The sequence below is a fragment of the Dioscorea cayenensis genome, chromosome 19 (assembly GCF_009730915.1).
Source record: "Dioscorea cayenensis subsp. rotundata cultivar TDr96_F1 chromosome 19, TDr96_F1_v2_PseudoChromosome.rev07_lg8_w22 25.fasta, whole genome shotgun sequence".
In the NCBI taxonomy this organism is placed as follows: Eukaryota; Viridiplantae; Streptophyta; class Magnoliopsida; order Dioscoreales; family Dioscoreaceae; genus Dioscorea; species Dioscorea cayenensis.
Genome location: NC_052489.1, coordinates 10,284,118 through 10,356,206, shown reverse-complemented (window position 1 = coordinate 10,356,206; position 72,089 = coordinate 10,284,118). Strand labels below are relative to the sequence as shown.

The 72,089-nt window shown below is 40.2% G+C and overlaps 1 protein-coding gene and 3 non-coding genes across 4 annotated transcripts; 2 read left to right on the top strand and 2 right to left on the bottom strand.

Annotated features, from left to right (window-relative positions):
- The first annotated feature begins 13,905 nt into the window (after nt 1-13,905).
- On the top strand, nt 13,906-14,012 carry LOC120250831. The gene has a single exon (XR_005533165.1). It is a non-coding gene; the product is annotated as a small nucleolar RNA R71 (small nucleolar RNA).
- Nucleotides 14,013-30,261: 16,249 nt separating this feature from the next.
- LOC120250523 (SKP1-like protein 1A) lies at nt 30,262-32,958 on the top strand. Its single transcript, XM_039259342.1, has 2 exons — nt 30,262-30,677; nt 32,606-32,958. Exons 1-2 carry the CDS (start codon nt 30,369-30,371, stop codon nt 32,777-32,779), a joined length of 483 nt encoding a protein of 160 aa, XP_039115276.1. The 5' UTR covers nt 30,262-30,368; the 3' UTR covers nt 32,780-32,958.
- A 7,802-nt stretch (nt 32,959-40,760) lies between these two features.
- Nucleotides 40,761-40,867, bottom strand: LOC120250735. Its single transcript, XR_005533074.1, has one exon. It is a non-coding gene; the product is annotated as a small nucleolar RNA R71 (small nucleolar RNA).
- Nucleotides 40,868-61,206: 20,339 nt separating this feature from the next.
- LOC120250791 lies at nt 61,207-61,313 on the bottom strand. Its single transcript, XR_005533128.1, has one exon. It is a non-coding gene; the product is annotated as a small nucleolar RNA R71 (small nucleolar RNA).
- Between the last annotated feature and the right edge of the window lie 10,776 nt (nt 61,314-72,089).

Sequence of the window (72,089 nt, the reverse complement as noted above, 5' to 3'; positions counted from 1 at the left end):
CTGGGAATACGACCCTCTCGTACTCGCACAAGAGGTATTACTTGACGACTCCGTGCGCTTGCGGATCGTGCGTCAAGTTTTTGGCGCCGTTTTCGGGGATACACGGAATATTAGGAAAACCTGTAGTCTATTGCTCTAGTCATTTATCTTTGTTGCTGTAAATATCCATCTTTGTATGTGTCTTTTACCATGTTGTGCATATTTATTTATTTTGTTTCTTTCTTCTTTTCTTTGATACCTTACTATTGTTATTTTTATTCTTTTTATTACACAAGGCCATGGACTTCGAACAAAAACTGTTGGCCGCTAAAATGTATGCACTTGAAAACCAGATGGAATAATTAGATGCCATGAGAGCACACCAAAGCAATCCAGACATGGATTTTGAAGAAAGATTATTAGCCGCTAGAATGTATGCACTTGAGAAACAAATGGAAGAACTTGATGCGAAGAGAGCAGACCAAGGCAATCAGTGCACTGATGTTTATAATCCATATTGGGGAGGGCACTCACATCCTTTGGACAACATCATACTCATCAATGGGAGTACCTTCACCAGGGATTTCTATAAGAGCCCTCTTTTCAAGAACTGTGGCATTACGAACCTCTAGTCGGCCATACTAAGAAACTTAATCAATGGGGATTCAATACGCAAGATGTGTTCGCAAGATTCATGATGCAAACTGATGCTGAATTTGAAGCCATGGACAATGCAATTTTTAATGCCCGACCATCTCTTCAATGTATGGAGAACAAGATTGGAGAGTCTTCTAACATATCAACTGAGTTATCACAAACTATAGATGCCCTATCTGAAAATGGTACAAGTATTGAAGAGAAAAGCAGTGAAATTGAGGTGGAAGCCGATATTGAGGTGTTGGAGGTTGAAGAAGCAATTGATGTAACACCAATACCTTTTGATAAAATAATTGATGTTCTACCTCAAGTTGAAATTGAAGAAGAAAAGGGGGAGGATGGCATCATGGCCATAGAAACATGTGAGGATGTAGAAGACACTCCATCGACCACATTTGAAGATGCTACTTGCCTCAACATAGATTTTTCCATCCATCCATCAATTTTAGTCAAGTGTAAAAACAAAATTCCGGGAATTGTATTTGAAGATGTGGGTAGGAAGCTAAGATCATCATTGAACCCACCTATGCTGGGCTTGGACAATTCCCAACCAAAGATTTTTCCTTGGTGGCCAAAGCAGACTTTGTGGGCTGTTGAAGTTCATCACAACATGCTTGAGAGAAAAATTATGGATAGGATGTTGAAGCTTCCAATTAATCCACCTATGCAAAGCTTGACAAGTTCTCAACCAAACTTGTTCCCTTGGAGGCCCAAACAACACTTATGGGTAGTTCAAGGCAATTTGACATTGGTCGAGGAAGAAAATTTGGGTAGGAGGTTGACACCGTCCAAAGACCCACCCATACCAAGCTTGAATAATTCTCGACCAAACCTTTTTCCTTGGAGGCCTAAGCAACTTGGTGGGGTACTCAAAGGAATTTTAGTCGGGACTAAAGAAGAAGCTAGGAGGATGTTCCACCCATCTAAGGATCAGCCCAAGTTTAAATTGCGCAACTCCAGGCCCAAGCTTTTTCCATGGAGGCCAAAAGGTAACTTATGCTTGCCTTTCAACTTGACGCCATCCCGGAAGGTACGCTTCATTTTTTTCAGTAGTTCTTATGCCAATTCTAGCCGGGATGAGCACACCGTCTTCAAGCCTCCCTAAGGTAAGAAAGAGGCATGTCGAGCTAATGACGTAAAACAAGCGCTTCTTGGGAGGCAACCCAAGTTTCAAATTATTCATGTTTCATTTTTCGTATTCTACATGTTTGTTGAGTTTATTCGTAAAGCTTGTGTTTGTGTTGTGTTCGTATGTTTGTTTGCTTGAATGATCCATGCTTGTCTTATATTTGTGAATCTTATCTAGTGCTTTGGTGTTGTTTGGTTGCGTTTCAATGCATATTTTGGTGTTATAGATGTTGTAAATTAGTTTTGTTCTAAGTTACATGGGAGCCCATGCCAAAATTTTGTTTTTCCAGGTCTATACGGGGCTGTATACGGCCCGTATGGACCATTTTTGTGCTCCCCAGCGACCTCAAGGGTGTCATCCGCCCATGAGGCTTACAGCTTCAGGGGCTAGAGAAGGACAAAAACTCTCACGGGCTCCATGCGCCAGCATGGACCCCGTCAAGTTTGCAGGCTGGAATTTCCAGCCTTAAGTAGCCACCTCTCTCTCCCTTGTTCTAATTCATTTTTCATCTATTTTCCTTCATTCTTTCAGCATTTTTCTTAATTTTGTTCCTCTTCACTCCTCTCCTACCACTTCCAACTTAGATCTTGTGGTTTAATTGAGGTATTACCGTCTATTTCACCGATCTTCATCGATTCAAGCTTTGAAACCCTAGTTTTTGTTTTGGAGCAACCTTGCCTCTTCTTATTGATTGTGCATGATTATCTTACTTTAAACCATGAGGAATGTTGTATGGTTATTTGATCTTTGATTTATTTAAATTTTGATCCATGGTTTATAAATTTTTGGGCTTCAAAAACAAGGGGAAATTCTTACAAAATTTCGGTCCGAGCTATAGTAACTTTTGAATGTTTTTTATCTTGAATTTGTTTTACACTTGTAGCATCTTTGAAAACCCCTAGAAACACTTGCATTAGAGAGATTCAAAAATCATGATATTAATTGAACAAAGCACTTGCATGGACTTTTGTTTTCATAGTTTTTTAGAGTTTTTGTTTGTGTTCTCCCTACATATTTATTGGTGAGATGAACTATGCTTTTTTGACATTTGCAGGACTATCAGGAAATGAGCTTCATTCTCACCACCCTTCAAGAATTGGACCAACCCCCTGTTCATGCATGTATTGCATAATCTTCATCAACCAAATGGGCCAGTCTCTTTACCCTTCCCTTTCATGCTTCATTTATTTATTATGAATTCTACACCATGTTCTGCTGATTAGTGCACATTGAGGACAATGTACGATTCTAGGTTTGGGGATGGGTTATTTGCATGCTTACTTCACCAGTGATAGCTATGATTTATTGTTAAGAACCTCTTGGGTTGAATGAATGATAGTAATGAGTTGTAGTGTTATTTGTGCTTTAAGGAAGTCATGTTTTCTCTCTAGTGCTTTCTTCACAACTTTAACTCAAAACTTCTAACTTGTTTTCCCCAGCTAACCCACTGCTTTGATTTCAGTGTTAAAATTGTTAAATTCATCCCTCAATAGTTTTTTAAGAGCTTTTGGTTCTTTTGTTCATTTTGCTTTATCCCTAACTGAAGTTTTAAATGAAGGTGCTCAGGAGACATGTATATATTTGTTATCTTAAAAAAATGGAAAAATGAAAAAATGAGTTTATGTCAGTATTCCTATGCTAATTTAGTATGAATGCGTCTACATAGATTGTAATCGAGTAAGTGGGGTGGCTCTTGTGCCTATTCATCATGTGCATCCCTCTGAAAGATTATAAGATATTTTGTGCAATCTACGTTAGGCGGACTTGAAAAAAAAAGTGCTCTGGACTCTATCATGCATTCACTTAGAAGATAAAGTATTGACTGTGAACCAAAGGACTCTTGACTTGCCATTGAGGGTGTCTTTAACATTTCTAACACCGGTAGTCACTAAATGTGGCGTGAATAGGGAGAGCGAGTGATAAAGTATACACACACTCACGAGAAAAGCACTCTAGAGGAATAATGACTATCTCTACTGAGTTGGTTATTGTGCAACTCATTTTCTTGATTTCATCTCATCTGTGCCTGTGGGGTTCTTCACTGTTTGAGCTTGAGGTCGCACATTTAGCCATTTATCTTCTTGCCCCTATTCTTTCATGTGTGTTTGCTTGGGGACAAGCAAACACTTAGGTGTGGGGATGTTTGATAAACACCTAAATGTACACATTTTATATGTATTAATCTTGTATTATTTGTGTATATTTTAATAAATTGATGCCCGTTTAAGTGTAAATTGCTTATTTTGGTGTTACAGATCCTAAAAGAGCCGAACGAAGCTCAAAAATGCACTATTCGTATAAGTGCTCGTGAGGTTTACTGGAAATTTTTGGGGTTTCGACACTGTAGCGGAGTCACTATTCGTGGTGCGGGGCATTCGGCTGTGAGCTTCACGGGGTCCATGCGCCCGCATAAGTGCTCGTGAGGTTTACTGGAAATTCACAGCTCTCAATACTATAGCAAAAACAATGTAGCTGAGTACTGTAGCACCGACACCTTTTCTAGCCAAAATGGCAGTGAGCTTCACGGTCTCCATGCGCCCGCATGGAGCCTGTATGGACCTGACGGGATATATAAAGAGGCTGATTTTCCATGGCAAGGAGGGAAGCTTTTAGAGGGGGAGTTTTTCTCTTGGGCCTCTTAGGCTGCCGCCCCACTCTTCTCGCCGGCGATCTACTGCGCAAGACTTCACCAAGAGGGTGGCAAGCTTTGGAGGAGAAGATAGGAAGAAGATCCTAGGCATCGAAAGTATCATTTGAGGGGAGATTTCTTCAAATCTTCAAGATCTTCATCATCCAAGGGCATCTAAAGTTATAGAGGGTGTAGTTTTTACTTCTTTTCTTATTTACTTGTTCCTTGGATATGTATGAGTGGTCCTATTTCATGAGGAACTAACTTATTTGTGATTTGGACATGATGAACTTGACAAGATCCCCTTGCGTATATCTCGCAAGTGTACTGGTTTGTCGAAGTAATAATCCCGGGTGAGCGGGTATCGAATCCACAGGGAGTAGGGAATAAAAATACTTAATTCGATTCTTAGCTATGTAAAAGATCAATAATAATGAGTGTGACAATGATTCAATTCTCAACAGTAAAAGCAACAAGTGAGAGAGCAAAAGTAAAGAAGGGGGTAAGGCAATCGATAAAGATGGGGTACCCGGATAATGGTCCACCTAGGATAATTGTTTCAAGTGCAAGAACCCTCTATTATGCTTCCTAATGAATGCAATGGTGAGTCATGGAAATCGTTAATTACATAGTCCCAAATCTAAGGTCAACTATGCCTAACTCTATACATGTCCCGGAGGAGAAATTGAACAATCTCAACACCTCGCACTCGCATAGAGTTGCAATGAGCTCTAGGGATTTCAAGTGATAAATCTCTTCCTAATTATAGACCTAACCCTTTGGTCCAGGTGGAAGGTCCCTAACTACAATTGAGCCCTAGATACTAAGATCACCTCAACGCTACACTCTGTTGCACGCGCAACTAAGCCCCAGCGGAAGTTTATCCCTTAGACCATTCACTCTATTATGGCCGCAGAGAACTCGAGGAACGGAGGTAGAATCTATCACGCCGGAGGGGAAAGGGGACGCTCCTGTACCTCTCGACTCACTCTCTCAACCCTCTCCAACCTAGCTTTGTCTAACGCTCGTGGTGTGTCACTCACTCACAAGATTACCAACAAGAACTCTCAACCCTAGTGTCACTCTAGGGGAAATGTTCATACAATCAAGCATTCAGGGTTGGAACTCACAATAAACATCAATTTATTGAAAGCATAATAAAGAGGTTCAAAGAAACAAATACATCCTAGGGTTCACAATACCCAAGTACCCACTAGGGGTTTAGCTCTCCATGGAGCTAAGTACAATGAAAGAAATAGAATGTAAAAGCAATGAATCCACAAAGAAACCCCCTCGATAATCGTGTCGATGGTCTTATGGAAAGTCCTCCATAAGACCATCCTAAGGGATTCCCTCGTCCAGTATAGGATACGCCTCGACGTAAGCTCTCCTACCAACCTTCTTCCTAAGGGATGACGATGTTGAAGCCATAGAATCTCTCCAAAACCTTGGCCAATACCCCTCGAAACCCTAGCCGAAGCCCTCTCTCAAGTTTAGGAAAAGATGGAGAAAAGAATGCCAAAATCGGGGCTAAATCGGCTTTAAATAGGGCTGGAATCGGGCGGCTACGCGGGCGTGGATGCTCCACTTGCCCGTGCGAAATTTCCACACGGGCGTGGATAATTTCCACACGCCCGTGTGGATTCTCTGTTTCTCTGATTTCTCGGCCGGCTGTGAGTAGTGCTGCTATAGTATATGCTACAATGTTGCTACATTGCTCTGCTACAGTGTTCGACCTGAATAGCTTCCTAATTCCATACTTTCATCGGGGTAACGCAACGGGCACACGTTCACGTCGTGGATCACTTGCTTCTTCAATGGTGTACACGTTGGTGGAGCTCTTGTTCTATGTGCATAAGTTGGAATGCTCGAATGTGACTGCCTTTGTGCCCCTCCAAATGGATGTGCCCACTTGAATACGAGGAGGTTGGCACACACTCTAGCATCTCACACCTGACCTATGTCTTCGCGTTTGAACCTTAGCAAGATTTCCTCCAAAATTGGTGCATAATGATCCACATTGGCCTATTTCCTTCATACTCGGCCTCACAACCCTACGTGCATAAAAGTAACATAAAAATACACATATTAGTGTAAAAACCCGAGAAAAATAATGCTCAACATAAGGAATGAATGCTTCGCATTCATATCGCACAAGCACTTATCAGAACTCTAGGGTTGATTGTTGTAATTTGGATGCTCATCTTTATTGATGCATTGTTATATATTGTATTTCTTATATGGAATCGTGTAGCTTGTGGTTCAAGCCTTGTGTACTTTAAAGTGTTGATTTGCATGAGAACTCTGTTTTTCAACTTCTAGGTTGTACTTGGTTGCGTGACCATCACCCTTGTACTAGACATACTTGGCTCGGAAGGGATCCATGTACAAATACAACGTGACCATCGGGTATTTTGTACAACTCCAGCAATTAGGGTTGGACCTAGTTTGAGTTTCATCCCTAATTAAAGATTTCCCTGAGTGTAATGAAATCATAGGAGGATTTGGGCGGAAGTAATTCTGATCCAATACTTGTATGGGATTAGGGTTCAATTGCCGTGACCATCGGGTTGAGCTATTTTAGGAGTCTCTTGGCCCAACTACCATCTCTCATTTCATCCTAAATTCAGGACTTAATGACAACCCTAGGGGGATTCATTGTCCAAATCACTCCCTTCCGTGTTTGATTCTCCCTTGAGTTTGTACTGTGTGTAGTAGTAGCATGGATTTCATTGTAGTTAATTCTTTCTCTTTTTATAATTGTTGTTCATCTTTCGAAGTGTTAGACTAGGAAATAGACGAAAGGGAAGTAATAGTAGCTCCTTGGGCTCTGGGAATACAACTCTCTCGTGCTCGCACGTGAGGTATTACTTGACGACTCTGTGCGCTTGCGGATCGTGCATCACCCACGCCATTATTGCTCCACAGGAGAACATCCACAGGGACAGATGCACGCCCCTGTTCGCTCTCAGGATAATACTCCTTTGCTCTGAACTCATCCACATGGGCATATGGAAAATTCCCACCCCCGTGCGCTTGACCCATAGGGGCAAACGCACGCCCCTGTGGCATCTCTATCCAACCGGGAAAATTCTGTAAGTGTTTTAAACGCCCGTGCAGAAATTCCACACAGGCGTGGATCCTTACTTGGCAATTCACAGGGGCAGATGCATGCCTCTGTGTCTTCTCAGTATGGAGGAGAAATTCTTTGCAGAAATCCACACGAACTTCCGGAAATTACCCACGCTCATGTGTTTATTTACAGAATCATCCAGAAGGCTGAGTCCATACCCCTGTGTCTTCTCAGGAAAAAAATCTCTAAGTCTCTACAGGGACACACACACGCCCGTGCGGAAATTCCTCACGGGCGTAGACCATCAGAAGGTCGCTCACAGGGGCAATTCCATTCCCCTATGCAGTCTCTAGATGAGCTTTGAATAAAAACGCACGCCCATACAGAAATTCCACACGGGCGTGCGTTTTCTCTGGACACTTAGAAAACTTTGCAGGCTTTATAGAAAATTCCTGAACACAAGTATACACTCAGAGCCTGCCTAACAATGCAATTTTAACCAGAGAAAACACGAAAAACATGCTCAAACGACCAAGATTCTTCGCCATACATGTTTAGGCACATGATAACACGACAATGTCCACGGAAAAATCACAGTGAAAGCATCTAAGAATCAAGACACCAACACTTAAAGCCTTATTCATGCAAACACTAAACTAAAAACTAGGAAAACAACAAAGACTTGGGTTGCGTCCCAAGAAACGCTTATTTAACATCACTTAGCTTGATGTACCTTATCTTATTTCACGGGGGCTCATAGATGAAGGTTTCACTCTTAACCATGAATTAGAAGCATGATGAATATAGTCTTTTGAAGGTAGAGGGAGAGTTGTCGAGCTTGGTACCACTTAACAAGGCTTTGTTAACCTTGTTCTGTTCTTGTGCATTTCCAACAGCCTTGGGCATTTCTTGTGGCGTCTCCTTGCCCGCTTTATCTTTCAGAGCACCTTCTTCATGATTCCTAGAGTAGATGGTACTTTCTCCTCTAGACCAAGCATTATTACTTCTTTATTATCCACCTCTTGGTCTAGCAACCCCTCGTACAGGTTCGGATTCAACATTTCCTGCACATATTCATCAGTTATCTCATCAGTATTGTTAAGAAAATATAGAGTATCATCAAAGTTAATAGAATGTCGCATGGCTTCGGCGAGACGGCATGTGAGCTTATCATCTCCAACCCTCCGTGTCAACTCCCCGGCGTCCATGTGGATTAATGCCTTGGAAGTGCGCAAGAATTGCCTTCTAAGTATCAAAGGAACATCTACATCCTCGTTGGCATGCAATACTACGAAGTCTACAGGAAATATGTACTTGTCCATCTTGACAAATATGTCTTCAATGATGCCCCTCGTATGTCTCACTGTTCGGTCTGCCAATTGTAATGTCATCCGAGTGGGCCTAGGCTTTCCCAAGCCTATCTTCTTGAAAAAGGTAGAAGGCATGACGTTGATACTAGTCCCAGAGTCCTCCAATGCCATATCTTCACCCATATTACCAATATTACATGGGATGATGAAGCTTCCGGGGTCTTTCTTCTTGTTCGGCATATTCTTTTGGAACAAAGCCAAACAAGAGGCATCTAAGATCACCAATGCACTCTCCTCCAACTTCCTCTTGTTGGTTAATAAATTTTTCAAGAACTTAGCATGCTGAGGCATTTAAAACAACACCTCCATAAAAGGAATGTTGATGTGTAATTGCTTAAATAGACTCAAGAACTTCTTGTATTGGTCATCATTTTGGTCGTTCTTCAATTTTGAAGGGTAGGGAATTCTCGGCTTGTAAGGTGGGGGTGCCACCTCCTTCTCCTTGTCTGCTCTCTTCCCAACCTCTATGACCTCGGGAACTCCAACATTGGTCTTCTCACTAGGAGGTCTATCCTCAACCTCATGACCACTTCTCAAAGTGATCACCTTCACATGTTCTCTCGGATTAGTCTCGGTATTACTCGGTAGGCTTCCTTGTGGTCTCTCTAATAGAGACTTTGCAGTTTTCCACACTTGATTCTATAGATTGTGTAATGAAGCGGTGTGGCTGCAAAGTGTAGCTTTGACCGACTGAAACCGATTGTCTGATGTCTGCCCAAATCTGGTCAAAGCTATCTCTAAATCATTTATCCGAGTCTCCAAACCTGAGATACGATTCTCCATGTTTGGGGCTTCTTGTTATTGTTGGAAACCCGGTGGTGCTATGGCCTTCTGCTGCCCTTGATGGTTACTGATAAGTGGTTGTGTGTTAAGAATACAAAGTATTCTTTCCTTACGATGAGCATGACTTTTATCAAGTTTAATCGCTAATATATGTGTATTTGTGTTCTTTTGCACATGTAGGGTTGTGAAGCTAAGTATTAAGAAAAGAAGCCAAAAGTAAATCATAAACGCACTATTTGGTGGAATCTTGGAAGCAACAAACGTGAAGACACAAGTGGGGCTTTAAGATACATGAATGTGTGCCAACCTCCATGTATTCAAGCCATTATAATGAGTTGTAAGGGTACGAAGGCAGTCACATTTGCGTATCCCAATTTGTGCAATGATAGCAAGATATTCACCAATGCACCCGTTTATTGAAGAAGCGACGTGATCTACGGCATAAACGTGTGCCCGTTTATGTTGCCTCGATGAAAAGTGGATTCAAGATTGTTTTTGGCGGGGAGGGGGGGCTGTAGTAGGTTACTGTTGGAAATCACTGTAGCAATTTATTGTAGCAGTTATTGTTCACAACCGGCCGAAAATCAGAATTCCAGAGAATCCACTTGGGCGTGTGGAAATTACACACACCAGTGTGGAAATTACACAGAGGCATGAGGAACATCCACAAGCCTGTGTGGATGCCCAATTCTAGCCTATTTAAAGCCATTTTGCAGTCCGATTTCAGGATCCCTTTTCCTATCTTTTCTCCAGCTTTTGAGAGGCCGGCGGCGAGGGTTTAGAGAGGCTTTGGCAAGGCTTTTAGAGTGGTTCTATAGCTTTGATATTGTGTTTTCCTTGGAAGATAGTTATTGGGGGAGCTTTCGTCTGCACTGATCCTGTGAGTTGTGCCCTAGGCTTGACAAGGACCTTTGGAGAGGACGAGGCCACTCCACAAGACCATCGATGTAAAACTGAGGGGGTTTTACTGTGGATTATATGTTTTTACTTTTGATTTCATTATTGATTGTATCTTGCTCCATGGAGAGCTAAAACCCCTAGTGGGTACTTGGATTTTGTAAACCCTAGTATGCCTTTTGTTTCATTGACCTTTTATTATGCTTTCCTTAATTGATGTTTCTAATTGAGTTCTAATCGTGAATGCTTGTTGAATGATTTCTCCCTTAGAGTGACACTAAGGTAGAGAGACCATATTGGTAACCTTTGTGGATGAGTGACATAACATGAGGGTTAGACAAAGTAAGGTTGGAGAGGGTCGAGAGGGTAAGTCGAGAGGTAGCGGAGAGTCCCCTTTCCCTCTGATGTGATTTATCATACATCCACGTTCAAGAGTTTTTTGCGGTCATAGTAGAGTGAATGGGCTAAGGGATGACCTTCTCTGGGGCTTAGTTGCACATGCAACAGAGTGAAGTGTTGAAGTGACTTTAGCACCTAGGGCTTAGTTGTGACTAGGGGTCTTTCACCTAGACCAAAGGGTTAGATTTATACATTATAATAGGGTTTATCACTTGGAATCCCTAGAGTGTCTTGTAACTCTACATTGTGTGAGGTGTTGAGATTGAGTGATTTCTCCTCTAGGACATAGTGTAGAGTTAGTTATGGTTGACCTAAGGTTTTGGACCGTGTGTTTAAAGATTTTCACGACTCATTAAGCGTCAATTAGGAGACATAATAGTTGGTCTTGCATTTGAACCATTAGTCCTATTGGGAGCATTGTGTGAGTACCACACTTCTATCGATTGTCTTTCCTCTCATTTTATCATGTCTCTTATTCTTATTTCTTTTAGTCTTTTCATATCAATCTTATTCACACCATCATTGATTCATTCTCATCCTAGTAAAATAGCAATCCCTGTGTTTCTATTCACTATTCCCTGTGCATATAATACCCACTCACCTAGGATTTATCACTTGGACAAACCCATGTACTTCAGGTCACACGCAAGGGTGTTGTCAGTTACTCCACAAAAAGTTGGTGTGGTTCTTCCAACCTAGATTGTAGGTGTTGCTATATGGATTACCTTGGTTCCTCATGGCATTACCCATAAAATCGACTTGCTCAACTGAAGATGCATCACCAACAGAAATAGGGCAATCGGTTAGAGCATGTCCTCCGCCACAACCTGTGCAAGTAGTGACAGCCGCCAATCAATTAGAACTTAGAAGGTCTAAGTTCTTGCTCAATAATTCTACTTAGGCCGTAAAAGAAGTGAATGCATCAATTTCGTGGAGTCCGGCCACTTTCTTCCTTGCCCGCTGGCACGACCGAATATGCGTGTAAACCACAAGTGCACGGATGTCAATGTAATAAATCCCAGGTGAGTGGGTATCGTATCCACAGGAATAGTAAATAGAAACACAACGATTGCTATCTAACTATGATGAGAATAAATCGATGATATGATGAATGAGATTTATATAAAAAGAGATAAAATAAATAAGAACGAGAGGCACAATAAAATTGAGAGATAAGGCAATCGATATAAATGGGGTACTCGGATATTGTTCCGCCTACAACAATTGTTTCAAGTGCAGAACCAACTATTATGCTTCCTAATTAATGTATTAAAGAGTCGTGGAAATCCTTCAATACACGGTCCCAAATCTAAGATCAACTGTGACTAACTCTATACCATGTCCCGGAGGATAAATCGAACAATCTCAACACCTCGCACTCGGATAGAATCATATGGAGTTCTAGGGCTTCCAAGTGATAAACCCTCTTCCTAGATATATACCTAACCCTTTGGTCTAGGTGAGAGGTTCCTAGTCATAATTAAGCCCTAGGTGCTAAAATCACTTCAACGCTTTACTCTGTTGCCTCTGCAACTAAGCCCCAGCAGAAGGTCATCCCTTAGCCCATTCACTCTACTATGACCGCAAAGACCTCAAGGAAATTGAGGTAGGATAAATCACATCGGAGGGGACTGGGGACACTCTGCTACCTCTTAACTCATCCTCTCAACCCTCTCCAATCTAGCTTTGTCTAACCCTCGTGGTATGTCACTCACTCACAAGGGTTACCAATATGAACTCTCAACCCTAGTGTCACTCTAAGGGAGGATTCAATCAATCAAGCATTAAAGATTGGAACTCCAATAAAACATCAATTAATGAAAGCATAATAGAAGGTTTTATGAAACAAATACATCCTATGGTTCACAAATCCAAGTACCCACTAAGGGGTTTAGCCCTCCATAAAGCTAGTTACAATCAACAATGAAATTGAATATAAAAGCAAGTAATCCATAGAAAAATCCTCGGTAGTTGTATCGATGGTCTTGTAGAGTGGCCTCGTCTCCTCCAAAGGTTCCCTTGTCCGGTCTACGGCACACCTCGTCTGATTGGTGCCGACGAAAGCTCCGTCAATAACCTTCTTTCAAGTGGAGTGCGATGTTAAAGCCGTAGAACCACTCTAAAACCCTTGCCAATACTCCTCAAAACCCTAGCGGCCACTCTCTTGAAAGTTGGGGAAAAGATGGAGAAACGAATGTTGAAATTGGGGCTAAAATTGGCCTTAAATATGGCTGGAATCTTGCATCCACACGCCCCTGTGGATTCTCCACATGGCCCGTGTCGAATTTCCACATGGACGTGGATAATTTCCACACACCCATGTGGATTCTCTGGAATTCTCTTTTTTGGCCGGTTATGAACTATACCTGCTCCAGTGTTTGCTACAGTACCAGCCAGAAACACTCCCGAATCCATGTTTTCATCAAGGTAACATGAACGGGCGCACATTTACGTCGTAGGTCACTTTGCTTCTTCAACAACGGCTTCATCGGTGAAGATCTTGCTATTAATGCACAAGCCAGGATACTTGAATGTGACTGCCTTTGTGCCCCTCCAAATCATTTTGCTAACTTGAATACACGGAGGTTGGCACACATTCTCGCATCTTGAGCCCGACTTATGCCTTTGCCTTTGATCCTTCTCAAGATTTCCTCCAAATGGTGTATTGACGATATACAGTGGCTTCTTTCTCTAACATTCGGCTTCACAACCCTATATGCATGAAAGTAACATAAATGCACACATATTAGCGCTAAAACCTGATAAAAGTAATGCTCATCATAAGGAAAGAACACTTCGCATTCTTATCACACAAGTACTTATGACCGGCGCGTTCGACTGGTAGCTGTTCATGGCTATTTCCTCTACAAATTCCAGGGCTTCATCAGGGGTCTTGTTCCCTATTGTACCTCCTGCGGCAGCATCTAGAAGCTATCTTGTACTTGGATTCAACCCGTTGTAAAAAGTTTGAATGATCATCTAATCGGGGAAACCGTGTTGTGGACACTTCCGCAAAAGGTCCTTGAATCACTCCCATGTCTCAAGTAATGATTCCAGTTCCATCTGTATGAATGAGGATATCTCATTACGAAGCCTTGCTAACTTTCCCTGGGGAAAGTATCTCGTAAGAAAGGTATTGACAATTTCATTCCAAGTCGTGATGGAAGCCTTTGGCAATGAATGGAGCTACTACTTGGCATTTCTTTTGAGAGAGAATGGGAAAGCCCTCAATCTGATAGCATCATCCGATAGTCCATTGATATTTTACATATCACAAACTTCCAAGAAGTTCTTAATATGATTGTTCGTATCCTCATCGGCCAAACCATTGAACTGCACTAACTATTGAATTATTTGGATGAATGTGAGTTTTAGCTCAAAGTTCGGAGCTATAATCGGGGGTCGCACAATACTCGATTGGGTGCCTAAAACTAAAGGTCTGGCATAGTCGGAAAGTGTTCTCTGTTGCTCATTCTATTCTGTCATATTATCTGACCCTTGACCTTCTACTTCAGCTCGGATTGACGGTTCTTGCACAGGTTCTTTTCCACTTCTTCTAAGTGTATGCTCAAGCTCAGGATCTCCTTCAACAATTTGTGAAGAGTTCCCTCGGGTCATAAATTGGAGCTACAACAAAAAAGAAAAGAAAAATCCAAACGATGATAGAATAAGAAAATGTGAAATAGAATGAATGATGAATAAAAAAAATGGCAAAATGCAAACTATCTCTAAACGCCTACTGCCTGGCAACGACGCCAAAAACTTGATAACGCCCCATGCGTGTGACCCACAAGTGCACGGGTTTGTCGAAGTAATAAATCTCAGGTGAATGGGTATCATATCCACAGGGAGTAGGGAATAAAAATGCCAAGATTGTTATCTAACTGAGCGAAGGTGGAATAATGATTTTGTTGATAAAATGTAATGAAAACAAGAATAAAAGAAACATGAAATAGAGAAGCACAAATAGATGAGAGGTAAGGCAATCGATAGAAGTGGGGTACTCGGATATTGTTCCACCTAGGACAATTGGTTCAAGTGCAAAATAACCTATTATATCTCCTAATTGATGCTTAATGAGTCATGGAAATCCTTAAACACACGGTCCCAAACCTAAGGTCAATCGTGACTAACTCTACACTATGTCATGGCGGAGAAATCGATCAATCTCAACACCTCACACTGCGCAGAGTTACAAGACACTCTAGGGATTCCAAGTGATAAACCTTATTCTAATGTATAGATCTAATCCTTTGGTCCAGGCGAAAGACCCCTAGTCGTAATTGAGCCCTAGGTGCTAAAGTCATTTCAATTCTTCACTCTGTTGTCTGTGTAACTAAGCCCCAACGGAGGTCATCCATTCGCCCATTCACTCTACTATGACCTCAAAATACTCTTGGAATGTGGTGGTAGGATAAATGACAGGATTTGTTATTTATCAAGGCGATGAATAGCTAAAATAACAAATTGCGGTCATCTGATTCCTAAGGATAGACCTAACCCTACTTCTAAGTGAAAGATCTCTAATCCCCTATAAGGTCCCAGTGGAGAAATCTCTCAATCTCACGCCTCACACCAAATATGGTTGCATAAAGCCTAAGGAATGCGGAGATAGAATGCACTAATAGAAAGGGAAAAGGGACACTCCACTATCTCATGACTCATCCTCTCAACCCTATTCATTCTTGAAGTTCTAACCCTAATGGAGACATCTCTCTCACCAAGGCAAACAAATCATGCATACTAATCAACCATAAGATCAACAAGGTAAGCAAATAATAAGAAAGCAAGATTGAAATTCTATTAAACTTGGATTTAATAGAAACACAAAGTAACTAACAGAAGAATAAGATTCTAGGGTTCACATCCCCAAAAACCTACTAGGGTTTAGCCCTCCATGGGGCAAATTATAAAACAAATAATACAATGTAAATCAATGAAAATTATGGAATAAAATCCCCTTGAATATGTGATGATTATCTTGATGGATCGCTCAACATCTTGAAGGATTTCTCTCTAAAGCTAGGTCGCCGATGGCTCCCTTGATGCTAAGAAAGCCATCATTAGTTACACTAAATGCAAAATTGATTAAATTAAATAATGCTAAGGAATTATAGATAAAATTAAATACAAATGAATTAAAATTAAAAATCACTCAATAAAAATTAATAAAATTAAACAAGTCTAAGAAAATATAATAAAAACTAAAAATAAAAAACATTAATTAAAATAAATAAGACGACATTAAATGTAAAATAAAGATGTAAAATTGAGAAATTTAAAAATAATATTATCTTAAGGATTTATAAAAAAATAAATAACAAACAAAATAAAAATAAAAAAACTAATACGTAATATATTTTTATTATTAAAATTAAACGTATAAAATGTAAAGTTGGCGCTTGAATGTGCAACACCCAAATATCAACCAAACACCTTAATTAAGAATCCTCACTTCATTGTTGTAGTTTTATTGGTCAAAATATCAAAATAGTCCCTCTATTATACAATTCTTGCCCTTTTAGTCCCTTCAATATAAACTATGCCTTTTAAAACCCTTTATTTTCATTTTTGGGAACTTTGGGTCCAATCAATGATGGTCGTTTGTCCAACCGTTTGGTCTATGCTGACATGGCTCATTATTGATTAAAAAAATTCTTAAAAGTAATAAAAAGGTTGGATTTAATAATAAATTAATCAAGAGGGTTCGGATCACAAAAGTAAGGATCCGAATCCTCATTCTTAAATCCCTAGGTTCCTCTTCCTCATCAGCGAACGAAGAACTTCTACCTTGGTCCACCCCCTACCTGTCGACGTCGTCGATCCCGTCGTCGACCCTCGGCCATATTTTGCACAATCCAACCGACGACGCCAGGTCTCCTCTACCACCCTCGCGTAACCTTCCCGAACTCTTGTCCCGTCAAGGTATGACTCTCTCCTCCAGTTTTCTCTTTCGAATGGTGAACTGGCATCTAGAATCCTTAAGTTGGCATGGTTGTTTTGTTCTACTTACTATATTTGGTTTAAATGGAGTTCATAAAGGTTTTGTAATTTTTCTTGATGACATGATGCATAAAGTGGAATGTGGGGTTTGTTTGTTTTTCTGCCATACATTCAAATTGGCTATAATAAAAATGCCTTTTTTTTAATGCTTAGAAAATACCTAATATATTTTGTTTCCCACTGCAATCATATAGTTTGATGTGCTCTGGTAGGACCCTCATCACCTTTCACATTAAGTTATCAAGTCCTTGATTTAGTTAATTAATAAAGTCCTTGATTTAGTTTATTAATATTGTCTTTACATTGCCATGCATGATGTAGTGTTTTCTATATATGGACAAGTGTGTGGAGTCAAGAGCACCATATACATGACTTGTGTGGTAGTTTGTCTAGGATGCAGGACCACTTTATATATATAATGTATGTGCATATATATGACCAACTATATAAAAATATAGGTTTGTATTCAAGTTAGAAAATTAGGTCTTCAAATTAATTAGAGCACAACTGATAAGTGCTTGAGTAGACATATTTTTATATATGTTTTACATGCATTGAGCATCATTTTTACTGTGGTTTATGTCTCATATTGTGTATTTGGTGTTCTTTTATGCATATAGGTTGTGAATGCCTTGAAGAGTAAAAAGGAAGCAAAGATGGGCTATAAAGACATAATGTTGGGAGTTCTTGTTCAATTCAATGACCAAGACACGAGAGGAGTTTATAAACGTGGAGATGTGTGCCAACTTCCAAGAAGATTCAAGTCAATTCACTAGTTGGAAGGGCACAAAGGCAGCCACATCATCATGTTCCTTCTCTTTGTGAAGATTGCAAGACCTCTCAAAGATACGTCGATGAAGAAAAGTTTTATAGCCTACCACATGGACGTGTGCCCGGACATGTGGCCTCAAGAGAAGAGTGTTTAGACCGCGTTTTGTGAAAAGTACTGTAGCAATCTTACTGTAATATCTTCACTGTAGCAAAATTACTGTTCACACGCCCGCGTGGAAATTCCGCGCGCCCGCGTGGAAATTCTTGCAGCCCACGCAGGCGCGTGGAAAATCCACACGGGCGCGTGACAGACGTGATCTAAGGCCTATAAATAGCTGTTTTTGCCCTATTCTTTCTCATCTTTTTGTGCGGCTCTTGAGGGGTGGGGACGGCTAGGGGTTTGGAGAGGAGGTCTTTGCGGCTTTGAGGCGCTTCGTCACCAACTTTGATCGATTCCTCCTCCGTCATAGCATCAAGGAAGCCATCGGTGAACCTAGCTTCGGAGTGGGTCCTTCAAGACGTCGAAGCTCTCCATCAAGGCCATCGGGTTCATATATAAGGGGGTTTATTTCTATGGTTTTAATGTACTTTCATTCATTGATGGTGTGTTTTTGTATGTTGCTCCATGGAGGGCTAAAAACCCTAGAGGGTATTTGGGCTTGTGAACTCTAGGATTCTCATCTTTTGTGGATTTGCTTTTGTGTTTCTATTTAATCCGAGTTTGATTAAGTTTCATTCTTGTTTGTTTAATGCTTGCTTGCCTTATTGATCTTATGGTTATTTGGTTTGCATGATTTGTTGCCTTGGTGGGAGAGAGATCTCCATTAGGGTTAGAACCTCAAGATTGAAGACGGTTGAGAGGGTGAGTCATGAGATAGTGAAGTGTCCCCTTTCCCTCCGATTGGTGTATTCTATCTCCATTCCCTAAGCTCTATGCAACCATATTTGGTGGGAGGCGTGAGATTGCTCGATTTCTCCGCCCGGGACCTTGTAGGGGGTTAGGATCCTTCGCCGGGAATTAGGGTTGGATCAATCTTTTAGGAATTGGATACACGTTTGGAATTCCTAGAGTGCTTTTGCGGTCATATGTGGTGTGAGGTGTTGAGATTGAGCGATTTCTCCACCGGGACCTCGTAGGGGACTAGTATCGGTGATCTAGAGATAGACCCGATTATGTTTGGATTTCCACAACTTAACTTACTCATCATAGAAACACTTTGCTTATCCGGTACCTAATACCTAAATCCTATGGGGAGCATTGCCCGAATACCCCACTTTTACTGATTGAGATTCTCCTTCCATTTTACCCTTGCATATTCGTCTCCGGTGTTCATCTCTTCGCACATTAGATCACCACACCGTTTCATTTATCATTAGGTTAGAAAGCAGAGAAGAAGTTAGTACTAGTAGCCCTGTTCCCTGTGGATTCGACTACCCACTCACCGGGGTAATTATTACTTCGACACCCGTGCACTTGCGGTTTACACACGCATATTCGGACGTGTCAAGTTTTTGGCGCCGTTGCCGGGGAATAGGATACTAGGAACGCTAGGACTTTGTTGCTCTAGCCATTTATCCATTTTTCATTTTATTTTTCTATTCCACACTTTCTTTTTCTTCCATCATTCTCATCAATTTTTATTTTTGTTTTTCGTCCCATTTCACTTTATCTTCTTCCACCGTTCTATTTTTGTTTTTATTTTTGTCTTACTTACTTTTTTTCTTGCATGGAACTTGAATGATGATTAATCCAATTTTTAAACTTATATTTTTCAGGGTTGAAGCTCTCACTAGAAAAACTTGATCAATTTGTTAATGTTCATCAACATCACAATCCATATCGCATTAACTATCATCCAAATCAAAGGAGCTACCCAAATCTTTTGTGGGATATTGATGAACAACAATGGGAAGCACCTCAAGAAGAATTTCAGATGGATGAGAAGCTTGAAGATGATGTACTTCGGTTGGAAAGAGTGTTACCGAGATTTATTAAAGCCACCGATGCCCGTTTCCAAAATATTGAGGCCACATTAAGTTGTCACGAGGTCTCCATCAAAAACATTGAACATAAATTAGGAGAGATCTTGGACATGCTTGCTAAGGAAAAAGAAGAATTTGAACAAGCAAGGCAAGTATCTCCGGGACATGATGAGGCCATGAGCAACATTGAAGAAGTTGGGCAAATTGAGTACATTGATGTAGAAAATAAAAAGAAAGAAGTTGAATATCATTTTTGAGATTTTTGGATTGTGTGAATGAAGATTGTGCTTGTGAGCGAGGAAATTTTTCAAGGGATTTGCTAGTCTCATGTTCCTCTCAAGTTGAAAATACACAAGAAGAAGCAAACCCCAAGTTAATGGAACAAGCATCATTCTTTAGGATTGATCAACTCTTACAATGCAAGAGAGAGGTTTTGGGAAGGGAAGAAGATGTGGGTAGGAGATTGAAGCCATCCAATGACCCACCGTGCTAAGCTTGGACAATTCCCAACCCAAATTGTTTCCTTGGAGGCCAAAAGTAAGATGGTTGGACTCTCCAACAAATACTTCATCCCTGCAAGTTGACTCTTGGTTTAAAGGAAGTAGCTATGCAATGTCTAGTCGGGAGGAACACACTCTTTTCAAGCCTCCATAAGGTAAGGAAGAGGTACGTCAAGCTTAGTGACGTAAAACAAAGCGCTTCTTGGGAGGCAACCCAAGTTTTTTTAATTGTTTTCTAGTTTAGATTTTTCATTTACTGCATGAATAAATTCATGAGTGGGTGCTTTGATGAATTTTTTTGTTGGTGTTGAAGTTTTTCATGGAAAAATTTTTGGTGATTTAACTTGATTTTTCATGTATGTGGCATGGTTTAGGGAGTAATTCATGTTTATAGTTGAAGAATTAGTGTTAATTTGAAGTTTGGAGCCTTGCGTGGACTGTCTGCAGAAATTTTGCAGCTCACACGGTCGCGTGGAATTTCCACGCGGCCGTGTACAGTACCCACGCGGGGGTGTGGAATTTCCACACCCCCATGTGGCTTATAAGAATATGAGGGGTCACTTTTCATTATCTTCATCACTTATACCCTTCATGTCCCACTTCTCCATCTTCAAGAATCCAAACTTTTGAGCACAAAACTAAGTTCTTCAACTCCTTTGAGATTTAAAAGTGTTTTGCCGGCATTTGCATTAAGTTTCCTTCACCAATTTGCACCGGTAAGCTTCATCTTCTCCCATTTTCTCCATGCTCTTATTTTGCTAATCCATAGAGTTTTATTGGTTTATAAGTGTTGTTTTTCATGGGAAATCTTGTAGAGACACTTTAGAATGTATGGATCGGAAATTTTTGGAAGCGTTGGAGCTCAATCATGGCTTCTTGGCCATGGTTAGGCGCCCACGCGGGCGCGTGGCCGGCCCACACGCCCGCGTGGGCAGGGCCGGCCGCTCGGCGGCGCGCCCAGCTGGCGCTGCGGCCAGCCCAAGCGCCCGCGTGGGCTGGCGCCACGCGCTCGCGTGGCGCCCGGCCGAGACTGAGCAGCGCCCGGCGATGGGCGCGTGGCTTCCCCACACGCCCGCGTGGGCTAGAAAAGTACCCTATAAGGCAAGAAAAGTGCTTGGCTTGCCCTCCACGCCCGCGTGGAGCCCTGTACTCATCAAATTCATGCTTAATTGACTTCTTTTGAAGCTTTATTTGCAGGTATGACACCAAGGACCGAAAAACCTGTTCCGAAATGCTTGAATTTCATACGGTTAACCTTGGATGAGAACATTATTTTGGCACACCGGCAACACCAGAAGATGACGTTGATGCTTGAGGCGTCCCACTCATGACTCTTTAGATTTCTTTACTTTTGTTCTCATTTTTAGTTTTCTTTATTTTATCGTTTAGACTGTAGTTATCTTTGTGCGAGTTTGTACTTCATTTGTTTTACTAATAAGAACTCGTATGTCTTTTCTTTTTGTTGAGCTTCACTGAACCCTTTATATACGTGCAGATGGCCTTGAGAGTGATGTTGATGGTGTTTTAGTCATAGACACGATCATGTGATATTGTCACATGGTCGTGTGAGCTTCACAACCCATACAACAAGCCCATGAGTTAGACTTCACCAAACGATTAATGAGGAGTTCAGGGGAGTATTGTTTTAATTGCATTCCCACACACATTATGCTTCCATTGTTATTATTTTTATTGTGCTTGCATGTGTACATTGAGGACAATGTACATCTTAAGTGTGGGGGAGGGTTCACCTTATACATGACTTTTACTTGTGTTTTCATGAGCATGCTCTTGTTGCCAATGAAGGTTCACCTTAGGGTTAAGAGTTTAATTCTTAGTTTTTGGAGGTTATAAACATGGATTTTATCATGCTCTAGTTTTCATCCAATTTTATTGAATATTTTTTTGTCCGATTGCTCTTTTCCGCACTTTTTCTCGCTCATTAGACCTATGAAGACTCTAGTTCATTATGTTTGGGACTTTAGTGTGCTAGTTTTTATTTGAAAAAAAGAAAAAAATCATCTGAGGAAAATCAAGAAAAAAATCAGAAAAAAATTTGATGGAAATTGTTTGTTGTTTGTACATAGGGTGTGGAAAGAGCTACCACCCATGATGTATGTAGCTACTCTCATAAGTCGGATACTTGTTATGCCCTAATGAGAGAAAGAGCTATCTCATGGGATGTGTGAAAGCTACCATCCTCGGTAGAAAGAGCTACCACCTCGAAAAGTGTGAAAGCCACTCGAGAGGCATCTTGGGAAAGGGCTACCTTAGAGGTTGTGTGAAGCTACTACCTATTCTTTTACTGTTTATAAATAAGTCCCATGTTAATAAGAACTTGGTAGTGGACATAGTGTTGACATGAGTTGAGTTTTTTCACACACACACGCATTCGGATTTTATCACATTCATTTTTTTATTGGATTGTTTGCTAGAGCATTGATTGTTTTTGTCTAGTGTTTGATTCTCTCCATGATCGTAGAATTTTTATTCTTGTACTCTTTTTGGTCAACCTAAGGCCAAGCACTTCTCTTTTTCTTTCCATGAGTTTAATGTTTAATTTTTGCTTGAGGACAAGCAAAGACTTAAGTGTGGGGGAGTTTGATAAGTGCTTGAGTAGACATATTTTTATATATGTTTTACATGCATTGAGCATCATTTTTACTGTGGTTTATGTCTCATATTGTGTATTTGGTGTTCTTTTATGCATATAGGTTGTTAATGCCTTGAAGAGTAAAAAGGAAGCAATGATGGGCTATAAAGACATAATGTTAGGAGTTCTTGTTCAATTCAATGACCAAGACACGAGAGGAGTTTATAAACGTGGAGATGTGTGCCAACTTCCAAGAAGATTCAAGTCAATTCACTAGTTGGAAGGGCACAAAGGCAGCCACATCATCATGTTCCTTCTCTTTGTGAAAATTGCAAGACCTCTCAAAGATACGTCGATGAAGAAAAGTTTTATAGCCTACCACATGGACGTGTGCCCGGACATGTGGCCTCAAGAGAAGAGTGTTTAGACCGCGTTTTGTGAAAAGTACTGTAGCAATCTTACTGTAGCAAAATTACTGTTCACGCGCCCGCGTGGAAATTCTTGCAGCCCACGCGGGCGCGTGGAAAATCCACACGGGCGCGTGACAGACGTGATCTAAGGCCTATAAATAGCTGTTTTGCCCTATTCTTTCTCATCTTTTGTGCGGCTCTTGAGGGGTGGGACGGCTAGGGTTTGGAGAGGAGGTCTTTGCGGCTTTGGAGGCGCTTCGTCACCAACTTTGATCGATTCCTCCTCCGTCATAGCATCAAGGAAGCCATCGGTGAACCTAGCTCGGAGTGGGTCCTTCAAGGCGTCGAAGCTCTCCATCAAGGCCATCAGTTCATATATAAGGGGTTTATTTCTATGGTTTTTAATGTACTTTCATTCATTGATGGTGTGTTTTGTATGTTGCTCCATGGAGGGCTAAAACCCCTAGAGGGTATTTGGGCTTGTGAACTCTAGGATTCTCATCTTTTTGTGGATTTGCTTTGTGTTTCTATTTAATCCGAGTTTGATTAAGTTTCATTCTTGTTTGTTTAATGCTTGCTTGCCTTATTGATCTTATGGTTATTTGGTTTTGCATGATTTGTTGCCTTGGTGGGAGAGAGATCTCCATTAGGGTTAGAACCTCAAGATTGAAGACGGTTGAGAGGGTGAGTCATGAGATAGTGAAGTGTCCCCTTTCCCCTCCGATTGGTGTATTCTATCTCCATTCCCTAAGCTCTATGCAACCATATTTGGTGGGAGGCGTGAGATTGCTCGATTTCTCCGCGGGACCTTGTAGGGGGTTAGGATCCTTCGCGGGAATTAGGGTTGGATCAATCTTTAGGAATTGGATACACGTTTGGAATCCCCTAGAGTCTTTGCGGTCATATGTGGTGTGAGGTGTTGAGATTGAGCGATTTCTCCACCGGGACCTCGTAGGGGGACTAGTATCGGTGATCTAGAGATAGACCCGATTATGTTTGGATTTCCACAACTTAACTTACTCATCATAGAAACACTTTGCTTATCTGGTACCTAATACCTGAATCCTATGGGGAGCATTGCCCGAATACCCCACTTTTACTGATTGAGATTCTCCTTCCATTTTACCCTTGCATATTCGTCTCCGGTGTTCATCTCTTCGCACATTAGATCACCACACCGTTTCATTTATCATTAGGTTAGAAAGGAGAGAAGAAGTTAGTACTAGTAGCCCTGTTCCCTGTAGATTCGACTACCCACTCACCGGGGTAATTATTACTTCGACACCCGTGCACTTGCGGTTTACACACGCATATTCGGACGTGTCAACAACACAAGTTGGTCCTGCTATAAAAAAAAGTGGTGGGGACCATATATGTAAATCCTATATCAAAGCTTAGACTTTTCTAAAATCATCTGCTCCTTTTAAATTGTCAATCTAGTACATTAGTTATATTTAATGTTGTTGTTAGAGGATCAGATGTAAAGGATTTCTTCATGGGGTGTGAAGTAATTTTAGATGTCAAGGACTTGTATTCATATTTGATCCACTTGCAGTTCCATGAGAAGTTTTCTATTCTTATGTCACTCCATTAATTAATTAATTGATTCACAATTTAAATGAATCTCATGGGATATGTTTTAATCAAATGTCTTAGGACAATCTTAAGTGTAACTCCATTAAGTAATTAATGGATTCATAATTTTATTGAATGTCTCTGTAATACAATAAGGACTTATAATCATATTGGATCTAATTTTATTGCCATGGCAAGTTGTTGTGCCTCTGTTTGTATATATTATACTTTTTGGGTTGAAATTCTTATATACCATGATTATTAATTGTTGTTGTTGTTGTTGTTGTTGTTGTTATTATTATTATTATTATTATTATTATTTTCTTGCATGGAAGTAATTGTTTGTCATTTCCTTTGTATGAATCATAGCATGGCTACTTGGGATGATTACCTTATTAAGTATCACCATGGAGGGACTTTGGTAAGAGAGCCAGATGTTAGATATGACAATGGAACAATGATTGAATTTGTTGTTGATCCAGATAAGTTATGTTACTGGGACTTAATAGGAAATCTGAAGAAGTTAGGTTTTGATATAATAAAGACCATAAATTTATCTTTTATTGATAGTGAAGGAATATTGAGACTGATTTGTAATGATGGGGGTATTATGTCTTTAGTTGAGCAATCAAGAAGACAATGCACAGTAGATATTTATGTGGAGTTTTCAGATGTCAACCATGAAAAAAACATGCCAGATGCCTTGTTGTCTGAAGGTGAAAATGATGTTAAGTTGGAATTGGGAAAAGATAATGAGAGAGATTGTCATGCAATTGATTCAGGAGATGATGATGAAGATAGGATGGTGGATGCCCAAATTATTAATTACAGTTCAGATGTTGATGAAGAAAGGGAACATGCTAGGGATAAATTGAGTAAACATATTCAATTGAGGAAAGCAATAGAAGAGAATGCTAATGACAGTGATAAGGAAGATGAGAATGCAGGAATGGGGACTGATAGTAGAAATTATCAAGAGGGAAATGTTGATACGGCTAATTTGAATGAGACTGGAAAAGTTAGTGGTTATGAAACTGATTATATTAACTCATCAGATCTTGGCAATATGTTGACACAAGTGGAGTTTCGGATGCAGATGATGCAGTGAGACACAAATCAAGTAACAAGTTTTATGATCCTAATACCCCAATGCAAGATTTCAGACTCGATCTCAAGTTTATAGACTTGAAAATGTTTAAAAATGAGCTTGTTGAATTCTCAACCAAAAAAGGATTTGAGTTCAAGTATGTAAAAAATGATGCATTAAGGGTGAGGGCCATTTGTTCTGCAAAGGGTTGTACATGGTTAATTTTGTGTTCTTATTGCAATGGGGAAAAATTATATGTTATCAAACACTATGTGCAAAACCATTCATGTACGTTTGGAACTACTAGGAATAAAAGGGTCATAGCTCCTGTAATTTCAAGGAGATTTGGAGATATCATAGCTGCTATGCCATTCATTAAGCCCAGGCATTTAAAGGCATTGGTGAGGAGAGAACTTGGTGTTTTTATTGGTGACAAAGTTTGCAGGAATGCTAAGAGATTGGCAATTAGAAGAATTAAACAACAGTTTATAGAAGATTTTGTGGTGTTGAATAATTATGCAATGGAACTGAAAGAAACCAATCCTGGTAGCAATGTGGAGGTTGCATTCGAAAGGCAAAATCCCAATGAATTGCCTCTATTTAAGAAGATATACATCTGCCTGCATGCTATGAAAGAAGGTTTCCTTTCAGGCTGTAGGAGGCTTATAAGTGTTGATGGTTGCTTTTTAAAGGAGTAATGAAAGGACAGCTATTGGTGGCAGTAGGGAGAGATGGGAACAATCACATGTTCCCTATTGTGTGGACAATTGTGGAAAAAAAGACCACTGAAAGTTGGTCCTGGTTTTTTCAGCATCTAAAAGCAGATCTTTGCATTGAAGATGGACTTGGATGGTCAATAGTAAGTGACATGCAAAAGGTATGCATGTAATTTTCTTGAATTCTTCCCTGTAATCAAATGTATTTTTTTACTTTATTAATGTGTTACTTGCAGGGGCTAATCAATGCAGTTACAACACTTATGCCATATATTGAACATCGGATGTGTGCAAGACACATATATGCACGATAGGGGAAGCAACACCCAGGTAAAGAATTGAAAATTCAATTTTGGATCATTACTAGATGCACCAACCAACCTGAGATGCAAAAACAATTAGAAAGGATGAAAACTATGAAAGGAGGGGAAAAGGCAACAGAAGATTTGTTGGAAAGATGGCCTATACAAGGTTGGTGCCAAGCACTTTTCATTAATCATGGTAAATGTGATGCTATTGACAACAACATGTGTGAGACCTTCAATGGAGTTATGGTTGAAGCCAGGAGCAAGCCAATAATTACATTGATGGAGGAAATTAGGAGATATGTCATGAATAGAATTGTTGCAAAAAGAGAATATGCTACCAAGTGGAAGGTGGATTTTGGACCAAACATAGTTGCCAAGATAGAAAAAGAAAGGAACAAAAGTGGGAAATGGCAAGTTGAATGGAATGGTGCTGCAAGTGATGAGGTGTTTTGGTATGATCCAGAGCTACATGTAAGAGAAAGCTATGATGTTAAGTTAGCTAGAAAGAGTTGCACTTGTGAAAAATGGGATAAGACTAGAATCCCCTGTCAACATGCCATGGCTGCAGTAGCATTTCATGGAGAAAATCCTTTTAGTTACGTGTCTGATTGGTTCACAGAAGAGACTTATCTTAATTCATATCAATTCACAGTCAATCCTGTGAGAAGCAGAATGTTTTGGCCAACTAGTGAACAAGGTCCACTATTACCACCTCTACATAAAAGGATGCCTGGTAGACCACCAAAGAAGAGAAGAAGAGAACCATTAGAAGGAAAAAATGGTAGCAATACAAAACTCTCTAGGAAGGGCAGAATTTTTAAATGTGGAGTTTGCCATGTTGAAGGTCACAACAAGAGATGTTGTCCAAAAAAAAATGATCAAGTAAGTTCCCTTTAAATTAAGTGTAGTTAAGAGTATTTCATTCCAATGTTGACTTTGGTGATCATAATAATATCTATTCTACATATGCAGGGCACATCTGCTGATATTTCTTCAAATGGCCAGACAACACAGCAAGGAAAGCCAAACAAAGGAAAGGAAAAGGTTGATGTTGCATCAAGAGGGAAGAGGAAAAAAGCTTCTGCTAGTTATGGTCCATTAACTATTTTGAGAGTAAGTAATTTTTTTTTTCAACTTGCTTGTAAATTGTTTTTAATTAAAGCCTACAACCAATTTATTCCCTGATGCTGAATGAGTTGGATGAATTAAAATGTTCTCAGGTTTGTGTTATTTTTATCAAATTCTCATTAAAATTTTCAAAGTGAGTAATTTTTAAGGGTTGCAACCCAAAAAATTACATGACTTTCTTTAAGAATAAACATGTGTTCTGTTCTAGTGATGAATTTGAGATGGATGGACAATGTAATTGTTATGTATTACCATAATTGAATGTGTTTCATTTAAAGCTTATGATGAAAAAGATTGTCATGATGCTAATTGGGTTAGGTTAATTGAGATGTTATGAGATTTGTATTATTTTTAGCACGTTGTCATTAAAATTCTGAAAGTGAGTAATTTTTTTTTCTTTTTTTTTGGTTTGTGAATTTTGTGCAATTTGATTCAATTAAGAATGACATGACTCTGTCCTATTTTTTAAGAATGAATATGTGGTTTTGTTATAGTGATGAATTTGGGATGGATGGATAATGTAATTGTTAGGATTGCCATGGTTGAGTGTGTTTCATTTAGAGCTTATGATGAAAAAAATTGTCATGATACTAATTGGGTTGGGTGAATTAAGGCTTGCAACCAAAAATAGAATGACATCTCTATCATGATGTTTAAGAATGAACATGTGATTGTGTGTAGAGATTATTTTGAGATGGATGGATACTGTAATTGTTATTGATTATCTTGGTTGAATGAGTTTTATTTGAAGCTTATGATGAAATCAAATATGATAATTTAGTATTACAGGGTGCTCATACTGGAGAATTAACTATTGGAATGGAAGCTCCACATGGTGCAGCATTCTTTGGCACTTGTGATGTCAGGCAAGAAGGGATGGAAGGCTTGCTGCAACCAAAAATCAAACTGGAGAAAGCTACCATGGCTCTACAACAGAAGAAATTTTGTATTTCCCAACACAACAAAGCAGGGCAAGTAATGTAATTACAGAAAATCCTCAATCTTGAAGGAAGGAAGCATAATGAGAGGGATGGTTTTGTTTCTTTGAGAATGGTTTAAATTTGTTCCAACTTGATATATGATATGTGAAACTTGGTGATTTTGCAAAGTTGTAATGTTTTGTTGGTTAAATGTAAAGTTGGATAATGTTATTCATTGTTAATGAATGTTTAATTGTTGTTTTGTGTAATGACTGTTCTTACTTAAATTACCTTGCATAATAATTTCTAATTAATTGAACTAAATGTTTACGGAGAATCAGGAGTGCTTACTCTTAAATTAATATTATAATTGTTGAATTAACAAGAACTTATTTACAGTGAACCATGGTTACAACATTCATGAAAATACAATCAAAATCAAAATGGAAGACTAAATCAACATTGTCATGTCTTCCATACCCAGACAAACCATAAACATTTTCTGAAACCCTAGTAGCATTGCTATAAAAAAAATATGGCATTGGTTGGGAAGGTCGCCGGCAGAATGTGGCGTCGGTCGGGAAGTTCACCGGGAGAAGAGTTCGGGAATGTTACGCGAGGATGATGGAGGAGATCTGGCGTCGTCAGTTGGATTTCGCACAATATGGCCGAGGGTGGACGGTGGGATCGACGATGTCGACAGGTAGGAGGTGGACCAAGGTAGAAGTTCTTCGTTCACTGATGAGGAAGAGGAACCTAGGGATTTAAGAATGAGGGTTCAGATCCTTACTTTTGTGATCCGAACCCTCTTGATTAATTTATTATTAAATCCAACATTTTTATTACTTTTAAGAATTTTTTTAATCAATAATGAGCCATGTCAGCACAGACCAAACGCCTAGACAAATGACCGTCATTGATTGGACCCAAAGTTCCCAAAAATGAAAATAAAGGGGCTTAAAAAGCATAGTTTATATTAAAGGGACTAAAAGGGCTGAAATTGTATAATAGAGGGACTATTTTGATATTTTGGCCTAGTTTATTAATAAATTTATAAATAAAACAACAACCATGACTATACAGCTTTGGTATATGGGCCGGCCCATTGGGTTGAATCGAGTAAATAGGCCTGAGGGGTTGAGTTGGAGAATGGTCCGGGCTGGGCCCTCTACTGGGCTTCTATCTACAAAAAAGACAATCCATTTGGTTTGGAACCTCGCCCAGACATTTCAATTTCTTTGTTGTAATAAATGTAACTTATAAAAGAAACAATTTGAAAAATCTTTAATATATATATATACCTGTAATGTTTTATGCAAATTTTCTTTAATATATAATGATGCCACCTTCTAGTTTTGATAAACACAAAGCGGTGCCCCCAATAAAAAAAAACGCTTCCCCTTTTTCTGAAGAGACCCCTTTCCTATTTCTCTTTCTGAGCTTCAGTTGACCCCTTCAATGGCAACGGAGAACGGCGCAAAGGTGATAGTTTTGAAGAGCTCCGATGGAGAGACGTTCGAGGTTGAGGAGTCCGTTCTCATGGAATCCCAGACCATCAAGCACTTGATTGAGGACGACTGCGCTGAGAACATCCCCCTTCCCAACGTCACCAGCAAGATCCTCTCCAAGGTCATCGAGTACTGCAAGAAGCACGTTGACCACGCCTCGAAGGCCTCCTCCGACGAGAAGCTCATCGACGACGAGATCAAAGCTTGGGACGCAGATTTCGTCAAAGTCGATCAGGCCACCCTCTTCGATCTCATTTTGGTAATCAATGTTGACTTTTTCTCTGTGTTTTCTTGATTGTGGATTGGTTTTATTTTGTTTGATTTGAATTAACAGATTCAGTATTTGAAATCATGTCACGCTTTATTATTATTATTTTTAAATCTTATGTGTTTGAAATCAATTATTTCCTCCGTTTTTTTTTTCTTGTTGTAGGCGTTTTTTTTTTCAAATGTATTTTAGCATTTTTCTTCCAATCCTTTCCCTTTTTATAGTTGATGGCTTGATGTTTTGTAGAGAATGTTCAAAAGCCATGGTTTGTAAGGTCTATATGGTACATTTTGATTTGGAGGCAGTGGTTTTTTAGAGTCATGGTTTGAGCAATGCTAGTGATTTGTAGTTTTCTTTGATCATTGGCCATATTGAAAATTCCTTGAATTACAGTGATATTTGGCCTTTCCAAATTATTCAATCGCATATTTTTTTAATCAATGATTTCTGTATGAAATAGTACTGATTTCTTTCTCCAATGCTCCTTGTATGTTCACTATCTTTTGTTTTCTACTTTTTCTTCCTTGTTCTAGGTTTCTTTGAATTCATTAATCCCTCAGTGTTGATTTTTCTTGTGCAATCCTTTTTTTTTCTGCCCTGGCATTTTATTTTATTTTATTTTTTGTTTATTATAGAGCAATTTATTGATAATCCCTTTGTGTTGATCATGACCTTACCTCACCCTGCTGCTATTTGGATGTGTATTTGACATAACTGGAAACATATACATTTACAATTCAATTGACTAAAAGAATTTAAATGATCGGAAGCCATATTTTGCTTTAACTTTCTGAAATGTTGGGAATTTTAACCAGTTTGATTTTATTTATTTGTCTGAAGCAATATTACTCATTGCCGAGGTAGTGATACTTTTGGTTTTCTCAAATATAATAGGAACTTTTCTTCCATCTTGGGTGAACTTTTCTTGTTAAGTTTCAAAATTTCTACTGCCAATTGCCGCTGTTCCTCTACTTGGTCTTTTATTTTTCCTGAGCCTTGGCTTTGGCACAAATGCAATACCAATTAGCTGTCTTAACTTTGACTCAAAAAATGAATAATATCATGTAAATTGAAAGAAAAAAAATTATGGTAAGTATTGTTCAGTTTGTTATAACATATATTTCTCTTAGTTTCCCATATAAGTTGTATATTCTTGACAAGGTTTGGATCCATAAGAAATTGTTTTATTGTTCGGTAGGTATTTGTGGCCCATGATCTGTGGAGATATTCCTAGAAAATACAAAAAATTTTCTCTTACAAAGGAGAGCATTTTGCATGTGCTTTGGTTTTTTTTTTTTAATATTATTTTCCCTTTTTTTGATCTGACGCTGAAGAACCAGTTAATAGTTTCTCCCAGTTTCTTTACTTATCTGTTAGAATGTGTCTGGATTGATTGGAAAGTCAAGTAGAAAAAAGGCAAAATATGAAATTTCTTTATCTATTTATTGAAGTGTTTAGTTGATGAGAATTATGTACAAATGAAGAAGTGTGAACCATAAAAACAATTAATTTTCTTTTCCTTCCCACAATGTTTTTGTGGGGAAAAAGCCTTCCAGTAATTTTCAGTCATTTTTTTAGTCCTTTACTGAAGCACAACATGGGTATCCCAACAAGAAGTGAAATGCATTTTCAAGTATACTTTTTCCACTCATTTATTTTGGCTCGTGATTTCTTGTTTTCATTTTTAGCTATGTTCGAGGTTGCTGCTTGTACATTGAAAACATTTTGTTTGGATATTAAATTAATTGTTCTGTCTCTTATGTTGCCATATTGCTTGACTATCTAAGCATTTGAAGCATGTGCAGTGCTTTTCGTAGGGGCAATTCACTCGGAAGAAATCATTTTGATTATTCTGTTATCAAATATGTTTTTACCTTTGATCTTTTATAATCATCCTTACCATCATTCAATTTGTTTAGGCTGCTAACTACCTTAACATCAAGAGCCTTCTGGATCTTACCTGCCAGACAGTGGCTGACATGATCAAGGGGAAGACTCCTGAAGAAATACGGAAAACTTTTAACATCAAGAATGATTTCACACCAGAAGAGGAGGAAGAGATCCGCAGAGAGAATCAGTGGGCTTTCGAATGAAAGCTTTGATAGTTGGAATTTGGAATTAATGTCATAAAGGTTTTGGTGCCATCTATCAACTTCTATTTTTATCTAATCGTTTGAAAGATATTGTAGAATTTGGATCAGTTGCAATTACTGTGCTTACTGTTACCATATTGCTTTTTCAATATATGCCTTGTGTCCGTTGTTAAATTGAATCTCTTATCTTGCTGCCATTTCATAGTTCCAATGGTACATACTGAATATTAACTTCCAGAGGGTGGTCATTTGAACAAAGGCTTCTTTTATTCACTTAAAGGAGCATTGTTGTTGGTGAAGTAGTAGAACTCAGGGTTTGACAGTCTGATATGTTGATGATGAGTTTGTTATGGTAGCAGGGTATCTTTTTTCGGCAATATAGTTAGCCAGACTGGAAACAAATGTGTTTGATTCCAAATTACACATAAGCTATATGCTTTCAAAATTTTGTATTCGTTTGGTGAGATTAACGACTTTAAGTTTTAATGATCTGTGGTTGTCAGGGATTGGGAGCATTTGAAAATTATTGTCTTGGAGGATTGGGAAATTTAGGATCTCAAGTATAAATCCATTAGAAAGTTGTGATGATGAACGAAATGATTATGAAGTGTCTTCGGTATTTTTAAATATAAATATTTTAACAATCTTGTTTTGTGTTTTCAGATATCTTAATAGTAAGTTAAACTAAGTGTTTAATCTATGCTAGGACACTGGTGGTTAGCGGTTTAGATAGATTTGAAATCTAAGATTTTAATCTTTTGACAAATGATAGGTTTAAATTAAACTTTCAAAACATTTTAGTTTCATAGCCTTAGCTTGCTGTTTTATATTTGTTTGCTTTTTAATATTCTTAAACCCAAAACCAACTTTTCATAAAATATACAAAACCCAAATTTAATTTTGCAAAATACTGTGATGAGTTGTTTAATTTCAATTTTAGTTTTCCTTTTTTCGTTATAATCCCTGGAATTGTATTGTTTAGATTGCAAAATCTTGATCATTTAAAGCCTTGAACTCTTAAATATATTTTGTTGATGTGAAAATCGGTTTTCTTTAATCTCATCTTTCTTGGAATGAGGTTTTGACACATCCTTTGCGTGTGACTTGCAAGTGCACGGGTTTGTCGACGTAATAATATCCTGGTGAGTGGGTAGTCGAATCCATAGGGAATAGTGATCAGAAACATAAAGATTGCTACTTAACTAAAGTGAAGATAAATCGATAGTGGTGTGAACAAAATCAATATGAAAAGAACTAAAGAAAATAAGAAAGAGATGCGCAATAAAATGAGAGGAAAGACAATCGATAGAAAGTGGGGCACTCGGCCATTGCACCCCCTAGGATTATTGCTTCAAGTGCAAGACCAACTATTATGACTCCTAACTGATGCTTAATGAGTCGTGGAAATCTTAAAATACATGGTCCCAATCCTAAGGTCGACCGTGACTAACTCTACACTATACCCCGGTGGAGAAATCAATCAGTCTCAACACCTCACACTGTATACAGTTGCAAAAAGCTATAGGGATTCCAAATGATAAACCCTATTCCTAATATAGGTTTAACCCTTTGGTCCAGGCGAAAAACCCCAAATCACAATTAAGCCCCAGTACTAAGGATTATTTTGACGCTTCACTCTATTGCTTGCGCAACTAAGCCCAGCGGAGTTCCTCTCTTAGTACTTCACTCCTATTGTGACCGCAAAGAACTCTTGGAACACGGAGGTAGGATTAATCACAATGAAGGGGAAAGGGGACGCTCCGCTACCTCTCGACTCACCCTCTCGATCCTCTCCAATCTTGCTTTATCTAACCCTCATGGTGTGTCACTCACTCACAAGGACTACCAATGTAGACTCTCAACCCTAGTGTCACTCTAAGGGAGAAATCATTCAACAATCATTCAAGATTGGAACTCAATTAAAGACATCAATTAAGGAAAGCATAACAGAAGATCAATGAAACAATAAAATCCTAGGGTTTACAAGTCCAAGTACCCACTAGGGGTTTAACTCCCCATGGAGCAAGATACAATCAATAATGAAATCAAAAGTAAAAACATGCAATCCATAAGTAAAACCCCCTTGGTATTCGTGTCGATGGTCTTGTGGAGTAGGCTTGTCCTCTTCAAAGGTTCTCTTGTCAAGCCTAGGGCACACATCGCCGGATCGATGCTTACGAAAGCTCCTCTAATAATTCTCTTCCAAAGGAACGCGGTGTCAATGGCCGTAGAACCACTACAAAAACCTTGCCAAAGCCCTTCTAAACCCTAGCAGTAGGCCTCTCCAAAGTTGGGGAAAAGATGGAGAAAAGATGGAAAAAGAGGATTCTGAAATCGGGCTGAATGCAGCTTTATATAGGCTGGAATTGGGAATCCACACGGGCGTGTGAAATTTTCACATGCCCGTCTGAACATGCAGAACTAGGTTTTTTAGAGGCCTGTGAACAGTAACTGCTACAGTAATTTACTGTAGTACATGCTACAGTACTCTGCCAAAAACACTCCTGAATCCACACTTTTAGTCGAGGCAATATAAATAAGGTATAACATTGACGAAGATCTTGCTATCATTGCACAAGTCGAAATACGCAAATGTGTCTATCTTTGTACCCCTCTAAACCATGTAATTGCTTGAGTGCTCGGAGGTTGGCACACATTCACGTATCTTCGAGCAGAACTTGTGTCTTCACGTTTGTTCACTCCAAGATTCCATTAACAAAGTACAATCCCAATGTACTTTGGCTTCTTTCCTCTATATTTGGCTCCACAACCTACATGCACACAAGTAACACAAATACACATATATTAGTGCTAAAATTTGATAAAAGTAATGCTTATCGTATACAAGTACTTATGAAATCCCCCCACAATTAAGCTTTTGCTTGTCCTCAAGCAAAAATAAAACATTGAAGCATAGAAGAAGGAAAAAAAAAATTGAAAGTGCTTGGCCTTAGGTTCACCAAAGTATGCAAGGAGAGCATTCTACAAGTAAGGGAACTTTTAACACTAAATATGAAAAATCAATGCTCTAGCTAAAAACTCGGATGAAAAAGGACAACAACCCGAAATTGTGTAAGTGTGTGTAAACTCATTCAGGTCGACCCAACATATACTCCTCAAAGTTCTAAGTATATGAGACTTATTTATCTACAAAGCAACATAAAACAAAGAGATGGTAGTAGCTTCACACATCCGCTATGGTAGCCCTTTCCGAAGCGGCCGCTAAGGTGACTTTCACACTTTCGAGATGGTAGCTCATTCTACCAGGGTGGTAGCTTTTACTCATCCCATGAGATAACTCTTTCTCTTATTAGGGCATAACTAGTATCCAACTTATGAGAGTAGCTTCACACTTCATAGGTGGTAGCTCTTTCCATCCCAAATGCACAACTTAAAATAAGTGTTTTTCTCTTTTCATTTTTTTCAGTAAAAGTAACATGAGAAGACAAAACTAACTAGTTCCTTAAACATCAAACTTGAGTTTCCAAAAGGGTTTAATGAGCGAGTAGTGTAACTATTGTCGATTGGGCAAAAATTTCTAGAAATTCAAGTAAAAACTAGAGCATGAGAACATTCAATGTTAAAAATTTCCCTAAACTTAAGAATACAATCATTGCAACTAAGGTGAACCTGCATTGTCTACGTGAGCATGTATTTTAAAAACTTGTGTAATTAAAGCACAATAGGATATAAATCAATCAAAAGCATATGTGGAAGTGGGCAATTGAAACAATACTCCCCTGAACTCCGAATGGTACGTTTGATGGAGCTATATTCATTGAGAGTTGAGCCCCACTAGGTTGTGGAGCATACACGGCCACAAGACCGTGTGCATGACTAGTTCTCAAATCCATACTCACAAGACCATATGCACGTATACACAAGAGGGTTTAGTGAAGCTCAACAAAAACAAAAACAACTCAAGTATATAAAGACAGGGCAATGAAATACAACTCGAAACAAAAATAAATTATAAACTTAGAAGGAAGATCCTTTCTGAGTGATACAAGTCCAAAATAAAATACGGAATGAAATACAAAAAATATGAAACTAAAAGAGAAGTAAAGACGCATCAAGGGTCGGTGTCGTGCTCGGTCGCCTCTGCTGCTGGTGGTGGTGACGATGCTGATGCTTGTGGATCAATCGGTGCCTGAACTGGTGATGATGGTGCTGTGGATGCCTGAGAGGTCCTTGGTCGCATGATAAATGGTGAGGCCACGTCTCTCTCAAGTAGCTGCTGTAGAATATGCAGACGTGTCATCACCTTAGTGTGGTTCGTGGCCTCTAGCGCCCGAACCTCAGCCAAATCACTCTGGAGCACCCCCTACAGCACTCTCGAGCCTCTCAAATCGATCATGGGCTCGAGTCGGAGAGAATATCCAAACTGGTCGGGGCTCCTGCACTGTAGGGGGTGCCTCTGCCTATGCTTGCTCAGTTTGTGGCTCAAGTACTGGCTAGGACCCATCTCTGTGTCTCCCTCGGCCTTGACTAACTCTAGTGGGGGCATGTTCTGTCACGCCCCGACCCTAGCTGGGTACGTGGCAATTGCCACAACAAGGAGTGGACCCTAAAGCATCCTACCTCCTAGTCATCGTAAGGCTCAAAACAAACCCGATAATCACAACTTATTGAAAAGAAAGACATCCTGCACCACAAAACCAGCCAGGGTTGCAAATACAACCAGAAAGTACAAATACAAGAACAGTATACAAAAGTCAAGTCTGGTGGTCCATAAAGTTTACATGCACATTGCAAACTAACCTAGACATGAAGAAAAGGCCGGTCAGTCTAGTACCTGCCCAACACAACCCTGTCCAACGTCGCAGCCTGAGGAAGAAGAATATAGAGTACTGAGTAACAGAGATGTTACCCAGTGAGTGGTGACAGCATAAATATAACAAAGTAGTAAATCATTCCAAATAGTAATTACCACAATAATAATAACATATAAAAGTAGATCTAGGCATCCAACAAGTTAACAGATAACACAATGATTCATAAATAGTACAAGTAAATAACATTTTCCAACACATTGAGCACCGCTCAAAATACAGGCTAGCCTCAAACAATTCCCAAGCTAATCTGGCCGCGACTAGCTACGGGACCACCAAGGTGTTTTTAAGACTTTTAAAATTCACAATATTGTCTTCCTTGGTGTTGGCCACTGAGATTCCCATGTGGTAACCCCGGGTTTCTCACATAAAAGACCCCCTGTTAATGGCTCCGCGCACCTCTTGACCAGGGTAAACTCAGGGTTGACCACGCCGCCTCCGATTAGGCTGGACCGTGGGACCCCCCACTGCAGTGGCGGACTAAATTTCATGTCACCATCAACATCCAAATGCTAAAATGCAATTCTTTCCAATTCCAACTAGAGGAATCAAGCATATGATGTGTAAATACGGAAATATACATCATTCCATATTCCCTTTGCATGTAAATGCATATACACATACATGTAAACATGTATCTTTCAAAATACATATGTTTAAGTATACTAGAATCATCTTTGGCAAAATAACTCCATACTCAAAATATCCATATATATATAGCAAATGAAATCTTGTTTAACATCAAATTTATGATATAAAACTTATAAAAAAATACTGTAATACTCTTATTAAGTATATGCAATTAACAATTAAGCTACTCACTGAACCTGTCGTCTCGCCTCGAGACGCGCTCACTGGTCGGCAATTTCCTTCCCCTGGGAGGAAGCTTCGCCACCTAGAGTCAAACAAGGAATCCAAGAACCAATGAACACAAGAATGGAAACTAAAATGCATGCGAATGTAAGGTTACATGTCGAACATGTAACTCTAGGGTTTTAGGGAAAAACAATGTCATTTTTGATCCAAACGACCTCAAATCAAAGTAAAACTAGTTCCAATGAATTCCAAGGAAGAAGGGCTTCAATTTGGACCAAAGAACTACAAGAAAAGTCCAAGGTTTTTGGTGCTACAGTAACCACGAATTTGCTATAGTAAAACTGGCCTTTTTTCAATGGTTTCTCATCGATTTACAACCCCAAAACACAAAATTTCTTGACAAACATACACACAAATGAATATCAACAACATTGGCTTCAATTTGAGCCCAAAAGCAACTCAAACTAAGGTTTTTTTCTAGGATTTTTAAAAATTTCAAAAACAAAGAAATATGAGGAAAATACGAAGGAAAAACCTTGGATCGAAGCCTTACCACATTCAAGAGCTTGGGAGGTAGGATTTTGAGGCTTTGATTTGAAGAAAAATTTCATCGACAAATTTTGTTTCGAAATTTGGTGATCGGTCGAAATGAAGAAGAAAAAAAATGAAAACAAGAAGATAAGAAAGGAATGAGAAACAGAGAAGCCACGTTGCTTCTTGTCCTTTCAAATTTTTAAATTTTCAAATTTTCTTTTCAAAACAAAGGAGAAATTACCAAAATGCCCTTATAAGAGAAAATAGAATGAAAAAGGGTTCAAAAAGACCTTTTCGCCTCTAGTTTTGTGTTGGTTTTGACATACAACCTATTGTGCACTCATGCAAGGATACCACTAGTGAAATATGACCATTTTACCCCTAATGCATGCACAAAATCAAAAAAAGAAGCTAGAGGTCAAAAATCAGGACAGGGTACCACATGTTCAGCACATACACCCCATTCCCCTCTGGTGTGATCTATCCTACCTCCACGTTCCAAGAGTTCTTTGTGGAAATAGTAGAGTGAATGGGCTAAGGGATGACCTTCCGTATGGGCTTAGTTGCGAGTGCAACAGAGTGAAGTGCTGAAGTGATTTTAGCACCTAGGGCTTAATTGTGGCTAGGGATCTTCCACCTAGACCAAAGGGTTAAGTCTATACATAGGAATAGGGTTTATCACTTGGAATCTCTAGAGCTCATTGCAATTCTATGCGAGTGCGAGGTTGAGAGGTTATTCAATCTCTTCTCCGGGACATGTATAGAGTTAGGCATGGTTGACCTTAGATATGGGATCATGTAATTAAGGATTTTCACGACTCATTGTTGCATCAATTAGGAAGTATAATAGACGATTCTTGCACTTGAAATGATTGTCCTAGGCGGATCAATATCCGGGTACCCCATATTTATCGATTGCTTTACCTTCTCCTTTACTTGTGCTCTTTATCTTGTTGCTTTTATTTTCATTATTTCATATTTTGTCACACTTATCACTATTCATCTTCCACATTAGTTAAGAAACAACTTAAGTGTCTTTATTCCCTACTCTCTGTGGATACGATACCCACTCATATGGGATTATTACTTCGACACCCATGCACTTTTGGTTTACACGCAAATATGGAAGTGTCAAGTTTTTGTCGCCGTTGCCGGGGAGTAGACGTTTAGAGATACTTTGCACTTTGCTTTCTTATCTATACATTCATTCTATTTCATATCTTTTTTTTTATCATCGTTCTGATTTTGTTTTCTTTCTTTTGGTGCAGCTCCAGGTTATGACCCGAGGGAACCCTACGATATTGATTGAAGGAGATCCTGAGCTCGAACGTACATTTAGAAGAAAAAGGAAAGAGCCTGTGCAAAAACAGTCTAATCTAGCTGATTTGGAAGTAGAAGAATCTGAAAACAAGGCAGAACAGAATGAGCAGTAGCGGACATTATCTGATTATGCTAGACCTTCAGTATTGGGGACACAATCGAGCATTGTGCGTCCCCAGATTACAGCTCAGAACTTTGAGCTGAAGCCGGGATTCATCCACATGTTGCAGCAATCTGTACAGTTTAATGGTTTGGCCGATGAAGATCTGAACAACCATATAGAGAACTTTCTCGAGGTGTGCGACATGCTTAAGATAAATAGGGTAACGGATGACGCCATCAAGTTGAGAGCCTTCCCATTTTCCTTGAAAGGGAGAGCGAAGCAGTGGATATACTCATTACCTAGAGCATCAATTACCACATGGGAGGAGATGGTAGAAGCTTTTCTTGGCCATTATTTCCCTCCCGGAAAATCTGCAAAGCTTAGGAATGAGATCTCATCCTTTGTATAATTAGAATTGGAGTCTCTATTCGAGACATAGGAAAGGTTCAAGGAGCTCCTGAGAAAGTGCCCTCAACATGGATTCCCGGAGTGGATGATTCTTCAGACCTTTTACAACGGTTTAAATCCGAGTACAAGACAACTCTTGGATGCAGCAGCAGAAGGTACCTAAGGTAGCAAGACCCCCGGTGAGACCCATCACCTAATTGAAGAAATGAGGTAAAACAGCTACCAATAGTATGCTAGGGAGAAGAAAAAGGTGGCCTGCCTCCATCAGATAGATGCAGTAACCTCATTAGCGGCTCAAGTGGAATCATTGAGTAAGAAGTTAGATCTCCTAACTTCGAATAGAGTGGCGGCTGTGACTACTTGCACCAGGTGTGGTGGAGGACATACTTCCTCCGATTGCCCGATCTCTATTGGTGATGCATCTTCGGTTGAGAATGTCAATTTTGTAGGTAATGCTATGAGGAATTAAGGAAACCCATACAACATCACCTACAATCCGGGTTGGAAGAGTCATCCCAATTTCTCGTGGAGCAACCAAGGTCGACAAAAGGCCATGGGGCTACTGGGTTTCCAACAACAACAGCAACCCCCAAAGATGGAAAATGATTTGGAGAAGCCCTTAACTAGGTTTGCGCAATCATCTGATATAAGGTTCCAATCAGTTAAGGCTACACTTCGCACCACACCACCTCTTTGCATAATCTTGAAAATCAAATAGGGCAGATTACGAAGTCCTTATCGGAAAGGCCACAAGGAAGCTTGCCGAGTAATACCGAGACCAACCCTAGAGAGCATGTGAAGGAGATCACTTTGAGAAGTGGTCGTGAGGTTGAGGGTAAGCTTCTGAGTGAGAAGCCCAATGAACACGCACCCGAGGTTATAGAGGTTGAGAAGGGAGCAAGCAAAGAGAAGGATGTGGCACACCTACCTTTCAAGCCAAGAATCCTTTATCCCTCTAGATTGAAGAATGACCAAGGGGATGAACAATACAAGAAGTTCCTGAGTTTGTTCAAACAACTCCACATCAATATTCCTTTTGTTAGGTAATAGCTCAAATGCCTAAGTATGAAAAATTCTTGAATGATTTGTTGACCAACAAGAGGAAGTTGGAGGATAGTGCTTCAGTGATCTTAGATGCTTCTTGCTCGGCGGTGTTGTAAAAGAATATGCCAAACAAGAAGAAAAACCCGGGAAGTTTTATCATTTCGTGTAACATTGGCAATTTGGGTGAAGAAATGGCATTGGCGGACTCAGGGGCCAGTATCAACGTCATGCCATACACCTTTTTTCAAAAGCTAGGCTTGGGAGAGCCTAGGCCCACTCGGATGACTTTGCAATTGGCGGATAAAACAGTGAGACATCTGAGAGTTATCATTGAAGACGTGCTTGTGAAGGTGGACAAGTACATATTTCCTGTAGACTTTGTGGTGCTAGACATCGATGAGGATGCGGATGTACCCTTGATACTTGGGAGGCCGTTCTTGTGGACTTCCAAAGCATTGATTGACATGGACGGCGGAGATTTAACTTTGAGAGTTGGAAATGACAAGCTCACATACCACCTTGCTGAAGCCATGCGGTATTCTCTTGATTTCGATGATACTTTGTATTTTATAGACAATACTGAAGAGATTGTTGATGAATATATGCAGGAAATGTTCAATCCGGACCCGTACGAGGGTTTGTTTGACCAATTGGTGGACAATGAAGGAATCATGATGCTTGGTTCGACGAAAGAAGTACCATCTACCCCGGGGATCATGAAGAAGGTGCTCCGGAAGATGAAGAGGGCTAGGAGATGCCATCGGAAATGCTCCAAAGCTGTTGGAGACGTGCGCGAACCGAACAAATTTTATGAATCATTGCTAGGTGGTACCAAACCTGATAATTCCCCCTCTACCTTTAAGAGACTTTGCTCATCATGTTTCCAAGCCATGGGTAAGAGGGCAACATTCATCTATGAGAACCCGTGAGGTAAGACAAGGTACGTCAAGCTAAGTGACGTTAAACAAGCGCTTCTTCAAAGATAACCCAAGTGTTTACTATTTTCTTAATTTGGTAGTTTAGTGTTTGCTTGAATAAATTGTTAAGTGTTTACAGTAATTTCGGATTTGCTATAGTAACCACGAATTTGCTATAGTAAAACCGGCCTTGTTTCAATGGTTTCTCATCGATTTACAACACCAAAACACAAAATTTCTTGACAAACATACACACAAATGAATATCAACAACATTGGCTTCGATTTGAGCCCAAAAACAACACAAACTAAGGTTTATTTCTAGAATTTTTAAAAATTTCAAAAACAAAGAAATATGAGGAAAATACGAAGGAAAAACCTTGGATCGAAGCCTTACCACATTCAAGAGCTTGGGAGGTAGGATTTTGAGGCTTTGATTTGAAGAAAAATTTCATCGACAAATTTTTTTTCGAAATTTGGTGATCGGTCGAAATGAAGAAGAAAAAAAATGAAAACAAGAAGATAAGAAAGGAATGAGAAACAGAGAAGCCACGTTGCTTCTTATCCTTTCAAATTTTCAAATTTTCAAATTTTTTTTTTCAAAACAAAGGGGAAATTACCAAAATGCCCTTATAAGAGAAAATAGAATGAAAAAGGGTCCAAAAGACCTTTCCGCCTCTAGTTTTGTGTTGGTTTTGACATATAACCTACTGTGCACTCATGCAAGGATACCACTAGTGAAATATGACCATTTTACCCCTAATGCATGCACAAAATCGATAAAAGAGGTTAGAGGTCAAAAATTGGGACATGGTACCACATGTTCAGCACATACACCCCATCTTTATATCTCCTGATCATGCCCATCATGTGCATGGTCTCTAAGTCGAGGGGTGCTTGAACAATCGTCTTCGCGGCCCCTCTAATCGCGTCCAGTAGACCCATCCCGATGATGAGTCTGGTGATGTACCGGCCGGATAAGAGAATACCTATCCTGGTATACTATCCTTGCTGTCTCAAATACTCGGCCATAATGTGTCCCAGATGTAATGGCTTGCTCTGTACCATGGAGTATAAGTATAGAAGCTCCTATCTGCTCAAAAATCCGGTATTGTCACTGCCGCCGTTCACGGATCTGCTCAAGACGGCTTGAATGTATCTATAGCTCAGTCGAGACAAACAAGTAGCCTGGTGCTCCTCAGTATCTATGAACGGCTCATTATACAACCCGAGTTTGACTGAGAATTGCGTAACGCTCATACTATGATGATGTCCAAATGATCTGAACTAAATGCCGTTGACGCTATCGAAGCTGGAATAGGAGCAGTTAAACTAAAATGAGGCGAGCACCTCTAATGTAAGCATGCGGACAACCGGCTCTCTAATGAATAGTAAATGCCACCAACAACCCACCGAGAGGAGCTCGTCAACCTCATCGGCCATGGCATCAGCTAACTGTACTTCCCTGAGCAAGCTCAAATTCGGAAATTACTTCTGACAGAACTTGAGCTTCGACAAACGGTCGAATCGAGCATGGTGCTCGGGATCCGAGAACTCTATATGCGCCGGCTTAGGTGAGGCCTCTCGAGGAAGCTTTCCGGCTGCTTTCTTAGTGATAAGTGCTTGTGCGATAAGAATACGAAATGTTCTTTTCTTGTGTTGAACATTACTTTTCTCGGGTTTTAACGCTAATATGGGTGTATTTATGTTACTTTCATGCAGGTAGGGTTGTGAGGCCGATTATGAGAGAAAGAAGCCAGTGTGGGTCGTAATGCACTAATTTGGAGGAAATCTTGTTAAGGTTCAAACGCGAAGATATAGGTCGGGTTCCAGATGCAGGAATGTGTGCCAACCTCCTCGTACTCGAGTTAGAACAACTATTTGGAGGGGCACAAGTGCATTTACATTCAAGCATTCCGACTTGTGCATATAGAACAAGATCTCCACCAACATGTCCGTTATTAAAGAAGAAAGGTGATCCACGAAGTACATGTGTGCCCGTTTGCGTTACTGACACATCTGAATATGGGTGTAAACCGCAAGGGCACGGGTGTCGAAGTAATAATTACCCCGGTGAGTGGGTAGTCGAATTCACAGGGAATGGAAGTATTAGTATTAACCAATTCTTAGTTATCTAGTCAAAATCAATGGATGTGATGAAATGAACAAATAGCAAGAGAATTAATAAGCAAGCAAACGAGCAAGAAAACAAGTAAAGGAGATCTCAATCAATAAAGATGAGGTACCCGGATAATGCTCCCCTGGGATCTAACATGAAGCTCATGATTCACTAAATGCTTCTAAACCGAGCCTAATGAGTCGAGGTAATCCAAGAACAACCGGACCTTGCCTCCAAGCCACAGGTACTAGTCCCCTACAAGGTCCCGGCGGAGAAATTGCTCAATCTCAACACCTCACACCCCATATAACCGCAATATGCTCTAGGGACACCTAAGAGTGAAACCGATTCCTAAAGATAGATCCAACCGTAATTCCCAGTGAAGGATCTCTAACCCCCTACAAGGTCCCGGCGGAGAAATCTCTCAATCTCACGCCTCACACCAAATATGGTTGCATAGAGTTTAGAGAATACGGAGATAGGAAATACACAATCAGAAGGGAAATGTGACACTCCACTATCTCACGACTCACCCTCTCAACCCTCTTTAACCTTGAAGTTCTAACTCTAATGGAGACCTCTCTCACATCAAAGTAACAAATCATGCGAATCCAATAAACCACAAGGATTAATTAAACAAGCAAGCAATGAGAATACAAGATTAAAACTCAAATCAACTCGGATTTAATAGAAACATAAAGCAAATCATTACAAAAACATAGATCCTATGGTTCACATGCCCAAATACCTACTAGGGTTTAGCCCTCCATGGAACAAGTTACAAAACAATGATATTTACAATGAAAAGCAATGAAAACCATGAAGTAAACCCCCTTAAATTCATGATGATGGCCTTGATGGGTCGCCCAACGTCTTGAAGAATCCTTCTCCAAAGCTAGGTCGCCCAAGGCTCCCTCTATGCTATGATGGAGAGAAGATCGATCAAAGTTGGTGATGGACGCCCCCCAATATCGCCAAAGACCTCCTCCAAAACCCTAGCCGCCTTGCCTTCAAAGTGCTCATCAAAACCCTCGCCAAAAGTCCCTCAAAAATAGGGCAAATGGCCTATTTAAAGCCCAAAACCGCGCCTGTCACGTGCCCTCACGCGCCCGTGTGGATTTTCCACGCGGCCGCGTGGGCTGTAGGAATTTCCACGCGGGTGCGTGGAATTTCAAGGCAGGCGTGTGAACAGTAATTTTGCTATAGTATTGCTCACAAAACGCGATCCAAACACTCTTCTCTTGAGGCCACATGTCCGGGCACATGTCCATGTGGTAGGCTATAAAACTTTTCTTCGTCGACGTATCTTTGAGAGTCTTGCAATCTTCACAAAGAGAAGGAACATGAAGATGTGGCTGCCTTTGTGCCCTTCCAACTAGTGAATTGACTTGAATTTTCTTGGAAGTTGGCACACATCTCCATGTTTATGAACTCCTCTCGTGTCTTGGTCCTTGAATTGAACAAGAACTCCCAACATTGTGTCTTTATAGCCTATCTTTGCTTCCTTTTTACTCTTCAAGGTATTCACAACCTATATGCATAAAAGAATACCAAATACACAATATGAGACATAAACCATAGTAAAAATGATGCTCAATGCATGTAAAACATATATAAAAATATGTCTACTCAAGCACTTATCAAACTCCCCCACACTTAAGTCTTTGCTTGTCATCAAGCAAAATTAAACATTAAACTCATGGAAAGAAAAGAGAAGTGCTTGGCCTTAGGTTCACCAAAAGAGTACAAGAAGAAAATTCTATAGTCATGGAGAGAATCAAACACTAGACAAAACAATCAATGCTCTAGCAAACAATCCAATAAAAAATGAATGTGATAAAATCCAAAAGCGTGTGTGTGAAAAACTCAACTCATGTCAACATTATGTCCACTACCAAGTTCTTATTAACACGAGACTTATTTATAAACAGAAAGAATAGGTAGTAGCTTCACACAACCTCTAAGGTAGCCCTTTCCCAAGATGCCTCCCGAGTGGCTTTCACACTTTTGAGGTGGTAGCTCTTTCTACCAAAGATGGTAGCGTTCACACATCCCATGAGATAGCTCTTTCTCTCATTATGGCATAACAAGTATCCGACTTATGAGAGTAGCTACATACATCATGGGTGGTAGCTCTTTCCACCCCCTATGTACAAACAATAAACAATTTCCAATCTTCTTTTTTTTTTTCAAATAAAAACTAGCACACTAAAGTCCCAAACATAATGAACTAGAGTCTTCATAGGTCTAATGAGCGAGAAAAGTGCACAAAGAGCAATCAGACAAAAATATTCAATAAAATTGGATGAAAACTAGAGCATGATAAAATCCATGTTTATAACCTCCAAAAACTAAGAATTAAACTCTTAACCCTAAGGTGAACCTTCATTGGCAACAAGAGCATGCTCATGAAAACACAAGTAAAAGTCATGTATAAGGTGAACCCTCCCCCACACTTAAGATGTACATTGTCCTCAATGTACGCATGCAAGCACAATAAAAATAATAGCAATGGAAGCATAATGTGTGTGGGAATGCAATTAAAACAATGCTCCCCTGAACTCCTCATTAATCGTTTGGTGAAGTCTAACTCATGTGCTTATTGTATGGGTTGTGAAGCTCACACGACCATGTGACAACATCACATGATCATGTCTATGACTAAAACACCATCAATATCACTCTCAAGGCCATCTGCAAAGAATATAAGGGGTTCAGTGAAGCTCAACAAAATGTAAAAGAAAATACGAGTTCAGACAAATAACATAATAGAGCATATACTCGCACAAAAGAAAGACAAGAAGATAACTCTCAGAAGGTGATTCCTTTATAAGTACAAAAGTCTAAATACCACTAACAAAGCAACTAAGAGCAAGAAACTAAAATAACAGTCTCATGAGTGTGATGCCTCAAGCGTCAGTATCAGGAGCTGGTGCTGGTGCTGGTACAGAAGCGGATGAGACCTCCTCATCAAGAGTCTGCTGAATACGATCAAGACGCTCCATAATCCGTGTCTGGTTCTCAAGGATGGTAGCAATGGCATCCTCGAGTAGAGTTAGACGCTCGTGAACTCGAGGGAAAGATGACTCAAGATCGGCTGATGCAGCCAGAGCTGCCTCGGTGACTATGGGTTCGGCTGCAGGTGGTGCCTCTGTAGCCTCAACAGGCTCCTCATCGTCCATAGATGATGATTCTACTAGTGCATATCCGCCCGAGCCTGTACGTCTCACAATGCCCATCAAACGGGGAGTAGCCAAACCCAATGGTACCGGACTACTGACTCTCTCCTCGTCTCTGACCGAGCGGATAAGACCCATCTTGAACATAAGACGAGTGATGTAGGGTCCTGCAAACAATGCTCCCAATCGCAAATATTCACTCTGATGACGAAAGTAGTCGGCAACCACATATCCTAAGTGGAGAGGGACTCCATGGACCATGGAGTGGAGGTAGAAAAGATCTGTCCTGCGAAGTGAACCAATACCATCCCCTCGACCTATCACGGACCTGCTAAGAGCAGCATGGATGTACCTGTGCGCCGGTCGAGTAAGCAATGAGACCTTAGACTGGCCTGCGGAATACTGATGACCACCGCATAGATTATAGAAGACCTGGCCTGGAGTGAGATTATAAGGATAATCGGTGAGGAGCTCAGTGTACTCGATAGTATCAGCATTGTTCTGATCGTACAATCCAAGATATATCGAGAACTGGGTCAAAGACATCCTATGCGACTGACCAAAAGCACGGAAATGAATGGCATTGGAAACGTCAAAATTGATATCAACTGTGTTACGATCAAAAGAAAATGAGGCAAGAACTTCCAAGGTGATATCTCGCCTGACGGGCCCCTGAATAGAGAATAATCGGTCCCAACCCCCCGTACTAACAAGTGCTCTGACCTCCTCAGCAAGACCAAAGTCCTCTAGTGCATTCCAGTTGATAAAACGTGACTGTCCAATCTTCAGGTGCTGGAGACGCTCAAACCGATGCTGATGAACAGGGTCAGGAAATTTGATTACTGGTGGTGGGGTCAGCTCCCTATCATGGCGAGAACATTTTTGGGCTAACCTCTTGGTCCGTGGTGCCATAATTTGTGAAGAAAGCACTTAAAAACATCAATTCGACATGAATACAGTGAAACTGGGCACCACATGCGCAAGAACAGTGAGCCGGGGGAAAATTAGGGCCAACTGGCCTTTGTTCCAGCCCACGCGGGCGCGTGGGACAGCCACGCACTCGCGTGGGCGCGTGCTCGGCTCGGCCGAGTAGCCACGCGGGCACGCGGATTGCGACCGCGTGGACGCCGGACTCCGGAGTTTTGGCCAGAGTTGGGCTCCTACGCCTCATACAAATCATTATCATACATTGAACAAGTTTCTAGCATGATTCCCTATGAGAACTATCATAAAAATACCATAAAAACTCCATGAAAATGACCTTGAAGAACATGGAAAGGGTGGAAGGGAGTGAAGGCTTACCGGAGCAAATCGGAGAAGAAAACTCGGTGTAAACTCCGGCAAATTACCTCTAATCCTCCAAAGAGTTGAAAATAATTGGTTTTAGAGATCAAAACTTGAGTTTTATAGGAGTGTAAGGTGGAAGATGAAAGGGTTCTTTGAAAATGGAAGATGATGAATAGTGCCCCTTCATATTTTATAGGCACATAGCGGTGTGGATTTTTCACACCCCCGCGTGGGTATTGTACACGACCGCGTGAAAATTCCTCGCGGCCGTGTAGACTGTAAAATTTCTGCAGACAGTCCAGAAAGTGCCCAAAACTCCAAATTAACACCAATTTTTCAACATTAAACAACAAATTCACCCTAAACCATGTTATACACATAAACAATAATTCAAATCACCAAAAACAATTTCCACGAAAACACCAGCGATCAACAAAATTAATGAAGACACACACTCATGAATTTATTTCTGTAGAATTTAAATTTTGAGTCTAAATACTAATTAAAAGCTTGGGTTGCCTTCCAAGAAGCGCTTGTTTAACGTCACTTAGCTTGACGTACCTATTTTTACCTCATGTTGGCTCATAAAGATGAAAAACCTCTTTCCTAGCAACCTCCACATCCCCTTCGAAGTAAGGCTTCAATCTATGTCCATTTACCTTGAATGTTCCTTTCTCCGGGTGAGTGATCTCAATTGCACCGTGTGGATATACTTGAGTAATCTTATATGGACCTGACCATTTTGATTTCAGTTTTCCCGGAAACAACTTCAACGGGAATTGAAGAGTAACACTCGGTCGCCCACTTTGAAATCCTTGTGCAGTCTAATATGTTTGTCATGCCATGAACGAATTCTTTCTTTGTAGATTCGTGCATTTTCATAGGCTCTTAATCTCCACTCATCTAACTCATTCAATTGCAACTTTCTTTGGTCACCGGCCCGTGTAAGACTGAAATTCATTGCTTTAATTGCCCAATATGCCTTGTGTTCAAGCTCTACCGGTAAATGACACGCTTTTCCATAAACAAAGTTATACGGCGTGGTTCCTACCGGAGTTTTATATGCTGTCCGATATGCCCATAATTTATCATCCAATCTTTCTGACCAATCCTTCTGACTATGCTCCACCGACTTTGATAAAATTCTCTTCAATTCTCGATTGGTTACCTCCACTTGCCCACTTGTTTGTGGATGATACGGTGTGGCAAGACGATGGCTCACACCGTATCTTTTCAGAATTTTATCAAATTGGGCATTGCAAAAATGCGTCCCCCGATCACTTATGATTATTCTAGGGGTTCCGAAATGAGTGAACAATCTCTTGAGGAATTTGATTACTGCTCTAGCATCATTTGTACGGAGACCTTGAGCCTCCACCCACTTAAACACATAGTCCATGGCGACCAATATATAACGATTCCCATTGGAGCTAGGGAATGGCCCCGTAAAGTCGATGCCCCACACATCAAAAACCTCACAAAACTCCATTGGATTTACGGCATCTCATCCCGCCTAGACAAATTTCCTACTCGTTGACAACTATCGCAACTTTGCACAAACTGTCTTGCGTCTTGGAATAACGCTGGCCAATAAAAACCTGTTGTTAAAACCTTTTCAGCTGTCCTTCCTGAGGCATAATGGCCTCCAACTGGCCCCGAATGACAATGGGCTAGAATATTCCAACCTTCCCCACGCGAGACACACCTTCGTACTATGTGATCTGAACAAATTTTGAAAAGGTACGGATCCTCCCAAGTAAAGTGCTTCAAATCAGAAAAAAATTTCTTCTTTTGCTGAAAAGACAGTCCCCTAGGAAGGACTTTCCTTGAAAGATAATTGGCGAAGTCGGCGAACCATGGAGTTTCAACTTCTAAAATTTCTTGCAGATTATACAAATGCTCCTCAGGAAATGCGTCATTAATTTCAGTTTTCCATGACCCTTCATCTTCTAAACCTTCAAGGCGAGAGAGATGATCTGCAGCTACGTTTTCAGCCCCTTTCTTGTCCCTAATTTCAACATCAAATTCCTACAATAACAACACCCAATGAATCAACCTTGGTTTTGCATCGGTCTTGTTCATTAAATAACGCAACGCCGAATGGTCCGTGAAAACAACCACTTGTAAAAGAATGAGGTATGATCTGATTTTGTCAAATGCAAATACCACAGCCAGCTGTTCCTTTTCAGTAGTAGTGTAGTTCTCTTGGGCACTTGTCAAGCTCTTGCTTGCATAATAAAATGGCTGGAAATATTTATCTTTTCTCTGCCCCAAAACAGCCCCCACGGCATGATCACTAGCATCACACATAAGTTCAAAGGGGAGACTCCAATCCCTTGAGATGAGGATAGGTGCTTGTATGAGTTTTTCTTTTAACAAGTTAAAAGCAAGCGAGCACTCTTGATTGAACTCAAATGGGATGTCTTTCTCTAACAACTTGGTCATTGGTTGAGTAATTTTGGAAAAATCTTTAATGAATCGGCGATAGAAACTTGCATGCCCCAAGAAACTTCTAATTGCCTTGACATTGGTTGGAGGAGTTAGTTTTTCAATAGTTTCGATTTTTGCCCGATCAACCTCAATTCCTTGGCTAGAAATTTTATGACCAAGGACGATCCCCTCTTGGACCATGAAATGACACTTCTCCCAATTTAGAACTAAATTCGTCTCTTCACACCACATAAGTACTTTCTCAAGATTCTTCAAGCATGCCTCAAAAGAATTCCCAAATACCGAAAAGTCATCCATGAAGACCTCCATTATATCTTCTAACAAGGCATCAAAGATGGCCGTCATACATCTTTAGAAAGTGGCCGGTGCGTTGCAAAGTCCAAAGGGCATCCTTCTATAAGCGAAAGTACCAAAAGGGCAAGTAAAAGTTGTTTTCTCTTGATCTTCGAGAGCAATTGGGATTTGAAAATACCCCGACATACCATCTAGAAAATAATAAAATTTGTGGCCTGCTAGTCGCTCCAACATTTAGTCAATGAATGGCAATGGAAAATGATCCTTTCTTATGGAATCATTCAACCTCCGATAATCAATGCAAACTCGCCATCCTGTGACCGTTCTTGTTGGAATTAACTCATTTTGCTTATTTTTCACCACTTTCATACCACCCTTCTTCGGTACCACTTGTGTCGGGCTCATCCACGCGCTATTCGAAATGGGGTAAATAATTCCTGCGTCAAGGAGCTTTACCACCTTTGCTTTTACCACTTCTTTCATGTTTGGGTTCAGTCTTCGTTGAGGTTGAATTACAGTTTTGTAATTATCTTCCATCAAAATCTTGTGAGTGCAAAAGGAGGGGTTGATTCCCTTGATATCTAAAATTTTCCAAGCTATGGCTATTTTGTGCAACTTTAGCATAGCAACCAGTTGCTCTTTTTGCTCCGAAGAAAGACTTGAAGCTATGATCACCGGCAATTTTGATCCTTCAGCTAAAGCATACTCCAAGTGTTCCGGTAATGCTTTTAGCTCTAACTTGGGAGATTCTTCCACTGAAGGTCGTAGCCGATTTGCTTGTTTTCTATCAATTTCTTCAAACCCCTTGGAAGTCTCTTCTAACTCTTCCTCGACTACGCCGCATTTCGGGTTATTTACCCCAAGGATATCCAAGCTATCTTCATCTTCCACTTGATTACTCAACCCACACACCTCAATTGATGAGATTGACTCGATACAAATTTTTACTTCATCTTCTTCAACTTCTTCTTCGGATCCACACCCAACAAATTCCGTTGTGAATGCCATTGAAAAAGACGAAGGAGTTGCCTCCGACTGAAATTTAGCCTCATTCCCAAAGGACGTAGATGCAGATTTTTCAAAGTATTCCAACAACGTTGACAATTCAGAACCTTGATATTGCATTCCACTCTCTTCACTCATCATGTGTGGCTCAACTATCCGTAGACTCAGCCCCTCATCATGTTGCTTACCCGAATCAAATTCTGCCACAAATTATTCCATTTTTCTCTCATTGGATACCATCCTATCCTACAATGTCTCCATAATTGATTCTTCGTACAACATGATCCTGAAATGGGAAAAAAAAACAGAAATTACTGTTCACCCAATAAAAATAGGAAAAGAAGAGAAAGATAGAATGGAAAGAGCGGCGAAAGAGGGAAGTATGAAGTAGAAATAGTAAATGAAAATGTGAATGACTAAAGTAACCAAGTCCTAGTGTTCCTAATATGCCATTCCACGGCAACGGCGCCAAAAACTTGACACATCCGAATATGGGTGTAAACCGCAAGTGCACTGGTGTCGAAGTAATAATTAGCCCAGTGAGTGGGTAGTCGAATTCACAGGGAATGAAAGTATTAGTATTAACCAATTCTTAGTTATCTAGTCAAAATCAATGGATGTGATGAAATGAACTAATTGCAAGAGAATTAATAAGCAAGCAAACGAGCAAGAAAACAAGTAAAGGAGATCTCAATCAATAAAGATGAGGTACCCGGACAATGCTCCCCCTAGGATCTAATATGAAGCTCATGATTCACTAAATGCTTTTAAACCCAGTCTAATGAGTCGAGGTAATCCAAGAACAACCAGCCCTTGCCTCCAAGCCACCGGTACTAGTCCCCTACAAGGTCCCCGCAGAAAAATCGCTCAATCTCAACACCTCACACCCCATATAACCGCAATATGCTCTAGGGACACCTAAGAGTGAAACCGATTCCTAAAGATAGATCCAACCATAATTCCCAGCAAAGGATCTCTAACCCCCTACAAGGTCCCGGTGGAGAAATCTCTCAATCTCACGCCTCACACCAAATATGGTTGCAGAGAGTTTAGAGAATACGAAGATAGGAAACACAGAATCGGAAGGGAAAGGGGACACTCCACTATCTCATGACTCACCCTCTCAACCCTCTTTAACCTTGAAGTTCTAACTCTAATGGAGACCTCTATCACATCAAAGTAACAAATCATGCGAATCCAATCAACCATAAGGATTAATTAAACAAGCAAGCAATGGGAATACAAGATTAAAACTCAAATCAACTCGGATTTAATAGAAACATAAAGCAAATCATTACAAAAACATAGATCCTAGGGTTCACATGCCCAAATACCTACTAAGAATTAGCCCTCCATGGAGCAAGTTACAAAATAATGATATTTACAATGAAAAGCAATGAAAACCATGAAGTAAAACACCCTTAAATTCGTGATGATGGCCTTGATGGGTCGTCCAATGTCTTGAAGAATCCTTCTCCAAAGCTAGGTCGCCAAGGCTTCCTCTATGCTATGACGGAGAGAAGATCGATCAAAGTTGGTGATGGACGCCCCCCAATATCGCCAAAGACCTCCTCCAAAACCCTAGCCGCCTTGCCTTCAAAGTGCTCATCAAAACCCTCGCCAAAAGTCCCTCAACAATAGGGTAAATGGCCTATTCAAAGCCCAAAACCGCGCTTGTCACGTGCCCTCACGCGCCCGTGTGGATTTTCCACACGGTCGCGTGGGCTGCAGGAATTTCCACGCGGGCGCATGAACAGTAATTTTGCTACAACACTACTGCAGTGAAATTGCTACAGTACTTTTCACAAAACGCGATCCAAACACTCTTCTCTTGAGGCCACATGTCCGGGCACACATCCATGTGGTAGGCTATAAAACTTTTCTTTATCGACGTATCTTTGAGAGGTCTTGCGATCTTCACAAAGAGAAGGAACATGAAGATGTGGCTGCCTTTGTGCCCTTCCAACTTGTGAATTGACTTGAATCTTCTTGGAAGTTGGCACACATCTCCATGTTTATGAACTCCTCTCATGTCTTGGTCCTTGCATTGAACAAGAACTCCCAACATTTTGTCTTTGTAGCCCATCTTTGCTTCTTTTTTACTTTCAAGGCATTCACAACCTATATGCATAAAAGAACACCAAATACACAATATGAGACATAAACTATAGTAAAAATGATTCTCAATGCATGTAAAACATATATAAAAATATGTCTACTCAAGCACTTATCAGTTACCTCGATGAAAATATGAATTCGGGAGTATTTGAGGCTGGTACTATAGCAGGGTATTGTAGAAAACACTGTAGCAAAAATACTGCAGCAGCACTGTTTACAGTCGGTCAAGAAAACAGGAAAACAGAGAATCCACACGGACGTGTGGAAGTTCCACACGCCTGTGTGAAAAATCCATAGGGGCGCCCACTTGGGCATCTGGATTCCCGATTCCAGCCCTTTAAAAGCCGATTTCAGCCCCGATTTCAGCATTCTTTTCTCCATCTTTTCCCCAAGTTGAGAAGGCGGTGGCTAGGGTTTTGAGAGATATTGGCTAGGGCTTTGGAGAAGTTCTATGGCTTCGACATCGCGCGCCATTTGGAAGAAGGTTAGTGGGAGGGCTTTCGTCGGCACCGATCCGGCGAGGTGTATCTTAGGCCGGCCCCTTGCGACAAGTAGAGGACTCTTCACAAGACCATCGACAGGACTAACGAGGGGGTTTTCTATGGATGCTTTGTTTTTACATTCGATTTCATTGATTGTATCTAGCTCCATGGAGAGCTAAACCCCTAGTGGATACTTGGGTATTTGTGAACCCTAGGATGTATTCGTTTTATTAAATCTCTTTATTATGCTTTTAATTAGTTGATGTTTATTGTGAGTTCCAATCTTGGATACTTGATTGTATGAATACTCCCCTTAGAGTAACACTAGGGTTGAGAGTTCTTGTTGGTAACTGTTGTGAGTGAGTGATACACCATGATAGTTAGACAAAGCTAGATTGGAGATGGTTGAGAGGGTGCGTCGAGAGGTAGCAGAGCGTCCCCTTTCCCTCCGGTGTGATCTATCCTACCTGCATATTCCAAGATTTCTTTGCGACTATAGTAGAGTGAATGGGCTAAGAGATGATCTTCCGTTGGGGCTTAGTTGCGAGTGCAACGGAGTGAAGTGCTGAAGTGATTTTAGCACCTAGGACTTAATTGTGGCTAGGGATCTTCCACTTAGACCAAAGGGTTAGGTCTATACATAGGAATAGGGTTTATCACTTGGAATCCCTAGAGCTCATTGCAATTATATGCGAGTGCGAGGTTGAAAGGTTATTCAATCTCTCCTCCAGGACATGTATAGAGTTAGGCATGGTTGACCTTAGATTTGGGATCATGTAATTAAGGATTTCCACAACTCATTGTTGTCTCAATTAGGAAGTGTAATAGAGGGTTCTTGCACTTGAAATGATTGTCCTAAGCGGATCAATATCCGGGTACCCTATCTTTATCAATTGCCTTACCTTTTCCTTTACTTGTGCTCTCTATCTTGTTGCTTTTATTTTCTTTATTTCATATTTTGTCACACTTATCACTATTTATCTTCCACATTAGTTAAGAAACAACTTAAGTGTCTTTATTCCCTACTCTCTGTGGATACGATACCCACTCATCTAGGATTATTACTTCGACACACGTGCACTTGCGGTTTACACGCATATACGGACGTGTCACTTAGTCCCTGGTGCCATACCTGCAAGTATTGACAAAAAAATCAATCAAATAAACTCACAAAATAATACTCCAGGACTCAACACACCCGTGTGGATCCATGGGGCATGAAAACCACACGACCGCATGCTAAAAATCTAAAAATACACCCTAAAATCGTTTCTAAACTCATTCTAAACATGCACCAACCATTTAATCATAGAAACGAAGCACATATACCAGTTTAATGGAGAGAAACTAAGGTTTGGCAAAGAAAAGTGAGAACAAGGGTTTACCGACGAAATAGATAATGAAAACTTGAAATCGGCCGGAAACTAGAGTAAACTCCCTCTAAAATGACGGTGTGAAGTCGTGAGAGTGCAAGGATGCGTCCTCAAAGTGTTTGGGAGTGAGAAGATGAAGAAACGTGAAGAGATTTTAAAGAAAACCATGCCTCTTAGTGTTCTGTACATCCACATGGGCGTGTGGAAATTATCCACGTCCGTGTGACTCCACAGGAGACTCTCATAGGGGCGGACACATGCCCTTGTGTGCTCTTGGGATGACATCCTTTTGCTTTGAACGCATCCACATGGGTGTGTGGAAATTCCCCATGCCCGTGTGCCCGACCCACAGGGGCATCTACACGCCCCTGTGGCTTCTCTGTCCACCAGAAAAATTTTCTAAGTGTTCCACACACCACTGAGAAAATTCTATATGGGCTTGTGGATCTTCACAGGGTTACTCACAGGGGCACTCACAAGCCCTTATGTCTTCTCGAGATGGCGAAGTCTTCTCTGCATTAAATCACACGGGCGTGTGGAAATTACCCACACTTGTGTGTAATGCACAGGGTCAGACACAGCGGCAGACACACGCCCCTGTGTCTTCTCAGGATAGAGTTCTGAAGCTCTGTAGAGAAACACACGCTCATGTGGAAATTCCACACGGGCGTGTGACCGTCACAAGGTCATTCATAGGGGCAGACAACACATGCATGTGTGGAATTTCCACACGGCCGTGTGTTTTCTCTGCCTGCCTTAGAAAAAATTACAGACTTTAGAGAAATTTCCTGAACATTTACACCTATTCAATGTCTGCTTATAATATGCACAAGTAACCAGAGGAGGAGTTATCGAGCATGTTACCACATAAGGGTTTTTCACCCTCACTCCATTCTTGGACATCCCCATTAGCCTTGGGGCATTTCTTGTGGCGTCTTTTTGCTCGCTTCATCTTTCGGAGCACCTTCTTCACGATCCCCGGGGTAGATGGTACCTTTTCCTCTAGACCAAGCATCAAGACTTCTTCATTTTCCACTCCTTGGTCTAGCAACCCTTCATATGGGTCCGGATTCATCATTTCCTGCACATAACATGGAAGAAACACAAATATTGGGTGATGAATAAGAAAAACAAATAAGAATGATGGAAGAATAAGAAGATATGAAATAAAACGGGTGATGAATAGTTAAAATAGCAAAGTATAAAGTGCTTCTAAAATGCCTATTCCCCGGTAACGGCACCAAAAACTTGACACACCCCTTGCGTGTGACCCGCAAGTGCACGGGTTTGTCGAAATAATAATACCCCGGTGAGTGGGTAGTCGAATCCACAGGGAATAGTAATCAAAAACACAAATATTGCTACTTAACTAAAGTGAAAATGAATCGATAGTGGTGTGAACAAAATCAATATGAAAAGAACTAAAGAAAATAAGAAAGAGAGGCGCAATAAAATGAGAGAAAAGGCAATCAATTGAAAGTGGGGAACTTGGACATTGCTCCCCCTAGGATTAGTGCTTCAAGTGCAAAACCAACAATTATGTCTCCTAAGAGATGCTTAATGAGTTGTGGAAATTCTGAAATACATGGTCCCAAACCTAAGGTCAACCATGACCAACTCTATACTATGCCTCGGTGAAGAAATTAATCAGTCCCAACACCTCACACTGCGTACAATTGCAAGAAGCTCTAGGGATTCCAAGTGATAAACCCAATTCTCTAATATAGGTTTAACCCTTTGGTCAAGGTGAAAGACCCCTAATGATAATTAAGCCCCAGTACAAAGGATTACTTCGACGCTTCACTCTGTTGCTTGCGCAACTAAGCCCCAGCGGAGTTTCTCTCTTAGCACTTCACTCTATTATGGCCTCAAAAACTATTGGAACATGGAGGTACGATTAATCACAATGAAGGGGAAAAGGGACTGATAAGTGTCTAAATGTACATATTTTAGTATATGTATTTGTTGCGTATAGCATGTATTTGTATAAGAATTGAAGTCCGTTTTATGCTTAATCTTGTGTTATTTGCTTTGTAGGGCACGAAAACGCCACGGAGAACACGAAGATATAATTTGGGCGGAAAAAGAGAAGAAAACCAGGTCCCGGTACTGTAGTATATTCAATGTAGCAGATTACTTTATGGAGCCCGAGATGATTACTGTAGCTGCCACTGTAGCACCTGGTGGGTTTTCGATTCAGTAATTGAATCATGGCATACGACCTCAATGCTGCCCGGGATGATCACTGTAGCTATAAAAGAAGATGTTTGTTTGAAGGCATAATGGCTCAATGAGGTGCTCATTGAGCCAGTATGGATACTATTCCGAGAGCATTTGTGGAGTTTGCATACCCCAAACAGTGTCAATGAGGGGCTCAATGAGGTCCTCATTGAGCCCATTTTTGGAGAGGGATTGTGGGGTTATATGAGGACTTTTGGAAGACATTTTGAGGGACTTCTTGGCAGCCAACACTTGGGGAGAAGAGGAGAAAGGAAGACATCATTTTGGAGTGTGTTTTGGAGTGAGGCTTGGAGAGATCTAGGGATTGAACTTCAAGGGGAGAGCTTCAACATCAAAGGAGGAGGAGCATTCGACCTTCCTTGGGTTAGAGGAATTGTCATTCGGCCGGCATTCTCCATCCTCATCATCATTCAGACTAGGGAGTGCCATTTATGCATTTACTTCTTGTTTTTGTTGTGTTTAAGATATTTGTTTGTGTGATGGCACACTAGACCCTCAAGGCCACCGGATGTAGGTGAACCTTGGGGTTTCATCATGTATTTTGGATGCTTCACTTTTATTTGGAATGCATTGGAGTGATTTATGGTTTAGCTCATTGTGTTTTTTGCCTAGAACTATTGTGTGGAGAAATCCTTAGTTCTTGTTTGAGTTGTACACATAGACGTGACCTACTCGCATGCACTACATCATTATTGAGCTAGAAGGGGAGATCTTTGACCAACATGCCGAGAAATTGGATGTAGGTTGCCCCTTCGAACCATGAGGATGAACTTAGGTTAAGTGTATCCTTGTTGCACGATCTCCATTCACTTAATGCAATTGTAAGAATATGATTAAGGAGAGATCCTTATCATCATTTGTACGGGATTAGGGTTTAACCGCCAAGAAATTGGGGTTGAACTATTGTTGAGGTCCGTCGGTCTAAATCATCCTTGCTATTTTATTCTTATGCATCCATACATCATGATGACCCCTCTTGGGAATCCTCATCCCTAGGCCTGCTCTTATCATCATTGCTCTTGTGATTTTCTTGCTCACCTTGGAATTGTTATACTTGTGTTTTATTTACATTCTTGCATGTATTAGATTAGTAGACCATTCTTATGTTGTAAGGTTAGAAAGTGAGTGATGGAGGAGTAATAGGAGCTTCTTAGCCCCGTGAAATACGATCCTTGGGCTTTTGCAGAAGGTATTACTTGGTGACCCCGTACACTTGCGGGTGATCAACCAAGTTTTCGGCGCCGTTACCGGGGACTTTAAGGAATTCTAGGAAACTTCTAGCTTATTGCTCTAACCATTTTTTCTTTTCTTCTATTTCTTCTTTTGTTTTGTCTTACTTCTTCTTGAGCTTAACTTTGTTTATCTTTATTGACTTTGCAAAGTACTATGCTTGACACGAGCAAATCTATAAAATTTAGTTGCACAAGACAGTGAAATTGAGAGAACTTTGTGTCGAAGACTTAGAGAAGTGGGTGAAAGCACTAGTGAAAGAAACATTGAGATTGAGGACAGAGAATCTGTAATCATGGCCGAAGAAAGACGTACCTTATCCGAATATGAAAGGCCGCAGTTCACGGGTGAGGAATTCAGTGTTCAAGCACCATCCATTCCTACAAACAATTTTGAAATCAAGGCAAGCACCATCGGCATGATCCAGAATTCAGTCCAATTTAATGGTCTTGCGAATGAGGATGTTCATGATCATCATGCTCATTTTCTCATAATTTGTTCCACTTTCAAGATAAATGGAGTGACAGATGATGCGATCCGGCTTCGACTTTTCCCATTTAGTTTGAGAGATGGGGCATATCGGTGGCTGACATCCTTACCACTGGGATCGATCAAAACATGGAAAGATATGGTTGAAAAAATTTGGGAAGGTATTTTCCTCCAAGCAAAGCGGCGAAGCTAAGGCAAGAAATTTCAGCCTTTAAACAAGGAGAATCAGAGACTCTATTTGAAGCTTACAAAAGATTTAAGGATCTCCTTCGAAGATGCCCCCATCATGGCTTTGCTTCTTGGATGTGGGTTCAGATCATCTACAACGGGTTGAATTATGCAACTCATCAATTAATAGATGCCGCAGTGGGTGGATCTCTTAGTAACAAGTACCACGATGAGGCCGAGCAACTCCTTGAATCAATGGCAAGCAATGAGTCTCATTGGGCCTCAAGAGGCGCACCACAAAAAGGGGCCAGAATTTATGAAGTAGGTGCTAATGATGCTCTTACCGCGAAGATGGATGTATTGTCTCGGAAGCTGGATATGCTCATGGGTAGTAGCTCGAAGTCAGAGTCGGTGATGAGCTGTAGCACCTGTAGTGGAGGACATGGAGTCGCCCAATGTCCTATTGCTAGTTCCTCCATCGCCCTAATTGAGAATGTTGATTATATTGGGGGACAAAGGCCACAAGGAAATCCTTACAGCTCGACTTATAATCCGGGGTGGAAGTACTACCCGAACTTTTCATGGAATCAGGGGCAACAACAAAAAGCTGCACCATCTCCACAAGGTCCCCAAATGCAACAACTAGTGCTAGAGAAAAGGTTCACTACTGAAGATGTGCTTGCCAAGTTCATGATCAACACTGAATCAAGGTTTAATAGCATAACCAGCAGTATGGATTCTCAGTTCAGTAAGGTGAATGCTCAGCTTGCACAACATGCCGGGCAGTTTAATGAGATAGGCTCCATTTTGAGAAATCTTCAAGCTTCTCTACAATCACTTGAACACCAAGTGGGGCAGCTTGCTAAAGCAAATTCTGAGTGACCTTTAGGCAGTCTTCCTAGCAACACTGAGGAGAACCCAAGAGAGCAATTGAAGGTCATTGCCCTTAGAAGCGGGAAACAGGTTGAGACAAGGGTCGGAGTTGACCCAAGTGTCAAGGAAACTAGGGTAGTCGAAGTGGAAGACCCTAACATAGTGGAGAAAGTTATCGAGAAAAGCAAGTAGAGTGAAGATAAGGAAGGTCTACAAAAGGGTTCATTAAAGCCGTCTGAATACAAACCTTAAATTCCCTATCCGGCCAGATTGAAGCAAGATAAGGAGGATGCTCAATTCAAAAAATTTGTCAACATCTTCAAGCAACTCCACATAAACATCCCGATTGTGGAAGCTTTAACTCAAATGCCCAAGTATGCCAAGTTTTTGAAGGAATTGCTAACAAACAAGAGAAAATTGGAAGAAGAGGACAGAGTTGCACTCACGGGAAATTGATCGGCCATTTTGGAAAAGAAGCTCCCACAAAAATTGAAAGATCCGGGAAGCTTCATAATCCCATGTATACTTGAGGGTAGGGTTCAAGAAAATGCCCTAGCGGACTCGGGGGCAAGCATTAATGTTATGCCCTACACCATGTACGTGAAGCTTGGTCTTGATGAACTTAGACCCATGGGAATGATTTTACAATTGGCGGATTGTTCAACAAGGAAGCCTCGTGGGATTGTAGAAGATGTGATTGTCCGGGTGGACAAATTTGTATGTCCTGTGGATTTTGTCATTATGGATATTGATGAAGATGTTGAGACACCGTTAATCCTTGGTCGGCCATTCCTTACTACCTCCGGTGCCCTAATCGACCTTAAAGGAGGAAAATTAACATTAAGAGTTGGTGAGGAAGAAGCAGTGTACACTCTACCGGCGGCCATGAAGCACTCTTTAGACCATGATGACATGCTTTACTTTGTTGATGAAACTAATCTTTTAATTTCTGATTGTGTGCAGGAGGTGCTATCATTAAATCCATTGGATGAATACTTGGAAGATCTAGGAAATGAAGATCAAGAAGAACCCCACTCTCCTCTTCCAAGTTCCAATTTGAAGAAGCCAAAGGAGAAAGTTATGTGTACCAATGCCAAAGAGAAAGAAAAGAAAGATTCAATGTTGAAAAAAATTTGGAGGGAGGTTCGGGGAAAGAAGAAGAAAGGTATCACTCACTCCCATCCAACGCCTCAAGAAAAGAAGGTACAAACTCCACCTCCTCTCACTGATGCAAATTGTGAAGTTTATTCATTGATGTCCTTGAATTTACCGGGAAGAAACACCAACAATTCAAAGATGACTGGGGGAAATTTCAAATTATTTGAGCCCCCGTAAGGTAAGTGAAAAGGTACGTCAAGCTCGTGACGTTAAACAAGCGCTTCTTAGGAGGCAACCCAAGCATTCGGGGGTTTATTTTTATGTTTGTGTGTTCTTTGTGTTCATGTTCTTGTCATTTTTTGTATTTTCTTAGAGTTGCTAATTTGAATAAGTCCATGCTCTCATTATTTTGTTATCATGATCATTGTCCATGTGGTTGTTTACATGATTTTTTTATTGTGGAGTACCACTTGATTTGGCCATCATTTTATGTGTAGATCAAAATTTTAAACCATTATTTCATGGTGGAGATGATCTTACACCAATTTGTAACCATGGCCATATATTTGCAGAAGCAAAGAAGTCTTTAAAACATGTTTTTAGGGTCTCGCGGCCTCAATGAGCTGCTCATTGAGGCCATGAGAAAATTCCAGAAACTTTTAACTAAGTCTCGTGAATGAGCTGCTCATTGAGGCCGTCAAGACCATCCAAAAAATTTTAACTAAGTCTCATGGCCTTAATGAGCAGCTCATTGAGGCCGTATAGACTCTTATTTTTCATAAGAACTTTGCCACCTTGTCTCTTTCTTCACTCTCCTTCTTCTCCAAACGAGCCCTAGCCTCCATTACCTATCCTTCCATGGCTGGATCTCACTAAATATTGCTCTAAATCATCTCCACATCTCCTTGGAAAGTTGATCTAGTGTTTATCTTCAAGCTCCACTCAAGTGTTTTCAAGATCTTTGTTGGTAAGAAGCTTGTGTGATGAAAACTTTTCTTCTCTTTTCTTCTTGCTTTCTTGAGTTTTTGTGTGGATTATTTCAAGCTTTTAGCTTGTATTTTGTGGTATGCTCATCAAGTCTTTGAAACATTTCGAATTTATGTAAAAATTTTTCCAAATTCATGATGTGGGGAAACTCTTTCAAATTGAATAGTATCTATATGGGCTCCATATGCCCATATGGATCCTATTCACTCCATTTTCTTCATGTTTTGGCCATTTTCATGCCACATTATGCATTCCCTTGGATTCCTTTCATTCTTATTTGAATTTTTATTGATGTAGGAATGCCACAAGTCAAGAAATTTGCCTCCAAACATCCAAGAAACACAATGCCAACCTCGAAGAACAACACTTTAAGCGTGCTTATCATAAGGCGAAGTGTGAAGTTTCGAAGACCAAACCATGTGGCACACTTCATCACATAGAATGGGGTATTTTGGAAATATTTGGGACGTTTGAAGAATTCAACGAATTACTTTCACATGGTTTTTGGTGAATCTATTCTCAATTGTTGATCCTACCTTTCAACAACTTACTTTGGAGGTTTTGAGCAATTTCGAAGCACACCAAGACAACCACATCTTCAACATCTTGTGATGACTAGTTGGACATTTGTGCATGGACATTTGCTTTACTTCTTTAGTTTATTTCTTTGCTTTACTTTTGATGCAAGTGTGTTTGTTTGGTTGTAATAAGTTGGGAAGGGGATTCCCTACCAACCTTGTGTAGAACTTTCCTACTCTTCATCTAGTATTTGTGTGTTTTGACTATTCCCTAGCATTTATTTTTGTCATCTTAATTTTTATTTGGAATGATGATGACCCTTTATGCCTTGCAGGACATTAAGGGAGCTTGGTGAGCCTCTCCACATTCCATGGAAGCCAGACCCGACATGAAAAGCTTGCAACACCTTTTGTTCGGGTCACCTCTCGCCGTGTGCACAAGATTTAACTGGAGAAGTTCGTTCCACCCTCCTCCATTGTTTTCATTGCAATTATTATTATGTTTTTCATGACTAGTGTACATTGGGGACAATGTACAACACTAGGTGGGAGATGGGTGTATTGTATGTATTAGGGTTATTGTTTGCATGCTAGTGTTACCCATGATGGCTTGTTCATTATTGTAAGACTCTTATAGCATGGATTAATGATTGATTTGAGTTACATATTTGTTGTTGTACTCTATTGAATCATGTTTCACCTCTAGTATTATCTTATGCACTGAATCTTGTGTTGATGCCCTGGGAATAACCAACATGACTACTCTATATCTCTTGAATGCTTAACACACATCTTTGAGTATTTGGTCTTAGAGTACTAAGTTCCTTCATTCAATGAACTCTTAAGAACTTCTGAGTCTTGTTGAAGTAGCCCTAGTTTTATGGTATGTAGAGTAGTCTGAAGACGTGATCTAGGGTGAATGTGAAAAAAAAATTAATGAAAAAAAATGAAAAAAAGTTTAAAAAAAGAGAAAAAGAAAAAAATAAGTCTATGTCAGTATTCCTCTACTAATGAAGCATGAATGCGTCTATGTAGACTGTAATCGAGTAGTTGGGTGGCCCTTGTGCCTAACCAGCATGTGCACCCTCCAGAAAGATTTTTTGTTGCAGTCTATGTTAGTCGGACTCGAAAAAAACAATGAAATGAAATAAAAATAAAAACCCTAGTGATCTTTTTGGCTACCTACTAGAGGTTTTGAGTAGAAAAGTGGGAGTTAGTTCTAGTTTAGGACTTAGAAGGATCCTACTTGTTCATTGGAGTAGCACTTAGCATTTTAAGACTTAGTACTCTTGCATGTGGAATGATTAGCATCTAGAGCTGTACTGATTGAAGTCAGTAGGCTGGACTAATTCAGGGCAGATGAAATACTAGGTTCACACACATGGCACAAACATATAAGAGATGAGACAAGATCTTTCTTTTGTGCTTAATGTTTGTAACTCATTATCTATATATCATTTTCCAATGCTTGTAGAGTCTTGTATTTATTTGAGCCGGAGGTAATACATTTAGCCACTTATCATAATCTTTGTTTTTCATGATGTGTTTGCTTGGGGACAAGCAAATGCTTAGGTGTGGTGATATTTGATAAGTGTCTAAATGTACATATTTTAGTATATGTATTTGTTGCGTATAGCATGTATTTTGTATAAGAATTGATGCCCGTTTTATGCTTAATCGTGTGTTATTTTCTTTGTAGGGCACGGAAACGCCACGGATAACACAAAGATATAATTTGGGCAAAAAAGAGAAGAAAACCAGGTCGCGGTACTATAGCATATTCACTGCAGCCGATGTTGTAGCAGAGGTAAATGTAGCGAAAACACTGTAGCTTACACTGTAGCACCTCGTGGGTTTTCGATTCAGGAATTGAATCATGGCATACGGCCTCAATGCTGCTCGATATGGAGCCCGGGATGATCATTGTAGCTATAAAAGAAGATGTTTGTTTGAAGGCATAATGGCTCACTGAGGTGCTCATTGAGCCAGTATGGGTACTATTCCGAGAGCATTTGTGGAGTTTCCCTACCCCAAACAGTGTCAATGAGGTCCTCATTGAGCCAGTATACCACCTCAATGAGGTCCTCATTGAGCCCATTTTTGGAGAAGGATTGTGGGGGTATATGAGGTCTTTTGGAAGACATTTTGAGGGACTTCTTGGCAGCCAACACTTGGGGAGAAGAGGAGAAAGGAAGACATCATTTTGGAGAGTGTTTTGGCGTGAGGTTTGGAGAGATCTAGGGCTTGAACTTCAAGGGAAGAGCTTCAACATCAAAGGAGGAAGAGCATTCGACCTTCCTTGGGTTAGAGTAATCGGCATTCGGCCGGCATTCTCCATCCTCATCATCATTCGGGCTAGGGAGTGCCATTTATGCATTTACTTCTTGTTTTTGTTGTGTTTGAGATATTTGTTTGTGTGATGGCACACTAGACCCACCCCCAAGGCCACCGGATGTAGGTGAACCTTGGGGGTTCATCATGTATTTTGGATGCTTCATTTTTATTTGGAATGCATTGGTGTGATTTATGGTTTAGCTCATTGTGTTTTTTTGCCTAGAATTATTATGTGGAGAAATCCTTAGTTCTTGTATGAGTTGTACACGTAGACATGACCTACTCGCATGTACTAGATCATTATTGAGCTAGAAGGGGAGATCTTTGACCAACATGCCGAGAAATTGGATATAGGTTGCCCCTCCGAACCATGAGGATGAACTTAGGTTAAGTGTATCCTTGTTGCGCGTTCTCCATTCACTTAATGCAATCGTAAGAATATGATTAAGGAGAGATCCTTATCATCATTTGTACGGGATTAGGGTTTAATCGCCGAGAAATTGGGTTTGAACTATTATTGAGGTCCGTCGGTCTAAATCACCCTTGCTATTTTATTCTTATGCATCCATACATCATGATGTTCCCTCTTGGGAATCCTCATTCCTAGGCCTTCTCTTATCATCATTGCTCTTGTGATTTTCTTGCTGGCCTTGTAATTGTTATACTTGTGTTTTATTTACATTCTTGCATGTATTAGATTAGTAGATCATGCTTAAGTTGTAAGGTTAGAAAGTGAGTGATGGAGGAGTAATAGGAGCTCCTTAGCCCCGTGGAATACGATCCTTGGGCTTTTGCTAAAGGTATTACTTGGCTACCCCGTACACTTGTGGGTGATCAACCAGGGATGCTATGCTACCTCTCGACTCACCCTCTCGATCCTCTCCAATCTTGCTTTGTTTAATCCTCATGGTGTGTCACTCACTCACAAGGACTACCAATGTAGACTCTTAACCCAAGTGTCACTCTAAGGGAGAAATCATTCAACAAGCATTCAAGATTGGAACTCAATTAAAGACATCAGTTAAGGAAAGCATAATAGAAGATCAATGAAACAATAACATCTTAGGGTTCACAAATCCAAGTACCCACTAGGGGGTTAGCTCTCTATGGAGCAAGATACAATCAATAATGAAATCGAAAGTAAAAACATGCAATCCATAGGAGAGCCCCTTCGGCATTCATGTCAATGGTCTTGTGGAGTAGCCTCGTACTCTTCAAAGGTTCCCTTGTCAAGCCTAGGGCACACCTCGTCGGATCGATGCTGAAGAAAACTCCTCCAATAACTCTCTTCCAAAGGAACGCGGTGTCTATGACCGTAGAACCACTACAAAAACCTTACCAAAACCCCTCTAAACCCTTGCCGCAGGCCTCTCCAAAGTTGGGAAAATGATGGAGAAAAGATGGAAAAAGAGGATTCTGAAATCGGGCTGAATCGAGGCTTTATATAGGCTGGAATAGGGAATTCACAGGGGCGTGTGGAATTTCCACACGCTCGTGAGAATCTGCAGAACTAGGTTTTTCAGAGGCCTGTAAATAGTAACTGCTACAGTACTCCGCCAAAAAACACTCCCAAATCCACACTTTTCATCGAGGCAACATAAATAAGGGATAACATTGACGAAGATCTTGTCATAATTGCACAAGTCAGAATACACAAACGTGACTGCCTTTGTGCCCCTCCAAACCATGTAATTGCTTGAGCGCACGGAGGTTGGCACACATTCATGTATCTTCGAGCACAACTTGTGTCTTCACATTTGTTATCTCCAAGATTTCATCAACAAAGTGCAATCGCAATCTACTTTGGCTTCTTTCCTCTATATTTGGCTCCACAACCCTACATGCACGCAAGTAACACAAATACACATATATTAGCGCTAAAATCTGATAAAAGTAATGCTCATCATAAGAAGAAAAATACTTCGTATTGCTAATACACAAGCACTTATCAGGTCCGCAGCTTTGCTACCTCTTGCTAAGATGACGTATTTAATTATCAAGAAGGTTACAATTGTTGTTGCTTGTCAGAGAGACAACTTTTTTATTTTTTTATTTTTTTAACGCGGTAAGTTGATCACATTGGGCGATCGGGCTTGCCTAGTGAATCTAACCTTAGGGGGTTTAGTTTTTCAACCAATAAATTCATTTTCTTTTATGGGCCTTAGAAAATGACATTAGCCCAAGCTCCTGTATCAATTGGAACTTGTCTTACCTCAAAATTTGCTATGATCATTAAGACCACTAGTTTTTTTTTAATAAAGTCGATAAAAGACAATCAAAAGATAAGCATGTATGAAGGTGCACTAGTGTATCATCATGAACATGGGAGATTTCCTCTTGGTCATTTTTCAAAAAAATTATACAATTATCTGCATGTGATTTCTTGATCAGCATGCTTGGATAGGCATGCATCCTCACATATTGCTTTTGTGTTGAGCTAGTTTCACCCACACTTGTGTGGGCCACTATTATGTATTAAATCAATCTACCAATTAGTCGATTTTCTTTAGAGGAGGTTAACACCTCTTTTTGGGCATCTCACCTCATGTATTAATTGAGATACCTTCTATTGATTAAATATTTTATTTCATCTCTCAGGTTCTCAGACCTTTTGGCTTTATGGTCATTCCCCTTATAAAAATGACAATACTCTTGTAAATTCTTTCAAGTGACGGAGTTCTCTACTTTCAAGGTGATTTCCAGATTTACTAGTATTGAATTTGCTTAAGAATTTCACCTTGATTTGCATTTAGAGGTGTGTAACTGCAAAACCGAGTTAGGATAGTTTTCTATTTTTGTTTTCAACTTGATATTTATCCTAGAGAACCCTAGTGGCTCTTGATCATCTCTTCTCTTATTCCTCAACTTTCTTTTTCCTAGATCGCCTCTCTTAGCCATTTAATATTTGTTGAGCTTATATATTTCTTAACTGTTTGTCTTAGTAAGATACAAATGTTTGGTTAAGGTTAGGAACTTCAAGTTTTTCAAAATTAAAACAATATATGATGTCCTGTAGACTCTTATCCTCTTGTTACATAACATTCATCAACATAGGGCCAGTTTTCTTTCATTTTTTGCTATTGATAAAATTATTGAGAAAAATTTCCCCCAACCCTTCAAAGTAAACTACAAAACCCAATGTAAAGGTAGAGAACCATGATTAAGTAGATCTATGAAGTGTAGCTAGAAATACTCTACACATTATTACATCAAGACAGCATTAAGGGGCATCATTACCTTAAAGGCTTCTAACTGATGAATGGGATGCTAGATTCCATGATATGCCTTGATTGGTGACATCCATATTCTTATCAGGAGCTTAGCATTAAGAATGTTTAGTATTAATGTGATCGAGATCCCGTAAGTGCACTGGGTCATCAAGTAATACCTCTCGTGCAAGCACGAGAGGGTCGTATTCCCTGGGCCCAAGAAGCTACTTTTACTTTTTCTTTACTCATGGTAAGTGCACTAAACATACTAAGGAAATTAAAACAAAGTGAGAAAGTGTCTACACGCCAAAGTGAGAGGGTGAGAATCCAAGAATGAGGATGATCACGGATGCGGATTCCTTTCAGGTTACTAAAGCTAGAGGGATGCTTAAGTTGCTATAAAATGGTAGTTCGAGACATGATAAATCCTAAAGTAGGTTACTCCAATAGTCACGGGAATAATCCCTAATCCCATACAATTATTGGCTCAGAATCTCTTCTGACCAAATCATTCTATGATTGCATTACAAACAAGGAAATCTCTAATGAGGGCCGATACTCAATACCTAGGTCCAATCCTAATGGTTGGGGGTATTAAATACCCGATGGTCACGGCGTATTTATACATGAATCCCCATCAAGATTAGTGTGTTTAGTACAAGGGCGTAGGTTATGTAACCAAGTGCAACCTAGTAGTTGAAATATAGAGTTCTCATGCAAAAATCAACACATCAAAGATCGCAAAGCTTAAACCACAAAACAAACCAAATGCATTAAAACAACTCAAAGCAATCAACTAAACAAGTTCACCCCAAGGTTCACCGGCATCTGGCAACGTTGGGGTCTAGCCATCCATATAAGCAAATAAAAGAGATGAGTTCATAGAAACAACTACAAAATTCATAGTAAAACTCCCTCAAACGATGGAAGCAAGATGATGAGAGGAATGGCGTGGAACCCTTCCACAGACGCCGCTGCGGGAGCGGCTTCCCTCATCATCTTCAAGCTCCCCAAAGATGAAATCGGTGAAGATCTTTCCTAATAACACTTCTTCCTTCGATTTCCTCCCTCAATAACATGAGATTTGGCCTTTTTTTGCCCAGGTGAAGTCATCTCCTCCTAGGGCTTCAAAGTCTCCAAGAAAAGAACTCCCTAAAATCTACCCTAACTTTTCAAATAAAAAAGTCCGTCCGAGCCTTACGGACTTCATGTGGGTGCATGGGGCTCATGAGGTTTCCATCAGATTCTGCATGAAAATTGATTCGGTGCTACAGTACTTTGATACAGTACAAGCTACATTATTTTGCTACAGTACTCCATCTGTAGTAATGATGTCGAAATCTCCAGTGAGTCTCACGGGCTTCATGTGGGATCATGGAGCCCGTGAGGCTTATAGCACAATTCCTATGGCACACACATTTTTTCTACTACAGTATTAGAAACCTAAAAACGCAGTTTTTGATGTCGATTTCTTTCCAATTGTGTTCTTGAGCTCCTGTTGGCTTCTTTAAAGTATGTAACACAAATAAAATATCTTTAAACACAAAATGAGCATCGTTTTATTCAAAAATACATGCTAGAATACAACAAACGTATATATAAATACAAACATTTAGAAACTTATCACCAAGTCAAAATAATTTGATGGAGCTGACTTTGATATTGATTTACCCTAGAAGAGAGCTTCTTGAAATGATCCCATGGAGAACTTTAGACTGGGTCTCAGATGGACCTCTACTTCTTATCATTTAAATAGGATCTTCTTAATGCGTTTGCTATCCCTTATCGTTAGGATTAAAGATATGGGGCATTGGTTTCGTCTACCTTTCCAAGGAGGTTATCGTGTACAAAGGTTTGAATACTCATTATTTAGCATTATAGA

Coding starts and splice junctions, on each gene's coding strand:
- LOC120250523 (XM_039259342.1), top strand. CDS start 30,369: ATGGCAACGGAGAACGGCGCAAAGGTGATAGTTTTGAAGAGCTCCGAT. Junction 30,678..32,605: donor CCCTCTTCGATCTCATTTTG/GTAATCAATGTT, acceptor CAATTTGTTTAG/GCTGCTAACTACCTTAACAT.